The following is a 72089-nucleotide window of genomic DNA, read 5'->3' on the forward strand; positions in this document are numbered from 1 at the left end:
CTTCCTTGTATAGGAATTTTAATGATCAGCTGATTATGGAACGGTTCGGTGCGGCGCTGAATCACCTGGAAATTCCTAACAGAAGCAGACAGCACGTGGGCATTTCCAGGGGCCGCGGGCACGCGGCCTCCCAGAGGAGCGGCCGACAGTGACATTTGAGGCCGCGCTAGCCGAGGCCGGCCGAGTGCGTGCGGTGAGGCAACGCGTCCTGTACCGAGCGGGCGCACGCGAGCGGGCGGGCAGCGGAGAAAACAGCTGTGACACCCCCGCGGCCACATCCAGGTCACGCCTCACCGGCTGTGAGGCCAGCCGCTGCGCCGTGCCCCAAATGACACGACAATTATGTTATTTCATCCGCTCTGGAGAATTATTCAGTAACGCACTGTGCATTCAACAAAATACGAGGGTTGGCATTTAAACAGTGAAAACCATTTATTCGCAACCGATACAAACAGTAACATGGTTCAAAATGGTTCAAATGCCTCTAAGCACTATGGGACATAACATCCGAGGTCATCACTTCCCTAGACCTAGAACTACTTAACCCTAACCAACCTAAGCACATCACACACATCCATACTCGAGGCAGGTTTCGAACTTGCGACCGTAGCAGCAGCGTGGTTCCTGACTGAAGCGCCTAGAACCGCTCGGCCACAGGAGCCAACACAGTTACATGTTTTCACCTGTTCCTGTCCTTTAAAGTAGTCACAAGCGTTGTGTAGAACCCGTTGTCAGCAATGTGTAAGGGTAGTATACCGTTGGCAGAGCCTGTTTGTTGATGATGCGAATGGAGCGGTCTAAAATTATGGTGATTCTCGTGTACGACTGTGATGGTCTTATCCTAACGCATTACGTTCCTCCACAGCAGATTGTCGATGCACAGTATTACTGTTCGTTTTTGGAGCATCACCTGCGACCAGCTTTGCGAAAGCAGCGGCGACACTTTCTGCGCAACCCACCCATCATTTTGCACGACAATGCGCGGGCGCATGCAGCTCAAGCTGTGGCTGCTCTGTTCGGTCGATGGGACTGGGAAGTACTGTACCATCCACCATACTCCCCGGACTTAAGTCCTTGTGACGTAGATTTGATTCCGAAGACGAAGGAACCACTTCGTGGCATTCACTTCAGAACTGTTCCAGAGATTCGACACGAAGTAGACCGCTCCATTCGCACCATCAACAGTACAGGCTCTGCTAACGGTATACTACGCCTTCCACATCGCTGTCAACGGGTTCTACACAACTCTGGTGACTACTCTGAAGGACAGTAACAGGTGCAAACATGTAACTCTTTTGTATCGGTTGTGAAAAATGGTTCAAATGGCTCTGAGCACTATGGGACTCAACTGCTAAGGTCATCAGTCCCCTAGAACTTAAAACTACTTAAACCTAACTAACCTAAGGACATCATACACATCCATGCCCGAGGCAGGATTCGAACCTGCGACCGTAGCGGTCGCGCGGTTCCAGACTGTAGCGTCTAGAACCGCTCGGCCACCCCGCCCGGCTCGGTTGTGACTAAATAGTTGCCACTCCAATCCTCGTACATTCATGTCTGAAATAATTTTATTGTATAAGCATAAAAAAAATTACAGTAATTGTAACATATTTGGATATTCTCTCAAAGGAAAACGAAACGCGGTTATTTACTCTAAATTTATTGGTGGTAAATTTTGAAGCACGGAAAAGCACAAAGATTTACCCTGACTACTTCATAATACGCCATACTTCGCACATGTCTTATAGTTATCCTACAGACATATTTCTCCATCGACGATCAAAATATGTCCTTTATCCAAATGTTTAGACGTAATGTGACAACTGTTTGCAGATATTCTCATACCATGGTTACTAACGTCTGTTTTTGCACCAACATCAACAACGAAATGTAATTCGTAATTTGTCTCACGATCACAAATTACAAAAATGTACTGTTTTATTCCCAGCCAGTCTTTGAACGAAATCTGTGGTTCGACTGCACATAGTTTCTCAAATGTCTAGAAAGTTTCTCTGAATATCTTTCAAAAATGTTCCATAATTGATTGAATTTCCTACAAATATTCCCCGTTTTGAGGTAAGGTGCACTCATGAAAGTGCAGCAACAGAGGATAACGGCTTTTGGATGGTTGTATGGGAACAATTAGTGCTTCCAATAAATGGTCTGTTGACTAATACTGACTCGGTACTAACGTTTTTACTCTTTCCATAAGAAAAGAAGATGCAATATAAACAAATTTTTCACAGAGGTTAGTGTCATTCTATTTGTTTATTCTGGAATTTTTTGTTGCTTCTCTATTGGATAATCGACAGGAAAAATAGTTATTTGTTTCCTGGTAAATTTTTCGAACGATTTTTGGATTTAATATTCTCATTTGCATTTACCTCAACTTTCAAAAGTGATTAGGATCCATCAAGAGGGCACTACTTTGTATCTGTATCATACTTTCTGAGCTAATAATGAGCATCAAGACAGATGCACGGAATAGTGAACTGTGGTGTCCGTCCTGTAAGACCTTCAGTACACACACCATCAGATTATTTGACTTGTCGCTCTAACGAAGTAGGCGAGTGTTGGCAATATGTCTCGTGGTCTTATCGTGGCGTGTTTATCTTCTGCCGTTAGGTCAGACAATAGAAATGCCACTTGCATGCTTAGAGTAGCAGATTGACAGTGACCAACTTTAAACAGAACTTGATTAATTTTCACACACATTTATTAAAATAATAAAAAGCATAGACATTACGTAACTTGATTCTGACCGAGCGAGGTGGCGCAGTGGTTAGCACACTTTACTCGCATTCAGGAGGACGACGGTTCAATCCCGCGTCCGGCCATCCTGATTTAGGTTTTCCGTGATTTCCCTAAATCACTCCAGGCAAATGCCGGGATGGTTCCTCAGAAAGGGCACGGCCGACTTCCTTCCCCATCCTTCCCTACTTCGATGAGACCGATGACCATGCTGTCTGGTCTCCTTCCCCAAACAACCAACCAAGCAACTTGATTCTGAATGCTGATTACAATTGACAATCTGAAGTTCCTTTGGTCTTGATACGTTAATCTTATTCTCACATATCTCTGATACTTGACAGAGTGTCTATTCATTTATCTTCATGGCTACGTACAGGAATATGGTAATCTTATTAGGCGCAGACTGAAACTTCACTATCGACTGGTACAGACAAATGCAGACTAATGCAGACTGGCTAATCGGAGGTCTGTACACTCGTTATAATACCTCGCGCGTTCATGTATCACTGCGCGAGTGTGATCCGTGAGGAGAAAAGGTTCTACATCAGCAGCAATCTCATTGGCTGCGTTACATATTAATACGCGGATCGGCGGAAGTAGAATTTGGTCCGTCTCTAAGGCAGCGCCATCTTGTAGTGCGGAGACGGACGAGCGCTGCGCCTGCGCTGTTGTGCTTAGCGGGGAGCGCTCTAGTGGGAAAGTTGTGTACGCATTGTCTACGTGGAACTATGTACACAACATGAGCACAGGGAAGTCGTAGTGAGATTGAATATTGTAACCTCCAAAGCTTCCAAAAACAAATGAAGAATATATCTATTAAAAAAATAGACAAAAATCACTTGACGCCTCCCTGATGGACAATCTCCACTCCTTTCATATTAACAATGTAAGTGTAGACCAGATGTGGCTTGAATTCAAAGAAATAGTATCGACAGCAATTGAGAGATTTATACCAAATAAATTAACAAACGATGGAGTGGATCCACCTTGAAACAGCTAATGAGTCAGAGCACTGTTACAGAAACAATGAAAAAAGCATACCAAATTTAAACGAACACGAAATCTCCAAGACTGGGGATCTTCCACAGAAGCTCGAAATTTAGCGGGGACATCGATGCGATATGTTGATAATAGTTCCCACAACGAAACATTGTCTCGAAACCTGGCAGAAAATCCAAAGTATGCTAGCGGCAAGACGAGTCAATGTATTCTATGCGCTATAACAATGGAAATAGTATTGACGACAATGCTGCGAAAGCAGAGCTAGTAGACACAGACTTTCGAAATTCCTTCACCATAGAAGACGATGTAAATATTCCAGAATTCGAGCCAAGAACAGCTGATAACATGAGTCACTTAGAAGTAGATATCCTCAGCGTAGTGAAGCAACTTAAATCAAATAATAAAAAGAAGTTGTCTGGTCCAGACTGTATATAATAGCAGTTAGGTTCCTTTCAGAGTACGCTGATGCAATAGCTTCTTACTTAACAATCATGTACAACCGTCGCTCGAAGAAAGATCGGTAGCCAAAGACTGGAAACTTGCACAGGTCACACCAATATTCAAGGAAGATAGTAGGAGCAATGCACTGAAGTACAGGTCCATATCATTAACTTCGATATGCACCAGGATTTTGAGACATATATTGTGTTCGAACATTACGAATTACCTCGTCAGAGTCGTATCTAGACGTATCAGAGGTCCCACATCACTCCAACTGCACACGCTTCACACCATTACAGAGCCTCCACCAGCTGAAATGCAGGGTCCTGCTGACATGCAGGGTCCATAGTTCATAGTTCAAATGGTTCAAATGGCTCTGCGCACTATGGGACTTAACTTCTGAGGTCATCAGTCCTCTAGAACTTAGAACTACTTAAACCTAACCTAAGGACATCACACACATCCATGCCCGAGGCAGGATTCGAACCTGCGACCGTAGCAATCGAGGGGTTCAAGACTGTAGCGCCTAGAACCGCTCGAATTACCTCGAGGAGAATGGTCTATTGACACACAGTCAACATGGATTTAGAAAACATCGTTTCTGTGATACACAACTAGCTCTTCAAACACATGAAGTGTTGAGTGTTACTGACAAGGGATTTCAAATTGATTCCGTATTTATAGATTTTCGAAAGGATTTTGACACTGTACCACACAAGCGGCCTGTTACGAGATTGCGTGCTTATGGAATATCGTTTTGTATTATCGCGAAATATGGGAGGGAGTGTCACTGACAAGATTCAAAATGTGGGGTGGACACCACTGAAACAAAGGCGTTCTTCGTTGCGGCGGAATCTTCTCACGAAATTTCAATAACCAGCTTTCTCCTGCGAATGCGAAAATATTTTGTTAACGCCGACCTACATAGGGAGAAACGTTAGTCATAATAGAATAACGGAAATAAGAGCTCGCACGGAAAGATATAGGTGTTTGCTTTTTCCGCCGCTGTTCGATACTGGAATAATAGAGAATTATTGTCAAGGTAATTTCATGAATCCTCTGCCAGCCACTTAAGTGTGATTTGAAAAGTATCCATGCAGATGCATGTTTCCATTTCATTTATGTTTTATCTCTTTTATGAGTAATTTCTGTATCTGAAGATTATGATAAGTATTGTATACAGAGGTGTTTCTCTTCTCGATGTCGTTGGCATTAAAGTAGTAGTTACAGATCATATAGACTGCGAAGGAGCGTGTGTGAACAGAAAATAATTTAGGAAAAAACCTTCTTCTTCTGAATCTGTCCCTTCTGACGAACACTGCAAATCATTCTCCATCAATATCTGCTCTATCTCGACAGAGGTCAGGAGCGTTTGAAGCCCTATGTCAATTCATAAGTAGCACTTGGCATTTCATTAAAGCTAAGTGATAAAAACCCGGGTACTTTAAACCTACTACAACAGTGGACCACACCTCGGGTATGTCGTTGGTGAACAGTTGTGGCAGTCAACAGCAGTCAAAGGGTTAATTAATGACGCAGTTTCGACCTTCAAGTTAATGACTTCATTTTACACAATATACAGGATGAACTAACGGATCTATTCACTCTTCGATTGCTCGTCGGTAACTAATGGAATTTTGTTTAAATACGACAAACTCTAATCAATTATGGAAATCTCACTAAACTTTAATGAAAGAAAATTTGTACGTAATTGCAGTAGGAAACTGATAATGTTCTGAATTGCAATAAAGGATATTTAAAAAACAACAGTGCGTCGTGTCATTGCTCGTATAAACAGAAGCTTTAAGCTTGTGGGACTATTAAAGACAACCACAAAGTCTCTCCAAAGGACCACGGTCATTTGCAAATTCCAGAAAAGAACAGTTTTTAGAAATACTTCTTCAATCCCCAAGCCGGCCGCTGTGGCCGAGCGGTTCTAGGCTCTTCGGTCCAGAACCGCGCGACTGCTGCGGTTGCAGGTTCGAATCCTGCCTCGGGCATGAATGTGTGTGGTGTCCTTAGGTTAGTTAGGTTTAAGTAGTTGTAAGTTCTAGGGGACTGATGACCTCAGTTGTTAAGTCCCATAGTGCTCAGAGCCATTTGAACCATCAATCTCCAACGACAAGTGACTCTTGAGACAGCAATCTGAAAGTCTAGTTTCCACCGCTTTTTGAAGCAAATCCATTGGAAAGTTACTTTTTAACTTAATCACGCTCTTAATAAAAATGATTTTGACCAACGAGCAGAATTTTATCAAGCGTACTTGGATAAACGTGCAGTAAATACAAATATACGAAACAGAATCAGTACTAATATCACTGTTATGTTAAATGGAACAGTTAATCGACGGAACTGCATCTAATGGTCTCCTCGAAATCCACTTGTTGCTGTAGAGTGCCATGTGTACCACAGCGTGGGGTAGTGTAACAACGAAATGACACCATAGAAGCATTCTTTCTTAAAAACACTGTCAGTGGTGATCTTTACCTCGACTTTTAAAAGACGTCTGTTGAGCCACTTGTTGAACAGATATTTGGTGACGAAGATGTTCTCATCCAGTAAGATGAGATGCCTTCCTCACTACCATGCCAAAGTACGGGATTTCCTTTATGTAAATGGTTTCTTGGGTGTTAATAAACAGTACAAAACTCTTTTTTCTAAGGGCTGTAGCATCGGTGGAAGATGTTTCCGGACACGGGTTCCTGTCCTCGATTTTGTTCGTCTCGTCACCCTCTACAGCTCCTCGACTTTTGTAAATATCACTTTGTAACACTCTGTAGGTATGAGTTATATGAAGTAGAAGAGTGAGTAAATTTGTTTGGGGCATCTTGTAGCCTGTGTGTGTATCGATGAATGACTTAGTCGTTTTTTTTTTTTCGGGTACTCCAAGAAACGCTGTTAAATGTGCTCCTGCCTGAATAAAAACCAGACCTTTTTGTTCCTTACTCGTAGGTACAGAAGTATTATGTAAATGTTTCACATTTTAATATATCCCAGGTGGCTGGGATTGGGGGAGTGGAATTATCAAGAGAAACAACGAAAACTTTGGTGGTTTCGAACTATTTATAATATTTTTATGGGACAGTGGAATATGTGTTACAGGAGGAATTGTACACGTTTTAGGAAATGGCAGTACATTGTAATTCGAATAAAACAATCCATGTCATGTATCTAGTTTTCATTGGTTACAGATATACAGACAGCTGTTAGAATGCAGCCCAGACAAATACTCACAGAAGGTGTTCAGCAAACGCAGATGACTAGGTTCAAAATTGATTTTCATAAATTCCTTCTCCGGTTTCAATACACTTTTGAATTCTCTTCACAACAGTACTTGTAATTCTTTTGAGGTCGTCTTTTACTAGAACAGCATTAACCGAACGTTCAATTCGTCCCCATGAATACTTTTTCTTTATAGATGTCATCTTTCAACCAACCTCACGGGTAAAAGTCTAAAGAGCTAAGGTTCACAACATGATGGCCAAGAACTTCATTTCGGCCGAACCACCATAAAAAATGTTAGGTCTAGATGTGTCACCTGGTGACTAGAATGTGCAGGGTCCCCGTCACGCTGAAAGAACATACCCATTCTTGTAGCCAAAGGAACCTCTTCCAATTACGCTGGAAAGTCGTTTCGAAGAAAGTCTGGATAATAGGCCCGTGTAAGACGATGTGGTAACGCAACAGGTCCAATCAACTGATTGTTTATCATACAACACCACACATTTACAGAGAAGCATTCTACAAAATGTCTACTTAAAAGAAATGTGAATTTTCGTCGGTCTACGGATGTGAATTTCGAGTGTTGTTGATACCGACACGGTTGGAAATAGCTTTATCAGTAAATAGTATCGATGCGATTAGTGGGTGATTTGCAGTTATCCAGCGATAAAATTCCACAGTACATCATCAAGTAGGTCCTGGGAATTATATGCTTTTCCCAAGTGACTGAAGGCTCGTCCATGACTGGATCAGTGATGTTATCTGTATGTTGTAGGTTTTCATTCAACTGGTGGAATCAGGCAATCACTATGTGTCCGCTAATGATCTGTTCTTCTGTAACTCATTTGTAAGAGCCCAGTTTTGTCCCATTAACTTAAAATATCCACTTCTTTGCCAGGCCATTTAAGTGTTGGATTATAACTATTCCATATTAAAAATAGCCGGTTTTTGTGTCCTGAGGATTTTTCAAGATCAAATAGATCTTGCGGTTATTTCTTGTTGGTGTATATGCTAGTAGAGAACTTTTTAATAAATATGGGTTAATGTGGGCGAGTGTTTCATCTCGTTGTTAAATGATACCCCAGTTAACTATCCTTTGCGAGGTGCAACATCCACCTCTCATGTTTGCCAGGGCCACTCCTGTCATATTAGTTATCCGTTGCGGTACAGTTTTATTGAAGCAAATGAGTCCATGTGGAGCAATCTGACAGCCAGATCAACAGACGTGGATAATTCTACAAGAGCTTGTCAAAAGCTCCAGTGTGAATATCGACTTTGCTAAATTGCAACAAATTCATCAAGTATGTGCCGGACGTTAACTCGAACCCAGAACCTTGACTAGCAGATTGTGGGACACGAGTCATGAACCACTATCACCACCGCCGCAGCTACATTTTCTCCAGCCCCTCTATCCTGCCTTCACTCTGGAACGAGCGAATTCATTAGTGGTGTTACTGCTACGCTAGTCATTGTCTGTTCTGTTGTCGCTATGGGTGAACAGCATCTCCCCTTTTAAGTGTTACTGGTGCAATGAACCTTTTGTACGGCGTGAAGACGAATCTGCGGCTGGAATAAGATGTCTGCTTCGTGATATGATTAATCTTACATGACTTTTCAGACGTCTTTCGGTTTGGTTTACATTGAAAGCCTACCAAGTATTGAAAACCCAAATAGAAGTTAAAATTATTTTTGCACAGTTTAGCTCAGAATTTTGTATCATATTTCAAACATGGAACCCTCAGTAAAAAAAACTGACTTGTAGAACTTTGGTAATGACATGGTAGAGCCTTGCCGAGCATAACGATGTTGTTTTCTATAAATCATTTCTAAGTGCATAATTTAATTTTACGCCTACTTGCTGCCTCAGCAAAGACCAAACGTGTACTGAATCTTTCCTCCTAGGCTCTATTTATACTGGGCAAATGAACTTGGCATTTGTTATAGATATAATTTCAAAATTACTAAACAGTGCGCTGGGATGGACCTGAAAAATAATAAACTGCCACTCCAATCTCCGTCTCAGGAAGTGCACCACGGCGTCCTTAGCGGTTTGCTGAAAATTTTTTACGAAAGATGACGCGTGTCGCATTGCAAAACATGCAGATGTTTCATTTTCAAAACGATCTTCACAGGAAAATGGGCTTCGTTGCCGTGGGGCCATTTTGTGTTAGTATGATTGAGTAAAGCCACGTGGCTATGTACGATGGCAAAGGATAATTCTCTACCTCAAGAAATGTCTGTACGAAAAAGCTGAGAAAATGAATGCTATAGAATTTGATGTAAATAGTACAGGAAATTTAGTGCCACATGGACAGTGTAGATTACTAATACAACCAATGTACAATTTCACAAATTACGTAATCACTCAATAATATCCATAATTAAAACTAATTTCTAATGCCTTTGATGAAAGAGAGAGAGGTATTGTTAGATATTTCTATTCAAGGCTGGAGAAGTTATAACAACTTACAGATATCCCCATCCACGTACACACATGGATTCTAATAGCTCACAAAGAAATAACGAAGTCCCATAGCATTTCGGCAAAGACACGTCTCCAGTAATGACTTCAAATGAACACTACGAAATATGTGTTTGAAGCACGAGAATAGTGAACGAATCGCTAATGAGTGGCACAATTAGCGCCCACTGCAAGCATCGGTCTTTAAGATGGGCGCACACGTAACCACGAGGGTTCAAAAATGGCTCTGAGCACTATGGGACTCAACTGCTGTGGTCATAAGTCCCCTAGAACTTAGAACTACTTAAACCTAACTAACCTAAGGACATCACACACATCCATGCCCGAGGCAGGATTCGAACCTGCGACCGTAGCGGTCGTGCGGTTCCAGACTGTAGCGCCTTTAACCGCGCGGCCACTCCGGCCGTAACCACGAGGGGCGTTCAGGAAGCAAAGCAAGATATTTTTCTGAAAGTAGGTTATTTTTATTCAGGATTCAAATACACCATACTATTCCCCACACTTTTGGCTGCAAAACGGTATTTTTCAACAATCTTAGTTCAGTGCGACGACCGTACAGCACCTTACTGGGAAAGCCTGTATACCCACATGGCATTATTACACTACTGGTCGACGTCGAAGCCAACGTTTTACTACACAAATAATCTCCCCATCATTCACCTACTGCTTCCCGTGGAGTCTATCCGTCATTGGGCCAAACAGATTTCAGAAGATACAAAATCCGGGCTGTTGGGTGGATGAAGAAGGACAGTCCAATGAAGTTTGTAATCTGCTCTTCGGTGGGCAGACTTGTTTGACCCCTTGCGCGGTCATGAAGAAGTAGAAGTTCGGTTGCATTTTTGTGGCGATGAGCTCACTGAAATCGTTTCTTCAATCTCCTGAGAATAGCACAGTACACTTCAGAGTTGATCGTTGCACCATGAAGAAGGAAGTTAAACAGACTAACACCTTCAGAGTCCCAGAAGACCGTCCGCATAACTGTACCAGCTAAGAGTGCGGCTCTGAACTTTTCTTTGAAGGAGGTGTGGTATGGATTGTCATTTTGTTTCCGGTTCGAAGTGCTTCAAAGTATTACTTGTTGCCTACCCAGATGGTGCAGCCTGCACTCCATCCAGCGACCTGCAACCCTGTGTCGCCACTATCACGTCCTGAACCATGGACCTGGACCCGACGCCTCAGTGAGCACCGAGTGAACAACAGACAACTTCTGGGGATGGTCCACTCCATGCCGCTGCCTGCCAAGGAGCCACTACCCCACATCACGACACTGTTGCGGGTCAACACGGTGAAGACTGCGCCCCATTGTCGGATGTAGGAGTATGTTTACATCTACATCTACATGGAGACTCTGCAAATCACATTTAAATGCCTGGCAGAGGGTTCATCGAGCCACCTTCGCAATTCTCTATTATTCCTATCTCGTATAGTGCTCGGGAAGAATGAACACCTATATCTTTCCGTACGAGCTCTAATTTCCCTTATTTTATTTTTGTGGTCGTTCCTCCCTATGTAAGTCGGTGTCAACAAAATATTTTCGCATTCGGAGGAGAAAGTTGGTGATTGGAATTTCGTGAGAAGAATCCATCACAACAAAAAACGCCTTTCTTTTAATGATGTCCATCCCAAATCCTGTATCATTCCTGTGACACTCTCTCCCATATTTCGCGCTAATACAAAACGTGCTGCCTTTCTTTGAACTTTTTCGATGTACTCAGTCAGTCCTGTCTGGTAAGGATCCCACACCGCGCAACAGTATTCTAAAACAGGACGGACAAGCGTAGTGTAGGGAGTCTCCTTAGTAGGTCTGTTACATTTTCTAATTGTCCTGCCAATAAAACGCTGTCTTTGGTTACGCCTCCCCACAACATTGGTTCAAATGGCTCTGAGCACTATGCGACTTAACTTCTGAGGTCATCAGTCGCCTAGAACTTAGAACTAATTAAACCTAACTAACCTAAGGACATCACACACATCCATGCCCGAGGCAGGATTCGAACCTGCGACCGTAGCGGTCGTGCGGTTCCAGACTGTAGCTTTGCAGTTTGTTTTGATCCTCTGATGACTTTATTAGTCGATAAACGACAGCGTCATCCGCAAAAAACAACCGAAGACGGTTGCTCAGATTGTCTCCCAAATCGTTTATATAGATAAGGAACAGCAAAAGGACTATAACGCTATCTTGGGGAACGTCAGAGATCACTTCTGTTTTACGTGATGACTTTCCGTCAATTACTACGAACTGTGACCTCTCTGACAGGAAATCACAAATCCAGTCACATAACTGAGACGATATTCCATAAGCATGCAATTACACTACTAGCCGCTTGTGTGGTACAGTGTGAAAAGCCTTCCGGAAATCCAGAAATACGGAATCGATCTGAAATCCCTTGTCAATAGCATTCAACACTTCATGTGAATAAAGAGGTAGTTGTGTTTCAGAGGAACGATGTTTTCTAAACCCATGTTGACTGTGTGTCAAAAATGGTTCAGATGGCTCTAAGCACTATGGGACTTAACATCTGAGGTCACCAGTCCCCTAGACTTAGAACTATTTAAACCTAACTAACTTAAGGACATTACACACATCCATGCCCGAGGCAGGTTTCGAACCCGCAACCGTGCAGCATCGCGGCTCTGGGCCGAAGCGCCTAGAACCGCTCGGCTACAGCGGCCGGTGACTGTGTGTCAGTAGACCGTTTTCTTCGAGGTAATTCATAATGTTCGAACACAATATATGTTCCAAAATGCTGCTGCATATCGACGTTAACGATATGGGCCTGTAATTTTGTGGATTACTCCTACTACCTTTCTTGAATATTGGTGTGACCTGTGCAACTTTCCAGTCTTTGGGTACGGATATTTCGTCGAGCGAACGGTTGTATATAATTGTTAAGTATGGAGCTAATGAATCAGTATACTCCGAAAGGAACGTAATTGGTATACAGTCTGGACCAAAAGACTTGCTTTTATTAAATGATTTAAGAGAATGCACTCCACCTCGTCTTTCGGCAGGAGTTCCAGGGTGGTTGCGAGGCGAATGCTGCGGCAAGAGCGGGGGCTTGGCACTAGCTACAGACTCGGCTCACGTTCCTACACTCCTTGCCACCTCTACACCTTCCCCACCCCCACCATCACCTCCCTCCCCCCACCCAGTCGCCATTACAACAGCAACCGACAATACACGACGTTAGTGAAGTGGTCTGGGGGGAGGGGGGGGGGTGGGCGACGCGTGTTGTGTCCTCATGTCCTCACCAGTGGATTGAGCCTGAATTGGTTTGCTGAGACAGTTTCCGACTGGCGCCGCAGACAGCGCTTTGAAGCTCGCCGCCAACCAAAAGTGCAGCCCAATCACTAACCTCTGCGCCGCCGCCAATGAAATGGACTTCTGTGTCGTGATAAATGGCGACCACAGGCAGCAACGGATGGTTCATGTTTGACGTTGGTGTAAGACAGTTCTAGTATGGAGTTCCAGGATTTCTGTACATAGCTACAGTTCGTAGTTTTCGCTTAGGGACGAATGTTACTACAGAGATTAAAAGTGTGGCGCCCAGGAATGACGTACTCTTGTTGACACTGTATTCAGTAACTCACGCCTTGACAGGCCACTGCTTAGTTGTATATGTCTCCAAGCACATCCAACGAGTTGCTGTGCAACTTAAGTAAAGTATCACATCGCAATAAAGAGTACATATATCCGTGTGTCAGTATTTTTTCTACCGTCACACTACCTCCGCCCACCTTGGGGCACCTAAACCTAATACGGTGTATGTGAGCCTTTCTACCTAGGCCACCCATACACATCAGAAAGAGTATTATGATAAGGCGAAGACAGACCCTGTGTACGGTCTCCTGTTTGCTCAACTGATAATGCAGCGAACAAAGATATGGTAATCAAAAACATAAATTCCCTAAGAACAAATTGCCGAAGGTGTAAAAAAGAAAATGGAAAAGAGTTATAAATCAAGGGCTACCGCAGATTAGAAATACAAAGTAGTGTAATTGTACTTCAATTTGTTTTCGTTTTTGGGTGAACAATAGACCTAAAACTAACTTAGAAGAAACCGAGGTACATAAGATAGGTTATCAGGAATATGTAGCTATAGAACTGTTCAGAGTTGAAACATTTGCCTTTATTTGTTCATACTAAACTTCAAAACGTAAGTTTTATTTTACTACTTTTCATTTTGAAATCACCAAAAATGTTATTGCCAGGGAATTTGTTCTTCATTTAGAAAGAAGTTCCTCAGTGGTAAGATATTTGAAATATCTGATGTTATATCGTCAGGAATTTTTCCATTTCCTATATCCTCAAGATTGAAGCAGTCATATGCAGCGTAAATTTGACTTACAGCGGCCATTAAAATATAATTTCAACCAACAATAGCTTTTACTACCTTATCAATAAGATTTATTTCCAAAAGAATGTATGAAAAATCCTGAAACGTACTGTAAGTTTTCACAAAAAAAAAGTTCTCAGCAAAGCGAAGAGATCTGCATTATCTGTGGTGGTAGATTTAGTTCAAGTCGCTCTGTCTGAATGGCCTTAGCATATCTGTTCTCAAAAGAAAAGTATCATCCTCTATGGTACCTAGAGTAATCCTCATGAATACTTCGCGACTTTTGTCTCTCGTGGAATGCTAAATAACTTATTTTGTAGTCTGCTAGGAGATTCCGTACTCTTGAGGTACACCCCCATTCGATGTTGTGCCATTGGTACAGAAATCGGACAGAATAAATCGAAAATTTGCATCAGCTATGACAAGCAGAATCATAGTACATATCTGTAATTAAAATACAATGAACAACTTCCAACTGTCTCTACATGTTTTCCATCATTGCTGATAAGACAGTGTGCAAAATTCCACCTCTTTTGAAAACTGTTCACTATCGTAGACCAGTCAGCGTTTTATTGGGAAACTGAAAAATGGATAATTTCATCGTTAAAATATTACTAAAATTTCATATGAACATTATTCACTGAAGTGCCAAAAAACTGATATATATGCATGCGTATTCAAACACAAAGATATGCAAATACGGCGCTGAGGTCTGCTACGCCTATACAAAACAACACGTATCTGGCGCAGTTGTTCAGTCGGTTACTGCTGCTACAATCGCAGGTTATCAAGATTTAAGTGAATATGAGCGTGGTGCTATAGTCGGCGCACGAGCGATGGTACACAGCACTTCTGAGGTAGCGATGAAGTGGAGACTGTCCCTTACGACCATTCCACCATTGTACCGTGAATATCAGGAATCCGGTAAAACATCAAATTTCCGACATCGCCGCGACCGCAAAAAGATCCTGCAAGAACGGAACCAACGACGACCGAAGAGAATTCAAAAAATGGTTCAAATGGCTCTGAGCACTATGGGACTTAACATCTGAGGTCATCAGTCCCCTAGAACTTAGAACTACTTAAACCTAACTAACCGAAGGACATCACACACATCCATGCCCGAGGCAGGATTCGAACCTGCGACCGTAGCGCCGAAGAGAATTGTTCAACATGACACAAGTGCAACCCTTCCCCAAATTGCTGCAGATTTCAGTGTTAGATCATCAACACGTTTCAGCGTTCGAACCATTCAACGAAACATCATCGATACGGGCTTTTGGAGCCGAAGGTCCACTCGTCTACCCTTGATGGCTGCACGACACTAAGCTTTACGCCTTGCCTTGGCCCGCCGATACGAACATTGGACTTTTGATGACTGGAAACACGTTGCCTGATCGGACGAGTCCCGTTTCAAATTGTATCGAGTGGATAGAAGGATACGGGTATGGAGACAACCTCATGCAACCATGGACCCTGCATATCAGCAGAGAACTGTTCAAGCTGGTGGAGGCTCTGTAATGGTGCGCGGCGTGTTCAGGTGGAGTGATATGGGACCCTGATACGTCTAGATACGACTCTGGCTGGTGACACGTACGTAAGCACCCTATTTAGTCACTTGCATCCATTCATGTACATTATGCATTCCGACGGACTTGGGCAATTCCAGCACGATAGCGCACACCCAGAATTGCTACAGAGTGGCTCAAGAAACACTCTTCTGAGTTTAAACACTTCCGCTGGCCACCAAACTCCCGAGACATGAACGATATTGAACATATCTAGAATGTTAAATGTGATTTGAGACTTTCTCGGCGTATTCCATTCGTGAAATCTTCTCGGGTGATCAGCCGAGTAAAGGCGTCGTCTTCTCGCAACGTTTCGAAGGGTTTCGTACCCATCATCTTCAAGCGAAGTGTCGAGATGCTGTGTTGCGCGGTCCTATAAAGGCTCCTGGACCAGTGACTGATCCCGGGCGCCGACCAATGAGGTACCTGCGGAATCGGCCGCCGCGCCAGTGGTGGGGGGTCCGCGGCGCGGACCGGGCGTCGAGTCCCTGCCGGTTCCTACTCCGTCTTTGACCGCTACCGTCTTCGTGCCGGAGCGTTCTCTTCTAATTTTAGTTATTGCGGGATTCCAAGCTGTACTAAGTTGGAAACCAGTGTCTCGATTGATCAGGTTGCTGTTCAACCGAATTTCTACAGCCTCTTTGAAAACCGAATCCCAAAATCCTTTAGCGTCACACAGCTTCTTCGTACCCTCAAAGAGGAAGGTGTGTCCTTCGTTAAGGCTATGTTCCGCAACCGCCGATTTTTCTGTCTGACCAAGGCGTACATGTCTAATGTGTTCCGAGCGCCTCTGCGTGATGCAGCGCTGCGTTTGTCCGATGTATTTCGTACCACATTCACATTCAATACTGTATACGCCCGGAGTCTGCAGTCCTAGGTGGTCTTTGACTGAGCCAAGTATGTCCTTAATTTTACTTGGGGCATGAAAAATTGTCTTGATGTTGTGTTTCTCCAGAATGCGGGCAATCTTGGCTGTTGGCGGTCCCGCGTATGGTAGAAATGCCAGGCATCTGGTCTCATCTTCTTCTTCCAGTGTGTCTACCTTCCTGCTCTTGTGTAGGGCGCGCGAGATTTGCGTCTCATTATAACCGTTGCTGCGGAAGGTCTTCCTTAGGTGTTGTAACTCTGCAGGTAGGCTGTCATCATCACAGATAGACTTGGCCCTGTGCACAAGTGTGTTAAGCACTGAGTTGTGTTGTGCCGGGTGGTGGCAACTCTGTGCATGAAGGTATAAATCCGTGTGTGTCTTCTTCCTATACACAGCGTGACCCAAGGTGCCATCAGGGTGCTTCTTGATTAGAATGTCAAGGAAGGGCAAGCTTCCGTTTTCTTCCACCTCCATAGTGAATTGTATGTTGTTGTGTATGCTGTTCAGATGTCGCAGGAAGTCTTGCAGGTTCTCTCTGCCATGTGGCCACACGACAAAAGTGTCATCCACATATCTGTGGAAGGCTTTAGGTTTCAGTGGGGCGGTGTCCAGGGCTATGTCTTCAAAGTGCTCCATGTAAAGATTAGCGATGCCTGGAGCTAAGGGGGAACCCATGGCTACACCATCCACTTGTTCATAAAATTTGCCTCCACATTTGAAGTGGGTGTTTGTTAACACATGCCGGAACAGCTTTATTGTGTCCTCACTAAAGCGTGTTTCGAGCAGCGCTAGGGAGTCTTCCAGCGGTACTCGTGTGAAGAGTGAGGTGACGTCAAAGCTGACAAGAAGATCTTCTTTATCCAGGCGAAAGCCTTGTAGTACCTTCACAAACTCCGCCGAGTTCTTGACATGGTGCTCACAGTGACCCACGATCGGTTTGAGCAGTTGTGCTAGGTACTTGGCTAAACCATATGTCGGTGAGTTGATGGTGCTCACTATGGGTCGCAGTGGAACTCCGTCTTTGTGGATCTTAGGGAGCCCATATAGCCGTGGTGGTGCCGGTGCTCTGGGATACAGCTTCCTGATGACGTCCTTATCCAGTCCAGAGTCATTGAGCAAGGCGATGGTCTTGCGAGTCACGGAGGCTGTCGTGTCCTTGTCCAGTTGCTTGTAGGCAGTATCTTGTAGCAGTGAGTTTATCTTCTGCCAATAATCTTCTTTCCTCAGTATCACCGTGGCATTGCCTTTGTCAGCAGCTAGAACGACAGTGTCCTCATCCTCACGTAGGGCCTTAAGAGCCTTCCTTTCAGCAGACGTTATGTTGTTCTTGGGCATTTTTGCCTTCTCCAGGACCCTGCACGTTTCTCTCCTAACTTCCTCAGCTGCCTCCGTAGGGAGGCCGCGCATGGCTTGCTCGATGCTGCTGATAATGTCTCGCTTAGGTAGTGTCCTGGGTACTGGAGCAAAGTTAAGTCCTCTCGACAGCACTGATATTGTGGTCTCGTCCAGTTCTTTGCCTGCCAGATTGATGACAGTCTTGGCATTGGTTGTGTGGTCGGCATGTTGCCGGGCTCCAGACAGTCTGGTGAACTTGCCACATTGTTTTTCCGTGGCTTTTCTCTTGTGGATCTCACTGCTTGCATATGTGTTTCCGTCGATCCACTCCCATGTGTGTGGTGGGAGATAGGAGGCCAATCGAAGGTGTTGAGTAAGCAGCATCCTTGCGTTCTTATCTAACTCCTGCCTGGTGACCCGTATGTGTTCGCGCACCAGGGCCGCACCGGCTCGTTGTAGTATGCGTCTGGATCTTGTCGTGCTAACAGGGTGCCGCAAGTTGGCAAATTTCGGCAACACTTCTTTGTCTCGACACCGTTGTAAGAAGGCCAGTCTGCTAAGCAGCTTGCCCGCCTTGAGTCGTAGTTTCTGTAGCATCTGTTAGCTGCGATGGATATCCTCCCCGTAGAGGTATGTTAAATGTGATTTGAGACTTTCTCGGCGTATTCCATTCGTGAAATCTTCTCGGGTGATCAGCCGAGTAAATGCGTCGTCTTCTCGCAACGTTTCGAAGGGTTTCGTACCCATCATCTTCAAGCGAAGTGTCGAGATGCTGCCTCTCTCTCTCTCTCATCTTTTGCTTTCCCCTCTTTGGGGAAGTGTGAGGGGGAGTCTGTAGCCTTTAGGCTTTTACTCCCCTGTGAAAATGTGTGTGTGATTTTTCTGTAGTTTTTGGTGTCTGTGATTTGTGATGATTGTTGTGAGTGTGTCTGGTACTTGCCTGAGGTGGGCGAGAAGTTTGTTGTTATATGGGAAGGAACGGGATGATGGATTTGGTGTAGGGATTTTCTCTTCGACTTAGTCGTCGAAGATCGTCATAGGGCGCTTGTGCTTATCGCGGGACATGTCATACCGACCTAGGGAGTGGATGAGTGCGTTTCTGGATCTGGAAGAACCCTCATAGAAGGCCCTTGCCAGATCCTGGAAACGCTCTCTCAGGAGTGGGATTTCGGCTGCGGCGTGCAAGTCGTCTGTAGGGAATCCAAGAGGTAAGCGCAGAGCCCTTCTGAGGGCGCGGTTCTGCAGCCTCTGGAGTTTGTCCAGGTGCTGCTTCGCCGCGTATCCCCAGACAGGGCACGCATACTCCATTACTGGCCGGATCAGGGCCTGATACACATTTAATGCTAGTGGGCAGGGAAGGGAGCTTGTTGAGTTCAGGATAGGATATAGGATGGACATTCTGGCGCAGACCTTCCTATGGACTTCGTCTATGTGGGGTTTCCACGTAAGACGAGAGTCCAAGGTTACGCCAAGGTACTTGGCGGTTCTGCGCCAGGGGAGTTGGGTTCCATTTAGGTGAAGGTGTAGGGGGGGACGTTGAGGAGGATCGCGCCTTCCGAGCCTGCGGGTAATCAGCATTGCCTGCGTCTTCTCAGAATTAATGGTGATGCGGCAGCGACGGGCCCAAGTTTCTGTGTTATCTAAAACCCTTTGTAACCTACGGATGACCAGGTCCTTGTTCGCGTTTCTCGTGTAGAAGGCTGTATCGTCAGCGTACTGTGCGGTGTGCACCAGGGGGGCCGTTGGTGTGTCCGCAGTGTACAAACTGTACAATACGGGCCCCAGGACCGATCCCTGTGGCACCCCAGCACGAATACGCCTTCTGGTGGAGGTGGCAGTTTCTACTTTGACGGAAAAAGTCCTATTCGTGAGGTAGCTCTTGATCAGCTGAACTATGCTCCCGGGAAACCCTTGTGTGTACAACTTGTAGAGTAGCCCTCTATGCCATACTGAATCAAAGGCTTTGGCTACGTCCAGTAGCACTATCCCGCAGTAGCCTCTGTGGTTGAAGCCCTCTGTTGCTGCTTCAACCATTCTCATGACCTGTTGTGGGGCAGAGTGGTTCTGTCGGAAGCCAAATTGGAAATCCGGCAGAATTTGCTCTCTGGTAATATGTTCTTGTATGGGTCTTAGCAGGAGGCGCTCATAGATCTTGCTGAGAGTTGGCAAGAGGCTAATCGGCCTGTAGTGCTGCGGGAATAGAGGGTCTTTCCCTGGTTTGTGTATCGCGACCACCTCCGCATGTTTCCAGCAAGCTGGGAAAACACGGGATCGAGTAATCTCGTTTAGGACGTTCGCGAGGTGTGTGATCGCTGTGGGTGGGAGTTTTTTGACTAACTGATTTGTGACACTGTCGTGCCCTGGCGCCTTTTTTGTGGGGAGAGACCTGATTACTCTTGCCACGTCCTCTGGGGCAAAAAGTATGGGTTCGTCCTCTGGGTCCTCCTCGGCATTGAGGAAGACAGCCAGTTGACGACGGACCACTCTTTCATGCTCGTCATCCTGGGGTTCTGCCGCTTGGAACTGCTTCTCGAAGGAGTCGGCGAGGGCGTTGGCCTTTCCAGCATGGCTGTAGACCAGTCCCCGCTCGCCATGCAGTGGCGGCATCCTAGCGCGTCGTTTTGTAAACTGTTTTGTCGCTTGCCATAGTGTGTGGTCGTCTACTTTGAGAGCTGTGAGGCGGTTTTGCCATTGCTGGTTTCTGTGCTCATTGAGCGCTACCTTCAGTTCTCTCTGTAGACGATTGAGCAGCCTCCTGGTGGCCTGATTTCTAGTGATCTTCCACTCTTTTGCTACTCTGTTCTTATGTCGAATTTGAGCTAGCAAGTGTTCCGGGAGCTGTATTTGCGGTGGTGGGCCATCCCTTTGTGGAGGGGTGGCTTCTTCCGCTGCCTGTAAGTGCTGCCTGTTAGGTCTTGTAGCGCTTGTTCTACTGTTTCGGCAGTAGGTGGCGGAGCGCGAGCGATATCAGAGGCGACAGTTTCTTGGTATCGCTCCCAGTCTGTACGTTTGTACGACGTTTGGTACCGTGGGAGTGCTACCCATTCTCCCACATCGACCTCCAGAATCACTGGGTTGTGGTCGGAGGACATTCTGTTGATTGTCCTTGCGGTCACAAACCCAGGAGCCCTTATAGGACCGCGCAACACAGCATCTCGAGACTCGCTGAGTAGCAGTCGAGGGTTGAGCATCGCTCCTCTCACTGGCGTACTGTCAGCCATAGGCCCCCGCTTGCACGGGAGTAAAAACAGGAGTGACCACCGGCTCTGTTTTTATCAAAACATTGACGGGCACTTGCGCCTAGGTCTCAGCACGGACGGCACTTGGAGAAAATTTTGCATGGCGTCGCCTGGCAGAATTGTCGTGTCTTCTCGTCGTTGTGGGGTGTCGAGCTTGGGCGACGCCTTGGGGTCGCGGCGGTCTCTTTCCGCCGACGACACGAGGCGCGCTTTCTTGTTGCCGCGGGCCGCGCGGCCGGCCGTCTCGAGCACCTCAGCTGCCGCAGAGTCAGTCTCTGCCCCCCCCCAAGAATAGGGAAAACGTAGGCCAGGACCTGGAAGCGGGCCGCGGAACCACAGAGAGGTTTTCCGCCGCCCCCGTCCATAATTCCGCGTCTGCCATCGTGTTACTAGGGTCAGCACTGCAACCGGAAAACCCAACGGTGCCAACAAAAGTTGCAACTGACAATAACCTGGCAGCAAGCCCCCTTTCCCCGACCGACATGGCAAAACCACATAATACGCAAACAAACAAATACATCGTCAGTATTTGCGATCCCGCCCCTCCCTCCCCTCTCCTCAGCCCTCTCCTGCTTGCCAACAGCTGTGGCCTCCTTGCTGACCATATCCGCAACCTAAATGGCAAGCAGAAGCCCAGTCAACCGACAAAAATCCTTCCCAAACCCGCAACTGCCACCCAACCCCCTACCCGATCCCAGTTCCTTAAATCCCCCCCACTCAAGTCCACCACATCCAATCAGCGGCGTGTGAGGAAGGACAAGAAGGAGAAGCACTCCAGGGGGAAAAAGCACTCCACCACCACCACCCCAGCCACTTCCACACCCTCTGAGGAGCCTGCGCCCCCGACAGCACCTGTCGTCGTCCTAGGAGGGGACCAGGAAACACTGGCACTGGAAGGGAACCGCGTAACCGGGCAGGATTCGGATGGTTTCGTGCTGGCGAGGAAAACCTTTCGCCAGCCGAGGCTCCCGCCAGCCCGGGGAGTGGAACCCACCCCGAACAGGTTCCAGGCGGTGGCCGATGAGCCAGAGACACCACATGACACAACAACACAAACACAAAATCAGGTCACCCACCACCTCCCTCCGATCGTCGCGGAGTTCACTCGGAACTACGAGGAACTCTTCGAAATGCTAAAACCAGCAATCGGGGGAGGCAATTTCAAAGCAAAACCTGCTGGTGGTGACAAAATAAAAATAACATTATTGACACTCGAGCACTACACCACAATAAAAACACTTCTCAACAGCAAAAACATACCCCATTACACTTTCCCCACAATAAAAACACGCAATAGAAACATTGTCATCAGAGACCTTCTGAGACGAGTGGCCCCCCAGGCGATCAAAACAGACCTGACTGCCCAGGGGTACATCGTCAAGGCGGTCCAACAGATGGGAAACATAGGCAGCAAATGGCCCCTGTATCAGGTCACACTGCCAGACGTCCCACAGAACAAAAGGGACATTAAGACGATCCTGGCGGTCCCTGTGACCACTGAACCACTGCGCCGCAAAAACAAGACGGTGCAGTGCTTCAGATGTCAGGGCCTCAACCACATTGCGGCACACTGCTCAATGGCAGTGAGGTGCAGGAAGTGCCGAGGCCCATGACACACGAACGTGCAACATAAAACACACGCACCCGCAAATAAGGTGCGCGCTGTGTGGCAAAAACCACACAGCGGGTTACCAAGGTTGCGAGGTCCATAAAAGACACACACTGCAGACAAAGGGCGCAAAGGCCGCCCCCCACACACGAAAAGAAAACACCACGCACCCATCCAGACACACAAGAAACCAAAACATGACAACACACACAGACAAGGCCTGGGTAAAACCAAGGCCAGACACACCAAGGGCAACATATGCGGAAGTGGTTTCTCCCCCGAGGAACCACGAAAGCATTGCCCAACCACCACAACATCAGACACCAACACAAGAACAACACCGGGAAATACACAGCAACAACGACCAGGTCCACCTTGACGGAGAGGGGCCTAGGAAACCCCAGACACACTTCCCCCCCATGGATCAGTTGTTAGGTGTAATGGTGCAGACCATGAACCTCGTCATGGAAATGATGAAGGAATTCAGGGAAGCCCAAAAGCAGAACACACAGATCCTCGCTGCCCTTCAGGCAACAGTCCAGCAGTCGCTCCCCTCTGCGACTTCCTCAGTAGTATCAAAACCCCATCATGGATAGACGACCAAACATCCAAGGCCTGACAATGTGCGTCTTTAACGCAGACGGCATTGTTAATCAAGAGGTCGAGTTCAGAGAACTCATGAAGGAGTTCTCCATCGACATATGCATGATGGGGGAAACCCACCTAAAACCGGGAATAAAAGCGACAGTCCCCAACTATGTTAGCTATCGCAAAGACAGGCCAACCCAAGGTGGAGGGGTGGCCATTTACATAAAAAGAGGGATCCCCCACCAGCAGGTATTCTTACCAGCTACCAACAAAATTGAAGCAGTGGCGGTGGAAGTAACCACTGCCACTGGACCCCTAACAATTGTTGCAGTCTACCGACCCCCACATGACCAGATAGATGAGGGAGACATAGCTGCTCTAGGGCAAATTGAAGGCAAACTCGTAATAGGGGGAGACTTCAATGCCAAACACCCTGACTGGAATTCTAGAGTAACCTCCAGAGCATGCGCCAAACTGCAACAACTAGCGCGCACCCACCACTTCGAAACATGGGGTCCAGTCGAGCCCACACATTTTCCGAAAAACGGAAGCAGGCCCGATGTGTTAGACATAGCTCTCACTAGGAGGATCGCAGGGTTTGTGACCGCAAGGACAATCAACAGAATGTCCTCCGACCACAACCCAGTGATTCTGGAGGTTGATGTGGGGGAATGGGTAGCACTCCCACGGTACCAAACGTCGTACAAACGTACAGACTGGGAGCGATACCAAGAAACTGTCGCCTCTGATATCGCTCGCGCTCCGCCACCTACTGCCGAAACAGTAGAACAAGCGCTACAAGACCTAACAGGCAGCATCTTACAGGCAGCGGAAGAAGCCACCCCTCCACAAAGGGATGGCCCACCACCGCAAATACAGCTCCCGGAACACTTGCTAGCTCAAATTCGACATAAGAACAGAGTAGCAAAAGAGTGGAAGATCACTAGAAATCAGGCCACCAGGAGGCTGCTCAATCGTCTACAGAGAGAACTGAAGGTAGCGCTCAATGAGCACAGAAACCAGCAATGGCAAAACCGCCTCACAGCTCTCAAAGTAGACGACCACACACTATGGCAAGCGACAAAACAGTTTACAAAACGACGCGCTAGGATGCCGCCACTGCATGGCGAGCGGGGACTGGTCTACAGCCATGCTGGAAAGGCCAACGCCCTCGCCGACTCCTTCGAGAAGCAGTTCCAAGCGGCAGAACCCCAGGATGACGAGCATGAAAGAGTGGTCCGTCGTCAACTGGCTGTCTTCCTCAATGCCGAGGAGGACCCAGAGGACGAACCCATACTTTTTGCCCCAGAGGACGTGGCAAGAGTAATCAGGTCTCTCCCCACAAAAAAGGCGCCAGGGCACGACAGTGTCACAAATCAGTTAGTCAAAAAACTCCCACCCACAGCGATCACACACCTCGCGAACGTCCTCAACGAGATTACTCGATCCCGTGTTTTCCCAGCTTGCTGGAAACATGCGGAGGTGGTCGCGATACACAAACCAGGGAAAGACCCTCTATTCCCGCAGCACTACAGGCCGATTAGCCTCTTGCCAACTCTCAGCAAGATCTATGAGCGCCTCCTGCTAAGACCCATACAAGAACATATTACCAGAGAGCAAATTCTGCCAGATTTCCAATTTGGCTTCCGACAGAACCACTCTGCCCCACAACAGGTCATGAGAATGGTTGAAGCAGCAACAGAGGGCTTCAACCACAGAGGCTACTGCGGGATAGTGCTACTGGACGTAGCCAAAGCCTTTGATTCAGTATGGCATAGAGGGCTACTCTACAAGTTGTACACACAAGGGTTTCCCGGGAGCATAGTTCAGCTGATCAAGAGCTACCTCACGAATAGGACTTTCTCCGTCAAAGTAGAAACTGCCACCTCCACCAGAAGGCGTATTCGTGCTGGGGTGCCACAGGGATCGGTCCTGGGGCCCGTATTGTACAGTTTGTACACTGCGGACACACCAACGGCCCCCCTGGTGCACACCGCACAGTACGCTGACGATACAGCCTTCTACACGAGAAACGCGAACAAGGACCTGGTCATCCGTAGGCTACAAAAGGTTTTAGATAACACAGAAACTTGGGCCCGTCGCTGGCGCATCACCATTAACTCTGAGAAGACGCAGGCAATGCTGATTACCCGCAGGCTCGGAAGGCGCGATCCTCCTCAACGTCCCCCCCCTCCACCTTCACCTAAACGGAACCCAACTCCCCTGGCGCAGATCCGCCAAGTACCTTGGCGTAACCTTGGACTCTCGTCTTACGTGGAAACCCCACATAGACGAGGTCCATAGGAAGGTCTGCGCCAGAATGTCCATCCTATATCCTATCCTGAACTCAACAAGCTCCCTTCCCTGCCCACTAGCATTAAATGTGTATCAGGCCCTGATCCGGCCAGTAATGGAGTATGCGTGCCCTGTCTGGGGATACGCGGCGAAGCAGCACCTGGACAAACTCCAGAGGCTGCAGAACCGCGCCCTCAGAAGGGCTCTGCGCTTACCTCTTGGATTCCCTACAGACGACTTGCACGCCGCAGCCGAAATCCCACTCCTGAGAGAGCGTTTCCAGGATCTGGCAAGGGCCTTCTATGAGGGTTCTTCCAGATCCAGAAACGCACTCATCCACTCCCTTGGTCGGTATGACATGTCCCGCGATAAGCACAAGCGCCCTATGACGATCTTCGACAACTAAGTCGAAGAGAAAATCCCTACACCAAATCCATCATCCCGTTCCTTCCCATATAACAACAAACTTCTCGCCCACCTCAGGCAAGTACCACACACTCACAACAATCATCACAAATCACAGACACCAAAAACTACAGAAAAATCACACACACATTTTCACAGGGGAGTAAAAGCCTAAAGGCTACAGACTCCCCCTCACACTTCCCCAAAGAGGGGAAAGCAAAAGATGAGAGAGAGAGGCAGCATCTCGACGACTCGCTGAGTGGCAGTCAAGGGTTGAGCTTGCTCCTCTTACTCGCGCACTGTCAGTCATAGGCCCCCGCTTGTACGGGAGACACACTAGGGGTATCTACGGCTTTGCTTTTATTAAAGCATCGGCGGGAACCCAGTCAAGGTCTGTAGCAAGGACTTACGGCGGGCAGGATATTTTTGGCGACGCCCGACAGCGGAATTGTCGTGTTTTCCTCTTCCAGTTGCGGAATGTCAGGCTCCAGTGGTGCTTTGGGGTCGAAGCGGTCAATCGCTGTCGACAAAAAGTGCGTCTTGTTGTTGCCGCGGGCCGCGTCGTCGGCCGTCTCGAGCGCCCCAGCTGCCGCAGAGTCAGGCTCTGCCCCCCCCCCCCCCCAAGGTTAGGGAAAACGTGGGCCAGGACCTGGCAGCCGGCCGCGGAACCGCAGAGAAGGTTTCCGCCGCCGCCGATCAGACCTCCGCGTCCACTAGGAAAGTAGGGCCAGCAATGCAGCCGGGCCACCTAACGGTGTCAACGATGGCTGTAACTGGCACCCCCTTGGCAGCAGCCCCACTTCCCGCTCTGGACATGGCGAGAAACACAGCAAACAATGCAGTCATACACAACACACCGACATCGAAATATATAGTCAGTACTTGCAATCCTGCCCCTCCTAACCTCGTCCTATCTCCGCTCCTGCTTGCCCACGCCACCGGCACACTTCCCGAATATCTTACGTCCATGAAGAATGGCAAGCAGATGCCCCGTCTGCCGACCAAAATCCTCCCCAAACCCACCCCCTCGTCTCAGTCCTCCACCCGTTCCAAATACCTTAAATCCCCCCCACACAAGTCCACCACGTCAAAGCAGCGGCGTGTGAAGAAGGATAGGAAGGAGAAACACTCCAAGGGGAAGAAGCAATCCACCACCCCCACCCTAACCAACTCCACACCCTCCGAGGAGCCTGCGCCCCCGACAGCACCTGTCGTCGCTCTGGGAAGGGACCAGGAAACACCGGCACTGGAAGGGAACCGCGTAACCGGGCAGGACTCGGATGGTTTCGTGCTGGCGAAGAAAACGTTTCGCCAGCCGAGGCTTCCACCGGCCCGGGGAGTGGAACCCACCCCAAACAGATTCCAGGCGGTTGCTGATGAGCCAGAGGCAAACACAACACAAACACAGAACCAAGTCGTCCACCACCTCCCCCCGATTGTCGCAGAGTTTCCTCCTAACTACGAGGAGCTCTTCGAGTTGCTAAAGACAGAAATCGGGGGAGGCAGTTTCCAGGCAAAACCCGCCGATGGAGACAAAATAAAAGTCACAGTACACACACTCGAACACTACAACACAATAAAAACACTGTTCAACACAAGAAACATACCCCACTACACATTCCCAACAACAAAGACACGGAACAGGAACATAGTTATCAGAGACCTACCAAGACGAGTGTCCCCCCAGGCAATCAAAACAGACTTGACTGCCGGGGGGTACGTCGTCAAGGTGGTACAGCAAATGGGCAGCATAGACAGTAAGTGGCCGCTGTACCAGGTAACACTCCCTGACATACCCCAAAACAAGAGGGAGATTAAGATGGTCCTGGCAGTGCCTGTCACCACGGAGCCGCTGCGCCGTAAAAACAAGACGGTGCAGTGCTTCAGGTGCCAGGGCCTGAACCACATAGCTGCGCACTGCACCATGCCAGTGAGATGCAGGAAGTGCGCCGAGGCCCACGACACCAGGACATGCACACTCAAGCACACGGACCCACAAATAAGGTGCGCGCTGTGCGGCAAAAACCACACAGCGGGTTACCAAGGTTGTGAGGTCCACAAAAGACACTCACAGCAGACAAAGGGCGCAAAGGCCGCCCCCCACACACGTAAACAAAACACGACAAACCCAACCAACCACACAAGAAACCAAAATGCAACAACACACGCAGACAAGGCTTGGTTAAAACCAAGACCGGACACACCCAGGGCAACATATGCAGAAGTGGTTTCTCCCCGAGAAACCATGAAAGCGTGGCCCCGTCACCACAACACCAGTCACAGTCACAAGAACAACACCGGGAAACACACGACAACAGCGACCAGGTCCACCAAGTCAGAGGAAGCTCTAGGGAACCCCACACACAGTCCCCCCACATGGACCAGTTGTTAGGCGTTATGGTGCAGACCATGAACCTCGTCATGGAAATGATGAAGGAATTCAGGGAAGCCCAAAAGCAGAACACACAGATCCTCGCTGCCCTTCAGGCAACAGTCCAGCAGTCGCTCCCCTCTGCGACTTCCTCAGTAGTATCAAAACCCCATCATGGATAGACGACCAAACATCCAAGGCCTGACAATGTGCGTCTTTAACGCAGACGGCATTGTTAATCAAGAGGTCGAGTTCAGAGAACTCATGAAGGAGTTCTCCATCGACATATGCATGATGGGGGAAACCCACCTAAAACCGGGAATAAAAGCGACAGTCCCCAACTATGTTAGCTATCGCAAAGACAGGCCAACCCAAGGTGGAGGGGTGGCCATTTACATAAAAAGAGGGATCCCCCACCACCAGGTATTCTTACCAGCTACCAACAAAATTGAAGCAGTGGTGGTGGAAGTAACCACTGCCACTGGACCCCTAACAATTGTTGCAGTCTACCGACCCCCACATGACCAGATAGATGAGGGAGACATAGCTGCTCTAGGGCAAATTGAAGGCAAACTCGTAATAGGGGGAGACTTCAATGCCAAACACCCTGACTGGAATTCTAGAGTAACCTCCAGAGCATGCGCCAAACTGCAACAACTAGCGCGCACCCACCACTTCGAAACATGGGGTCCAGTCGAGCCCACACATTTTCCGAAAAACGGAAGCAGGCCCGATGTGTTAGACATAGCTCTCACTAGGAGGATCGCAGGGTTTGTGACCGCAAGGACAATCAACAGAATGTCCTCCGACCACAACCCAGTGATCCTAGAGGTAGACGTGGGAGAATGGGTAGCACTCCCACGGTACCAGACGTCTTACAAACGTACAAACTGGGAGCGATACCGAGAAACTGTCGCCTCTGATATCGCTCGCGCTCCGCCACCTACTGCTGAAACAGTAGAACAAGCGCTACAAGACCTAACAGGTACCATCCTGCAGGCAGCAGAAGAGGCCACCCCTCCACAAAGGGATGGCCCGCCGCCGCAAATACAGCTCCCGGAACACTTGCTAGCTCAAATTCGACATAAGAACAGAGTGGCAAAAGAGTGGAAGATAACCAGAAACCAGGCCACAAGGAGGCTGCTCAATCGTCTACAGAGAGAACTGAAGGTAGCGCTCAATGAGCACAGAAACCAGCAATGGCAAAACCGCCTCAGAGCTCTCAAAGTAGACGATCATACACTATGGCAAGCGACCAAACAGTTTACAAAAAGACGCGCTAGGATGCCGCCACTGCACGGCGAACAGGGTATGGCCTACAGCCATGCTGCAAAGGCAAACGCCCTCGCCGACACTTTCGAGAAGCAGTTCCAAGCGGCTGAACCCCAGGATGATGAGCATGAGAGAGTGGTCCGTCGTCAACTGGCCGTCTTCCTCAATGCTGAGGAGGACCCAGAAGACGAACCCACAGTTTTTGCCCCTGAAGACGTGGCAAAAGTAATTAGGTCCCTCCCCTCCAAAAAGGCGCCAGGACATGACAATGTCACCAACCAGTTGGTCAAAAACCTCCCACCCACGACGATCGAACACCTCGCGAACGTCTTCAACGAGATTACTCGTACCCGCGAGTTCCCAGCTTGCTGGAAACACGCGGAAGTGGTCGCGATACACAAACCAGGGAAAGACCCTCTATTCCCGCAGCACTACAGGCCGATTAGCCTCTTGCCAACTCTCAGCAAGATCTATGAGCGCCTCCTGCTAAGACCCATACAAGAACATATCACCAGAGAGCAAATTCTACCGGATTTCCAATTCGGATTCCGGCAGAACCACTCTGCCCCACAACAGATCATGAGAGTGGTTGAAGCAGCCACAGAGGGCTTCAACCACAGAGGCTACTGCGGGATAGTGCTACTAGACGTAGCCAAAGCCTTTGACTCGGTATGGCATAGAGGACTACTCTACAAGTTGTACACTCAAGGGTTCCCCGGGAGAATAGTTAAGCAGATCAAAAGCTATCTCTCGAACAGAACTTTCTCTGTCAAAGTAGAAACAGCCACCTCCACCAAGAGGCGTATTCGTGCTGGAGTGCCACAGGGATCGGTCCTGGGGCCCGTTTTGTACAGTCTGTACACTGCGGACACTCCAACGGCCCCCCTGGTGCACACCGCTCAGTACGCTGACGATACAGCCTTCTACACGAGAAACGCGAACAAGGACCTGGTCATCCGTAGGTTACAAAGGGTTTTAGATGACACAGAAACTTGGGCCCGTCGCTGGCGAATCACCATCAATTCTGAAAAGACGCAGGCGATGCTGATTACCCGTAGGCTCGGAAGGCGCGAACCTCCTCAACGCCCCCCCCCCCCCCCCCTTCACTTTCACCTAAACGGAACCCAACTCCCCTGGCGCAGAACCGCCAAGTATCTTGGCGTAACCTTGGACTCTCGTCTTACGTGGAAACCCCACATAGACGAGGTCCATAGGAAGGTCTGCGCCAGAATGTCCATCCTGTACCCAATCCTCAACTCAAACAGCTCCCTTTCCTTCTCAGTAGGAGTGAACGTATACCAGGCCCTGATCCGGCCAGTCATGTAATACGCGTGTCCTGTCTGGGGATACGCGGCGAAGCAGCACCTGGACACCCTCCAGAGGCTGCAGAACCGCGCCCTCAGGAGGGCACTGCGTTTACCCCTTGGATTCCCCATTGACGATTTACATGCCGCTGCGGAAATCCCACTCCTGAGAGAGCGTTTCCAAGACCTGGCAAGGGCCTTCTATGAAGGTACCTCCAGGTCGCGAAACGCCCTCATCCACTCCCTAGGTCGGTATGACATGTCCCGCGATAAACACAATCGCCCCATGACGATCTTCGACGACTAAGTCGAAGAGAAAAATCCCAATACCCATCCCCAAATCCTACTCCTACCCAAAATACTACAATTATCTCGCCAAACCTCAGGCAAGTACCAGACACACACAGAACATACATCACATCTCACAGACATAAAAAAAGTACAGAAATAATCACACACACAAGTACACAGGGGAGTAAAAGCCGACAGGCTACAAACTCCCCCTCACACTTCCCCAAAGAGGGGAAAGTATTAGATGTGAGCAGCAGCAGCATCTCGACACTTCGCTTGAAGATGATGGGTACGAAACCCTTCGAAACGTTGCGAGAAGACGACGCCTTTACTCGGCTGATCACCCGAGAAGATTTCACGAATGGAATACGCCGAGAAAGTCTCAAATCACATTTAACATACCTCTACGGGGAGGATATCCATCGCAGCTACCAGATGCTACAGAAACTACGACTCAAGGCGGGCAAGCTGCTTAGCAGACTGGCCTTCTTACAACGGTGTCGAGACAAAGAAGTGTTGCCGAAATTTGCCAACTTGCGGCACCCTGTTAGCACGACAAGATCCAGACGCATACTACAACGAGCCGGTGCGGCCCTGGTGCGCGAACACATACGGGTCACCAGGCAGGAGTTAGATAAGAACGCAAGGATGCTGCTTACTCAACACCTTCGATTGGCCTCCTATCTCCCACCACACACATGGGAGTGGATCGACGGAAACACATATGCAAGCAGTGAGATCCACAAGAGAAAAGCCACGGAAAAACAATGTGGCAAGTTCACCAGACTGTCTGGAGCCCGGCAACATACCGACCACACAACCAATGCCAAGACTGTCATCAATCTGGCAGGCAAAGAACTGGACGAGACCACAATATCAGTGCTGTCGAGAGGACTTAACTTTGCTCCAGTACCCAGGACACTACCTAAGCGAGACATTATCAGCAGCATCGAGCAAGCCATGCGCGGCCTCCCTACGGAGGCAGCTGAGGAAGTTAGGAGAGAAACGTGCAGGGTCCTGGAGAAGGCAAAAATGCCCAAGAACAACATAACGTCTGCTGAAAGGAAGGCTCTTAAGGCCCTACGTGAGGATGAGGACACTGTCGTTCTAGCTGCTGACAAAGGCAATGCCACGGTGATACTGAGGAAAGAAGATTATTGGCAGAAGATAAACTCACTGCTACAAGATACTGCCTACAAGCAACTGGACAAGGACACGACAGCCTCCGTGACTCGCAAGACCATCGCCTTGCTCAATGACTCTGGACTGGATAAGGACGTCATCAGGAAGCTGTATCCCAGAGCACCGGCACCACCACGGCTATATGGGCTCCCTAAGATCCACAAAGACGGAGTTCCACTGCGACCCATAGTGAGCACCATCAACTCACCGACATATGGTTTAGCCAAGTACCTAGCACAACTGCTCAAACCGATCGTGGGTCACTGTGAGCACCATGTCAAGAACTCGGCGGAGTTTGTGAAGGTACTACAAGGCTTTCGCCTGGATAAAGAAGATCTTCTTGTCAGCTTTGACGTCACCTCACTCTTCACACGAGTACCGCTGGAAGACTCCCTAGCGCTGCTCGAAACACGCTTTAGTGAGGACACAATAAAGCTGTTCCGGCATGTGTTAACAAACACCCACTTCAAATGTGGAGGCAAATTTTATGAACAAGTGGATGGTGTAGCCATGGGGTCCCCCTTAGCTCCAGGCATCGCTAATCTTTACATGGAGCACTTTGAAGACATAGCCCTGGACACCGCCCCACTGAAACCTAAAGCCTTCCACAGATATGTGGATGACACTTTTGTCGTGTGGCCACATGGCAGAGAGAACCGGCAAGACTTCCTGCGACATCTGAACAGCATACACAACAACATACAATTCACTATGGAGGTGGAAGAAAACGGAAGCTTGCCGTTCCTTGACATTCTAATCAAGAAGCACCCTGATGGCACCTTGGGTCACGCTGTGTATAGGAAGAAGACACACACGGATTTATACCTTCATGCACAGAGTTGCCACCACCCGGCACAACACAACTCAGTGCTTAACACACTTGTGCACAGGGCCAAGTCTATCTGTGATGATGACAGCCTACCTGCAGAGTTACAACACCTAAGGAAGACCTTCCGCAGCAACGGTTATAATGAGACGCAAATCTCGCGCGCCCTACACAAGAGCAGGAAGGTAGACACACCGGAAGAAGAAGATGAGACCAGATGCCTGGCATTTCTACCATACGCGGGACCGCCAACAGCCAAGATTGCCCGCATTCTGGAGAAACACAACATCAAGACAATTTTTCATGCCCCAAGTAAAATTAAGGACATACTTGGCTCAGTCAAAGACCACCTAGGACTGCAGACTCCGGGCGTATACAGTATTGAATGTGAATGTGGTACGAAATACATCGGACAAACGCAGCGCTGCATCACGCAGAGGCGCTCGGAACACATTAGACATGTACGCCTTGGTCAGACAGAAAAATCGGCGGTTGCGGAACATAGCCTTAACGAAGGACACACCTTCCTCTTTGAGGGTACGAAGAAGCTGTGTGACGCTAAAGGATTTTGGGATTCGGTTTTCAAAGAGGCTGTAGAAATTCGGTTGAACAGCAACCTGATCAATCGAGACACTGGTTTCCAACTTAGTACAGCTTGGAATCCCGCAATAACTAAAATTAGAAGAGAACGCTCCGGCACGAAGACGGTAGCGGTCAAAGACGGAGTAGGAACCGGCAGGGACTCGACGCCCGGTCCGCGCCGCGAACCCCCCACCACTGGCGCGGCGGCCGATTCCGCAGGTACCTCATTGGTCGGCGCCCGGGATCAGTCACTGGTCCAGGAGCCTTTATAGGACCGCGCAACACAGCATCTCGACACTTCGCTTGAAGATGATGGGTACGAAACCCTTCGAAACGTTGCGAGAAGACGACGCCTTTACTCGGCTGATCACCCGAGAAGATTTCACGAATATCTGGAATGCCTTAGAATGTGCTGTTCAGAAGAGAATTATGGAGATTTATGGACAGACCAGCAGTATTCATGGTGTAAATTCCCTCCAGCAGTACTTCAGACACTAATCGAGTCGATGCGACGTCGTATTGCTTACGGGGGCTTTACTCGATGATAGGCTGATGTAACAGTTTCTTTGGCTCTTCAGTACAAAAACAAGTATATTATTGTTAAGATCTATTACAGCTTATAATTTTCAACTAGGAATATTCGGTGCGACATGCAGTTTTATAGGCAGACAGACAAAGATCGATTTGACATCTTCATGTTCTAACTACATTCACCATGTTACATTACATCAAGCCTTAAATACAATGAATAGATAACAGAAGTTAAATAAAAGAAAACGAAATCACGTTTTACAGGCATATAAAATATTAATAAATTTGGTTTAATGTTAAATACTGTCCAGTACTGTATATATAAGAGGCGATCAAAGAAGTTTCCGTTGAGGGCGTTGCTGTAGCGTATATACCACCCAACGCGACTCCATTTTAGGCGATTTTTGAGAATTTTAATTCCTTCTGTTTCCGTTATTCAGTTCGGCAACTTATTAAAAACATTTTGCTGTCTCGTATAATAATTTTCCTTTCGCTTTGTTTAGTTGTCATGTATATGTTCATTAAGGAGATACTTATGAATTGCTCTCACTGCCATAGCATTGTGATGTATGTACAGTGTATGCAAGAGCAGATTTTCATGAAGCTTTTCCACAAGACCTTCTGGATATTTTTGGTCTTATTTCACTGCTCTTTTCTCTATTACAAATTTTCTTTTTATGTAGCCAACTTGTGCACTTCACTATTGAAGTGTTGGCAGAAGAGCCAACACTGTGTTGGTAGAGGAGGCCGAAATGCACGTTTTTAATTACACGCTGACTGGCGTGAGGTTTGGAACAGTTAAGGGAATTAATAGTAGCAAATAAAATACGTAGTTGATATAATACTTAACTTTCATCCACAATTGGTGTACATCGCTCTTGACGGTACATATTATAATCTCAATATCAAATGCTATGGCCTCTTGCTAGGTCGTAGCAAATGACGCAGCTGAAGGCTATGCTAACTATCGTCTCGGCAAATGAGAGCGTAGTTGTCAGTGATACATCTCTGGCTAAGTCGGCTGTACAACTGGCGCGAGTGCTAGGATGTGTCTCTAGACCTGCCGTGTGGTGGCGCTCGGTCTGCAATCACTGACAGTGGCGACACGCGGGTGCGTCGTAGACTAGCGGACCGCGGCCGATTTAAAAGCTACCACCTAGCAAGTGTGGTGTCTGGCGGTGACACCACAGCTATATTCAAATTGAGTAGGACAGACGAGGGAATACGAGTCCACAGTACATTTTACCGAAAACTTTGTCATCTACAACCTTTTCTGTTCGCGCAAGAGGCGAATACGTGTGCTTATCTTTTTACTCAGCATACTATCTGCTCCTTCCAGGTCAAATATTTATAAGAGTTTGCTGCCTCTCTATTTATTGTATTATTTACATTATACATTTCGCTCTGTTTGGTGTGAAATACTACATACATTATTTTAGACTGATTTATAAAAAGACTTTTGTATTACATACTTATTTGCATTTTCAGTGTTCAGGAGTGCTTTGATTTCAAACACCACGTTTGTCTTAACTTCACAGCTAACTGTTGCTTCATCGATTTACATTTTAAGTGTCAGCTTAAGCACACCCGCGAATACAAAACTCGAAATATGACAGGAATAATGATTGAAGCCACTGACAATGCTAGGCTGCCACACAGAGGAGACAATAGTAATTTACAGCGTCACACAACCGACCTTACATCTCCAATTTAGTATAATCAGAATAAACAATTTTGAGTATAATAATTACTTAAAGTACCATGACAACTTCCGAATAACACTTATTATCCAAGGTAGGTGCTGGTATCGAAAGGCACCTTTAGTAATACAGAGGTTGAGTGTATTCACTTATTGGAAGGGTTTCAACTTTACATCCCTTTCCACAAAGCTCTCTGCTTACACACTTCCATAACTTCTGCAACTAAAGAAGGGCATATAAATGCACATATAACTGACACAGATTCAAGCAGAATAAAACGGTACCTTAGTATGGCGCAAATGGCTTCATTTGCTTTACACGTGGGATATCTTCACCATTCAGTAATTCCAAAATATATTCAACAAGACGTCGCCGTGGTATCAGATGTTTACTTCACATAATTTCCTGCACGGACACAAGGCAGACGAAGCGTTTTCACATGCAACAGCGGCAAGCATCACACATTTCCTCCGTCACGCCATAGACACATCTCAATTTCAGTGGCCAATAACAAGAACCTATACATGCCCTCGCAGCAGAAAAGCCCCAAAACACAACAGTGCACCACCGCGATACCAAACCCGAGGTCCCACCAAGTCACTGCTCGGATCTCTCTCTGACCCTGCCCGTAGCGTACAGGCGTCGTACCACAGGCCTCACGGTAAACGTCAACAAGCCACCTCCGACCCTGCGAATATCCATACCGCTGTCTCTTTTCTCTCTCCCTTAACCACCCGACCACCGGCCTGAATCGCGGAAGGCAAAGATGGTGACCCTATAATCGATGGCAGCGATGCCATTCCAAGTCCGATAACACTGGCGCCAGCCGCGCCACGGCTCAGCACCCATTCGCAGAGTACATCAATTATGAAGTACGAGGTCAGTTTAATAAGTAATGCAACACATTTTTTTTCTCGGCCAATTTTGGTTGAAACAACCGGAAATTTCTTGTGGAATATTTTCAAACATTCCCGCTTCGTCTCGTATAGTTTCATTGACTTCCGGCAGGTGGCAGCGCTGTACGGAGCTGTTAAAATGGCGTCTGTAACGGATGTGCGTTGCAAACAACGGGCAGTGATCGAGTTTCTTTTGGTGGAAAACCAGGGCATCTCAGATATTCATAGGCGCTTGCAGAATGTCTACGGTGATCTGGCAGTGGACAAAAGCACGGTGAGTCGTTGGGCAAAGCGTGTGTCATCATCGCCGCAAGGTCAAGCAGGACTGTCTGATCTCCCGCGTGCGGGCCGGCCGTGCACAGCTGTGACTCCTGCAATGGCGGAGCGTGCGAACACACTCGTTCGAGATGATCGACGGATCACCATCAAACAACTCAGTGCTCAACTTGACATCTCTGTTGGTAGTGCTGTCACAATTGTTCACCAGTTGGGATATTCAAACGTTTGTTCCCGCTGGGTCCCTCGTTGTCTAACCGAACACCATAAAGAGCAAAGGAGAACCATCTGTGCGGAATTGCTTGCTCGTCATGTGGCTGAGGGTGACAATTTCCTGTCAAAGATTGTTACAGGTAATGAAACATGGGTTCATCACTTCGAACCTGAAACAAAACGGCAATCAATGGAGTGGCGCCACACCCACTCCCCTACCAAGAAAAAAGTTTAAAGCCATACCCTCAGCCGGTAAAGTCATGGTTAGAGTCTTCTGGGACGCTGAAGGGGTTATTCTGTTCGATGTCCTTCCCCATGGTCAAACGATCAACTCTGAAGTGTATTGTGCTACTCTTCAGAAATTGAAGAAACGACTTCAGCGTGTTCGTAGGCACAAAAATCTGAACGAAGTTCTCCTTCTTCATGACAACGCAAGCCCTCACACAAGTCTTCACACCCGAGAGGAGCTCACAAAACTTCAGTGGACTGTTCTTCCTCAAGCACCCTACAGCCCCGATCTCGCAACGTCGGATTTCCATATGTTTGGCCCAATGAAGGACGCAATCCGTGGGAGGCACTACGCGGATGATGAAGAACTTATTGATGCAATACGACGTTGGCTCCGACATCGACCAGTGGAATGGTACCGTGCAGGCATACAGGCCCTCATTTCAAGGTGGCGTAAGGCCGTAGAATTGAATGGAGATTACGTTGAAAAATAGTGTTGTGTATCTAAAAGATTGGGGAATAACCTGGTGTATTTCAATGCTGAATAAAACAACCCCTGTTTCAGAAAAAAAATGTGTTGCATTACTTATTGAACTGCCCTCGTATGTCGGGTTGTGTGGTACCGACGTGCAATTGCAAGGCCTCTCTCCGCATTAGGTTTACTTTCTCTGCGCCATTTAAGTGGCTCCAACCTGAAACGGAGAACTCTCTTTTGTCCAGCAGCCCGCCAGAGGAGTAGCTTAACTGCACCCTTCTCACTCTTTGTAACGCCGGAACACTGGAGATCGATGGCGTGCTTTGTGTCCTGAAGTGGGCGGAAGTAGCCACCTTAGGGGTCTGGCTTCTTCCTTTCTCACGATCTTATCTTCTTCGCTCCGTCGTATCCCACATTTCGAGCAGATGCGGGAATTTCCTAGCGATGTGGCCGGTGCTCTACGATTCAGCGTTCCCGCGGAGATGCGTGTCAGGGCCGGAGCGTGGCGTGGCGAGGCGCGGCGCGGCCGAGTGCGCTTGGCGTCGCCTGCCGACCTCTGGCGGGACCGGGCTGTGGCCAGGGCAGCCGTGAACCATTAGTTCCCCGTCTGACGCGCTCCGCCGCCCAAGCGCAGCCGCCACACTCGCTGACTCGCGGATGCGGAGGGAAGTGTCATTCACGTCTTCTGGCGTCGTGCAAACATTGCTCTGCTCTGCGGGTCTTGTACACTCCGCAAAGCAGTTGCAATTCTTTTCTGTGAATTGCACCAAAATCTGTCTTAAATTGCCAAGTATACATTGCCTGACAAAACAGTGAAGCATACAGAAAGGGATGAGGAAGCGAAATTAAACTTCGGCAGCTGGAGTGGCTACGTAGTGTTATTGATTACAGAATTGACTCAAATTTTCAAAGGACTTGACACTCTGTGCCCTCTTATCACTATGTCGTTGTACCCCCCTCTGGCTTTGATGCATGCTCTGGTTCGGTTGGAAGGGGTGCACAAGGCCGTTGTTTCTTCTCTTGAACCGAGCTGGTCCACAACTTTTGCCGCTGGTCCTTGATATCAAAGATACAGGCACTAGGATGGAGCTGACGACCAAGTTGGTTTGGACATTTTGCTGGCCACGGCAGTACATCCACCAGATCATTCATAGAGACACGTGCCATGTGCCGACGATCACTGTCCGGTTGAAAGATAGGTCCGTAGCACATAAAACAGCAGGATTTCGTCACGTACCGATGTGGCGTTGTTTCCTCATCTGAAGTGATACGCGATGGGCCGGCCCGAGAGGCCGTGCGGTTCTAGGCGCTACAGTCTGGAGCCGAGCGACCGCTACGGTCGCAGGTTCCAATCCTGCCTCGGGCATGGATGTGTGTGATGTCATTAGGTTAGTTAGGTTTAATTAGTTCTAAGTTCTAGGCGACTGATGACCTCAGAAGTTAAGTCGCATAGTGCTCAGAGCCATTTGAACCATTTGATACGCGATGGCTCCCTACACCAGAGTAACACAACTGTGCCTCTCCAAAACATTTGAAGCATGGGACTTCGCCATAGGTCGCCGCCATCTCTCCGACGATGGCCATCCGGGGTAGTGACGAACTAACATCCGTCTCTGAATACAGCAGGACGCCATTCATCACCAGTCCAAGTTTGCCGAACATCGTACCGTCCCAAACGCATCCATTTGTCTTGTGGTGTTAACGGAGACTTAGGCGTGAGGCGAAAATTGTGTAGTCTGGCGGCTGCTACATTGAAGCGCCAAAGAAACTGGCATAGGCATGAGTATTCTAATACAGAGATACGTAAACAGGCACAATACGGCGCTGCGGTCGGAAACGCCTGTATATGACAAGTGTCTGGAGCAGTTGTCAAATCGGTTACTGCTGCTAAAATGGCAGGTTATCAAGATTTAAATGAGTTTGAATAAGATTGGACACAATATCTCCGAGGTAGCGATGAAGTGGGGATTTTCCCCTACGACGATTTCAGGAGTGTACCGTGAATATCAGGAATCCAGTAAAAAATCAAATCTGAGACATCGCTGCGGCCGGAGAAAGATCCTGCAAGAACGGGACCAACTGATGAGAATCGTTCTATGGGACATAAGTGCAACCCTTCCGCTGGGCCATCAACAAGTGTAAGCGTGCGAACCATTCAACGGAACATCATCATTATTTGCTTTCGGAGCCGCAGCCCACTTGTGTACCCTTGACGACTGCACGACACTATGCTTTACGCCTCGCCTTGACCCATCAACACCGACATTGGACTGTTGATGACGAGAAACATGTCGCGTGATCGGACGAGTCTCGTTTCAGATTGTATCGAGTCGATGGACGTGTACGGGTATGGAGACAACCTCATGAATCCATGGATCCTGCATGTCAGGGGGAGACTGTTGAAGCTAGTGGAGGCTCTATAATGGTATGGGACGTGTGCAGTTGGAGCCATATGGAACCCCTGATACGTCTAGATACGAATCTGAGAAGTGACACGTACTTAAGGATTTTGTCTGATCACCTGCATTCATTCATGTCCATTGTGCATTCCGACGGACTTTGGGAATTCCAGCAAGACAATGCGACACCCCACACGTCCAGAATTTCTAAAGAGTGGTTCCAGGAACCCTCTTCTGAGTTTAAACACTTCCACTGGCCACCCAACTCCCCAGACATGAACATTATTGAGTATATCTGGGATGCCTTGCAACGTGCTGTTGAGAAGAGAACTCTACCCCCTCGTACTCTTAACGGAGTTATAGGCAGCCCTGCAGGATTCATGGTTTCAGTTCCCTCCAGCACTACTTGAGACATTATTCGAGTCCATGCCACGTCGTGTTGCGGCACTTCTGCGTGCTCGCGGGGGCTGTACAGTACATTAGACATGTTACCAGTATCTCTGGCTCTTCGTTGTTATTTCTCATCAATGGTCCAGGACGACACACAGTGTTACAGGGAATGTCTTACTTGATCTCGAATGTCACGTGCAGTTGGGAAGAGGTAACTATGTTCTTTGTGCACAGTACGTCGGTATCCCCCTGTGGTGGTCATATGTGGTCTATCGACCATCGGGCCACTATCACATCTTAGTGCCCCACTAATCTAATCAAACGTCACCCCACTACGACGCGCTTCAAACTCTGCCACCTACTTATGATGCTGTCTCACACAAGTGCACGGCGTGTCCGAGTCCTTCACAGTCATCACTGGGCATCTGACGCTGTTAAACCTACCAGACCTAAAAACGACACTAAAATTGAAAAACACTAGTGCACAGTGGTGGGCGTTCTACCTGTCACGGAGAATTGCAGCTCTTCATCATTTACATACCCGCTTATGGAGTGTACATGCACGAAGTTTCGTTAACGTCCGACCGTGTCACTTAAACTTTTTTTGGTCACACATCGTATACTGAAAAAGAAGGGCATAACGACTTATATACATGGGCATGAACAGTGATATCAAGCAGGTTCGCCTACCATCTTACACGCTAACAAGGGAAGTTCCCCAGCCCTGTTTTAAGAAGTTGACAGATCCCTCTTTACAAAATTCTGCCGCGTGAGACTGAAGGTAATGTTGAAACTCTTCGACTTAGTCAAAGCATCGGGCACCAAGCCACTTTTTCATCATATAACGATGCACAAATCATTTGCAGCCAAGTATGGACTGCAGGGTGTTTTTTAAATAACGTCTTATATTTCCAGAACTGTCTTTGGCTGTTCTTGCTGACTAAGATGGACGGTCTTTTATAATACCGCCTTCCACTCTTAAGCAAGTGACACAATTCGAGACACAGCACCTTCAATTACCATACCTAATCCATATATAGCACAAAATTCATGATGAATGAGCCGTCCGCATCTAGCTTGCAGCAAATCATTTTTGCGATGGTTTCGCTGCGCCTTCTACCTCCTTGGCTGGTTCCAATTGTTCTGACTAAACTTCTTGTCAGAGGTTTTCTTGTGTAGGTAGAGGGAGGCTATTTGGGCGCGGGCGTGGTGCCGCTGGAGACTGCGGGGCCTGGGTTGTGTGGAGCTCCACGCGAGGTGCCGCGGATGACGCGGCATGAGCTGCCAGTGGCCGGAGCAGTCGGCTGTGGTGTGTTTACGGTGGCTGTCTTGACTAATAGCAAGGGCTGGTTTGCGGTTGATAGAGGCACGTGTGTCTCTAACGGCCCTGTCAGCATTTTGAAGAACAAGTCAAGATGCTGTGTGTTATTCTGGAATTGTGTGACACGGTCTCTTGTCGAGCCTGCAATGAGTTGGAGACATTGTGGCGGATTTGTCAAACCTTCTGTGCTTTGTTATCCAGCGGCCACGATGTTTCTGGTTGGCGGTGGGAGCTAAGCTATGGTGTGGTGGCCCTCTTCGTCCGGGTTCTCCAGAAGTCGGTGAGAATTATTGTGCTTATTACACTGTCACCGCGCCCTGGTCACATATGAAATCCGAGTACTATTTTACTCTACTACCAAATTTTGAACAATGTCGTGGCCTCATGCTGCTTTGTTTCTAAAGGCCATATTGATGACTGATTGAACCGTGAAAATTTACTTTCAAAATCTTTTCTTAAAGAATTTACTTTATTTACTAGCGATTCATCAAGAACATTAACACACTATGTGAGCGTGGAAGTAGTTGCCAAACATGACAGAGGCAGATATTAACGTATGGCAGATTGACAGGGGGGGGGGGGGGGTTAATAAATAACCCGAACCGCAGATTGCTCTAAATCTTCCCAATTCCACAAGGGAAAAACGGACCACCCAATTCACAATAACCACCTTCCTGCGAGTGGGCAAACAGAGAAGAATGGTGGGACGACCCCAAAACAAAGCGGCTGGTGACCTCACCAAGAAAATAATTAGAATTTAACAAGTAAATGAAACAACATATCTCCAATCACTTAGCTTCTAATAATCTGCGATTGCTGGCGAAGACCTGGCGCAGCAACCCCAACGGTCTCCCGAACCGTCCGCTGCCAGCCGCTTCAACGGACGCAGGAAGGCGCGCCGATCTCCCGTCGCACGGCTCGCAGCTCGCCCCGGCCAGCCCGATGTCGTGGTTCCGCTCCTGTTGTTCTCTTGTGAACCGCGAAGCCACTACCCCTTTCTATACGGAGCTGCCCACTGGACTCATGCGGGGACCTCACATGCGCCGACGTTCAAGGTGGTCAAGTCGTCTCGTGTCTCAGTGCGCGACCAACCAACCGAGCAATCCAACCGCCAATGACCGTTGCCCGAGCAACTCGAGCAGACTGGTGGCCTAACGCGCAGACTCAGATTCAGGAACTCAGCCCCGACCTGGCGACCACTAGCTGAGTTCTCTTGTAAGTAGGCTGTTTAGGTTTTCTTATTGGTAACGCCACATAGCGCTCTGTATGAAAATCACTGACTGTGCTGTGTGCAGTCTGTGGCTAGTTTGCATTGTTGTCTGCCATTATAGTGTAGGGCAGCTGGATGTTAACAGCGCGTAGCGTTGCGCAGTTGGAGGTGAGCCGCCAGCAGTGGTGGATGTGGGGAGAGAAATGGCGCAGTTTTGAAATTTGTAATACTGGATATCATGAACTGCTATATACATTATGACTTTTGAACACTATTGAGGTAAATACATTGTTTGTTCTCTATTAAAATCTTTCATTTGCTAACTATGCCCATCAGTAGTTAGTGCCTTCCGTAGTTTGAATCTGTTATTTAGCTGGCAGTAGTGGCGCTCGCTGTATTGCGGTAGCTCGAGTAACGAAAATTTTTGGTGAGGTAAGTGATTTGTGAAAGGTATAGGTTAAAGTTAGTCAGGGCCATTCTTTTGTAGGGATTATTAAAAGTCAGATTGCGTTGCGCTAAAAATATTGTGTGTCAGTTTAAGCACAGTCATGTATAATTGTTCTAAGGGGACGTTTCATATGGCGACCCTGCCAGGAAAATTGTACATGACTGTGCTTAAACTGACACACAATATTTTTAGCGCAAAGCAATCTGACTTTCAAAAATCCCTACAAAAGAATGGCCATGACTAACATTAACCTATACGTTTCACAAATCACTTAACTCACAAAAATCTTGGTTACTCGAACCACTGCAATACAGCGAGCGCCACTACTGCCAGCTAAATAAAAGATTCAAACTACGGAAGGCACTAACTACTGATAGGCATAGTTATCAAATGAAAGATTTTAATAGAGAAAAAACAATGTATTTACCTTAATAGTCATCAAAAGTCATAATATATATAGCAGTTCATGACATCCAGTCTTACAAATTTCAAAACTCCGCCATTTCTCTCCCCACATCCACCATTGCTGGCGGCTCACCTCCAACTGCTCAACGTTACACGTTGTTAACATCCATCTGCCGAACACTACAATGGCAGACAACAATGTAAACTAGCCACAGACTGCACACAGCACAGCCAGTGATTTTCATACAGAGCGCTACGTAACGTTGCCAATAAGAAAACATAAACAGCCTACTTACATACCCCCATGCTCCCCACAAACAATTTTACAAATTGTTTTGGGCACTGGCCAATACAGATTTGAAAAATTTTTTCATAATCGTAATTACAATAACAAAGAAATCAAATGCACACACTTATTGATACAGTGTTGGTCAAAAGCTAAAATTTTCTCGCAGTCCATAAAAATAGTCCTGATCATTCATCATAATAGTAATTACAGGTTTTTTTTCACACAGTCTCATTAGTAAAAGAAATTGCACACAGAAGTAGTGGATTTCCATGCAGTCTTGAAGAAGTAGTGTTGTCCTTCCAACGGAAAGACAGTGCTGACTCTTGACATGCAGACAAGTAATGGGCCACAACAGAGCAAACCCACATCAGAGTCAGTCGAAGTTTTGAAGAATATTGGTAGATAGGTCGTCACAGAGCAGACCACTGTAGTCCTGGTAGAGACTGTGGTATTGGTGGGCCACCAGAGGTGCAGACCCACTGCAGTCCTGGTACAGATTGTAGTATTGGTGGGCTACCAGAGGTGCAGACCCACTGCAGTTCTTGTAGAAATAATGGTATTGGTGGATCATCAAAGATGCAGACCCACTGTAGTCCTTGTAGAGATGGCCAGCAGCCATCTGTTGTGACTGTGCAGGTGCACAATCACCATTGAAGAGTCTTGCGGATAATATAGCAAGTCCATAACCACCACTTGTGCACTCACAAAGTTTTTGGAATTGTCCTTAGAACCAGCAATGCTGTTATCCAGTCCCTTACTGAATTATTAACACACATGCAAACACTAACAGTCCCAACTTCTCACATATTGTCCATATACTATGACCAACAGAAACGGGTGCAGTGAAATGGAACTTATAAGTTAATAATATGATGAACTGGTGTCAATTACAATTTTATAACATAAGAATACAATAAGAAAGGTACAAAATACATCATTAAAGAACATAACAATACAGATAACATTTGTAGTATAGGCTTTACAAAAGAATCGAAATAATACATACATCAGTGTTACAGGAATAATGACATAAGTAAATACATAAAAGATCAGAATAACATTTCAAACATCACCCTCACACATGAGCATTAAAACAAAACAGAAAAAATAATGTCTAAAAATCTTTACATAGTAAATAACATATTATCAGAAAAATTCTACAATGTAACTCTCATCAGATAAACACATAAAGACAAGAAGAACACAAATACCCAAGGGTACACAAACACATATTGGGATAACACAAGGAAAGGACAGGGTTTGTTTTACTGTAGTATTTTGCAAACAAAACTTTCTTTACTTCTCGGAGATATCCCTTCATTCTTCATTATTTCCAAAAAGTCCTATCTATACCTGCTTTCTGTCTTTTTTCATGTAACTTCTCAATACATTTCTTCCAATTCATCGCAACTCATTCTCTTATATAGTCTACCCCCTCTTAAGCTAACTTAAATCTACTGAGCTCAGATGCATAAACTAAGGGACGAGGCAATGCAGCAGCACAAAACAATTAATACAAACAGCAATGAAAAAAATGAAAATTGGCAAAGCTAGCAGCAGTAAATCTAAATTTGGGGAGCAAATGCAACATTATCACTAATATGAGCCAATGTGCAGCAAAAAGAAAAATAAATCAGTAGTAAAACTGGCTTCACAGAGTAATACAAAGTGAAATTTAGTAGCACTATGCCTGGCAAACAGCAGCAGCAAATGCAATAACTTATATCTAAACATGACATAGCTCAAGCAGAAAAAATAGTAGACTAAAGACAACAATGCAGATAAGGGAAATGTCTATTCACATCTTAATATCTATGTCATTAAAGTGGTGCACCACAAGAAGTTATTCTACCAAAAATATTACCAAGTAGTTGAAAGGAAAATTATGTATGCAAATCCTGTGAAGGGAAATGATTATTTGTGCTCTTTTTTCTAAGAAAGTACATCATAAACGTATTCTTTACTGGGTCTGTAGACAGAAAATAGTGATATTAGTATATCTATTAAATTTTATTTTAACCAATGCTGCAGTGCAGCTAGAAACTAGATATTAAACAAAATGAGCAAATACATGTATAAAGCAACATATGAAACGTCATTCACTAGGCAAATGACGACTCCAAAGGCAAAACAAAATTCTCTCAACTAGAAAGACAATAGATGTAAAATTTTTGTCATAATTTCATTAGGCATTTTAGTAAATATCATAAATTACGAGCTCCACAGTATAATCATATGTTTTCAAGTTTGAGCGTGTCGTATTTGCGATGCTTTCTACAAAGGAATGTCAAAAGCGAGGATAATGGCCCCTTTTTTTTCCACCTGTGCCTCTGAAAGGCACACACTAATGGCTTTTTTCCAGGCGACTGTCGCGCAGCTGGGTGCTTACAGTGACCTACCGAAATATTTACAACACCAGTTTGCACTACAGTGACAGTCTCATATTAAAAATTTCACAGGTCGAGAATTTGCACTGCAAATGTGTAGAAACAAAATCCTGTGAATATAACAGCGTCCAAAAAATTTTCGCCGGCATTGTGATACATTCACGCATTTACATACATTTCATAACTCTTAAAGTTCGATTCTTGGTTTCCAACATCCTTTTTCACAAGTCAGAGTGCCTAACCACTACTCATTACTCATTACCTTATTTCACATATACATATTCGTAGACACTTCTTCAATATTTCATCATAATAAATACATAGCATAATCAAATTCCTCATATACGGTAGCATCATCTTATTGATCATAAACATACCTCAACAGCATAATACACATCGTCGTCATAAAAATAACATCATAACACCTCAGTCAAATCTCAAAAACGTCGTAGATTTCTGCAATAATGTCAAAACCAAAAAAAAAAAAAATTCTCTGCTCATTTCAATAGTGTCATCTACCTCAAACGTACTTTAGAATCATGCTCCCTTACCAAATACATCATAAAAAGCTCTCATAATATCACAATGGTTCCGAAAAAATATGAACAGTTCACAAAGTACAGACAAAATACAATTTCATAAGTGTGAAGTTACCCAACTGTGCAATTGCGTAAACATGTGTCACTGATGTAGTAAAAAAAAATGTTTATCTCTCAGTTAAATGATCAGATAGCTGTGTAATTTGTGTGTTAGAGAAATATGGTACCGATGTGTAAAGTTGTGTAAGCAAATACCATATTACCTAGGGCTCCTTGTGCTTGCCAAACACATGATACACAAAAGTAAGCGTGTACCCCCCTGAGGATTAATGAATATACCCTCAGGTGTTACAGATTACAGCAATAGAATGAAATGTATCACGAAAAACCTTTGTATCATTGTACTTCAAATATCTTTAAAAATAAATGTTTTAAGTACAAAATTAATTACTCAAATATGTGTACTGTAGCGCTAAACTGTGCGTCTTGTTGGAAGATAATCTCTGTGGAAGTGTCGTAGTTATCGTCCTCTGAAAGCTAAGTTCCGCAAAAGTCAATGTACTTACCTCATGATAAACAAAAGTGAAATACTTTGCGTATAGATATCTTAGTTATTACGCTTATTGCCGTGATGAAGAAAGTACTGTGCTGTAATGTATTGTTGTGCTACGGAAAATGCAGTCTCATTGTAGCTATACCACAAAAGTTACTACTAAAACATGTTTTACTTTCCAGAATAATTCAGAAAAACTGTGCAGATATAAAACAGAAACACCGCAAAAGCAACATTGTAAATTGTCACTCATTAGTAGTATCGTGATAAAATCGTGTAGCTGTCACATAAACTAACCACTGTGTCATCTAGTATCTCACAGAAAGTACTTTAAATCCAGAATGTCTTTTCAAGTAAACCGAAATGTTGCATTAAAATCTCATTAGCAGTACTGGTAAATGTTCTAAGTATGTGAGCCTTATAGTCATTATGTAATCGTGCAACTAACAAGCAAGAATGTACACACACAATAACACTTGTGTCGTCTGTTCACTATAACAATGCATTCGTAATTTCTGTTTAAATAAGTTCTCTTGGTTCTTGACTGGATATTTAATTTCAAACATTGTTGCATTTTAACAGATTCTAAGTCTGACAAAGCATACTAGTAATGTAAAGTGAAAAGTTATATGGCAAAGACAAAGTTAGAAAGCAGATTATCTTTCAATAAACGGTTTTACATGGGAAAGTGGTGTAAACCTTTACTCTTCCTAGTACGCAGTGTTTCAACTGCAACGCAATTATCATGTGGTATACTTCGGATTCTGTATGGTCCATTGTAAACTAGAAAGAATTTGTGACTCAAGTGTTTCTACTTATGTGATAATGAATAAGCTTTAATGAGAACTTTCTGACCAATATATAATATCTTTGCATTTGCTTTACCGTGTAGTTTTCTCCTTTTGTCTGCTGCAGATTTTATATTTTTAATAGCCAAATCAATTATGCCTTTGTGTCGAAGTTTATGTGTATTCGGGAAAGGTACAAGCTCTCTGATTCTGTTCGGTGGTTCTTCATTCTTCAGTACAAGAGTAGGTGGTAAAGCAGTGGAGTCATGAGGCATTTCATTCAGCACATTTTGAAATAAGTGTAAATATCTGTCCCAATGCTGATGCTTTCTGTGACAATAAAGTCTGCAAAGCTTATATTGAAATGCACAGAGAATTTTCTTTAGGTTTTGATATTATTGGAGGAAGCTACGACGATTTTGAAATTTGGCTGAGGTGTTATGATGTTATTTTTACTACGACGATGTGTATTATGCTGTTGAGGTATGTTTATGATCAATAAGCTGATGCTATATGAGGAATTTGATTATGCTACATATTTATAATGATGAAATATTGAAGAATGTCGACGAATATGTATATGTGTAATAAGGTAAGGAGTAATGAATAGTGGTTAGGGAATCTGACTTGTGAAAAAGGATGTTGGAAACCAAGAATCGTACTTTAAGAGTTATGAAATGTGTGTAAATGTGTGAATGTATCACAGTGCCGGCGAACATTTTTTGGACACTGCTATATTCATAAGATTTTGTTTCTACACATTTGCAACGCAAATTCTCGACCTGTGAAATTTTGTATATGAGACTGCCACTGTAGTGCAAACTGGTGTTGTAAATATTTCAGTAAGAATGTTAAGTGATCTTCACGTAATGTGTCGTGAGCACGACGCATTACGTGGGCAGCTGCGCAACAGTCACCTGGAAAAAAGCCATTAGTGTGGGTCTTTCAGAGGCAGAGAAAAAAGGAGGCCATTATCCTCGCTATTGACATTTCTTTGTAGAAAGCATCACAAATATGACACGCTCTAACTTGAAAATATATGATTACACTGTGGAGCTTTTAATTTATGATATTTACTAAAATACTTAATGAAATGATGAGAAACATTTTACATTTATTGTCTTTCTAGTTGAGAGATTGCTCATTTTGTTTGATATCTAGTTTCTAGCTGCACTGCAGCATTGGTTAAATTAAATTTAATAGATGTACTAATATAGATATTTTATGCCTACAGATCCAGTAAATAACCATTTTATAATCTACTTAAAAAAAACGAGGGAGCACAAAAAGACATTTCCCTTCAAAGGAATTACATACATAATTTTTGTCAATGACTGGGTAACTTATTTAGTAGTGTAAGTTAAGGTGATGCACCACCCTAGTGTTAAGATGTGACATAGGTATTATTCATGGCCATTTTTACTGTAATATTCTTTCTGCTTGAGCTTTGTCATGTTTAGATATAAGTTATTGCATTTGCTGCTGCTGTTTGCCAGGCATAGTGCTACTAAATTTCACTTTGTATTACTCTGTTAAGCCATTTTTAGTACAGATTTATTTTTCTTGTTTGCTGCGCATTGCCTTATATTAGTTGTAATATTGCATTTGCTTTGCTAATTTATGGTGCTAGCTTTGCCAATTTGTATTTTTTGTCATTGCTGCTTGTGTTAATTGTTTTGTGCTGCTGCATTGCCTCGTCCCTTAGTTTAGCATCTGAGCTCAGTAGATTTAAGTTAGCTTAAGATGGGGTAGGCTTTATAAGAGAACAAGTTGTGATGAATTGGAAGAAATGCATTGAGAAGCCATAAGAAAATGGTTTGGCCAAACAAGTATTTTGAAAGAGGATATGAACAAAAAAAATAGGGTTTAGGGACAACAGGTTTAGGTAGAATTTTCTTGGAAATAAATGATGAGGTAAGATAATGGAAAATAAATAATGAGGTAAGGAATGTGTGAACATATAAATACAGAAAGCATGCTTGGATAGAATTTTTTTGGTGGAAACAAATGTTGAAATAAGAGGAAAGATATATAGAATGAAGTTTTGGGGTGGACTGCAGTACCAAATGTCACACTGAAAACAAACCCTGTCCATTACTTCTGTATTATTATGCTATGTGAATTTGTGTTTTTCCTGTCTTTATGTGTTTAGCTAATAAGAGTTATGTTGTAGAATTTTTCTAATAATATGTTATTTACTTTGTAGCGATGTTTAGACATTATTAATTCTGTTCTGTTTCAATGCTCAAGTGTGAAATTAATGTTTCGAAAACTATTCTCATTATTTTATATATTTACTTATGTCATAAGTCCTGTAACACTGATGTATCTGCTTACTTCTATTCTTTTGTAAAGCCTGTTTTACTACAAATGTTATCTGTATTGTTATGTTCTTTAATGATGTATTTTGTACCTTTGTAATTGTATTCTTATGTTATAAAATTGTAATTGACACCAGTTCATCATATTATTAACTTGTAAGTTACATTTCACTGCACACGTTTCTGTTGGTCATAGTATATGGACAATATGTGAGAAGTAGGGACTGTTAGTGTTTGCATGTGTGTTAATAATTTAGCAAGGGACTGGATAACAGCATTGCTGGTTCTAAGGACATTTCAAAAATTCTTTTGGTGAGTGCACAAGTGGTGGTTTATGGACTTGCTATATTATCCGCAAGACTCTTCAGTGGTGATTGTGCACCTGCACAGTCGCAACAGATGGCTGCTGGCCATCTCTACAAGGACTACAGTGGGTCTGCATCTCTGATGGCCCACCAATATCATTATTTCTACAAGAACTGCAGTGGGTCTGCACCTCTGGTAGCCCACCAATACCACAATCTCTACCAGGACTACAGTGGGTCTACTCTGTGATGACCCACCTACCAATATTCTTCAAAACTTCGACTGGCTCTGCCGTTGGTTTGCTCTGTTGTGACCCATTACCTATCTGCATGTCAAGAGTCAGCATTATCTTTCTGTTGGAAGGACAACACTACTTCTACAAGACTGCTTGGAAATCCAGTACTTCCGTGTGCATTTTCATTTACTGCTCAGACTTTGTGCATAAAATGGTAATTAATACTGTGATGAATGATCAGGACTGTCTTTATGGGACTGTGAGAAAATTTTAGCTTTTGACCAACATTGTATCAATAAGTGTGCGCATTTGATATCTTTGTTATTGTAATTATGAAAAATTTTATCAAATCATAATTGGCCACTGCCCAAAACAATTTGTAAAATTTTTTGTGGGGAGCATGGGGGCTATGTAAGTAGGCTGTCTAGGTTTTCTTATTGGTAATGCCTCGTAGCGCTCTGTATGAAGATCACTGGCTGTGCTGTGTGCAGTCTGTGGCTAGTTTGCATTGTTGTCTGCCATTATAGCGTTGGGCAGCTGGATGTTAACAGCGCGTAGCGTTGCGCAGTTGGAGGTGAGCCGCCAGCAGTGGTGGATGTGGGGAGAGAAATGGCGCAGTTTTGAAATTTGTAATACTGGATATCATGAACTGCTATATACATTATGACTTTTGAACACTATTGCGGTAAATACATTGTTTGTTCTCTATTAAAATCTTTCATTTGCTAACTACGCCCATCAGTAGTTAGTGCCTTCCGTAGTTTGAATCTGTTATTTAGCTGGCAGTAGTGGCGCTCGCTGTATTGCGGTAGCTCGAGTAACGAAGATTTTTGGTGAGGTAAGTTATTTGTGAAAGGTATAGGTTAATGTTAGTCAGGGCCATTCTTTTGTAGGGATTATTAAAAGTCAGATTGCGTTGCACTAAAAATATTGTGTGTCAGTTTAAGCACAGTCATGTATAATTGTTCTAAGGGGACGTTTCACTCTTACTGGCGGAGTGGCAAGACTCTCATTTTCTGGCTTAAAGTTTGATCCAAACGACAGCCATACTCGCTCTCCGACGACAGACACTGACTGCCCCACACTGAGCCGGCTGACCAACCGACTAGACTCGCCTCGACTGACCGACTCTCTTCTACAGAGCTCCTAGCGCCCCTTAAATGCACGTGAACAGGCAACCTTTCCGCTTTCCCACCAGAGGGAGACACCAAAGCTGCGATTACCATAGCGGCGCCACCGCCAGAAACGGAGGGCGACTGCTTCACACAACGCGCTGCGGCGCCGTCTTCAAAACAGCAAATTTTTTACCACGGCTCACTGATGTTTAAAAAAACAAAAACGCACGAAGCAGCCATTTGTCACTGGGGCATGTTACCTGTGTTATTATATGAAGCCAGGCTCTTAAGTAATCTGGTCCTCTAATATGTCATCCTTTTGTTGTAGTTACCAGTTCACTAGTCAAGTTCTGTGTACTGTGGGGATTGTTAGTTACAGTAATTTGCCATTCAGTTTCAAGCTGTCATGGCTTTTGAACTGTCTGAACTGAGTGCCTTGTAATAAAGTAAATCGGAACCTATAGGTAGACACCATTTTAAAAGGGCTGCGGGCCTGTGATTAATGTTATTTCGTATTTGTATACTCAAGTTTGAAATTTTAAGAGCTGTTCATTAATGAAGTTGTGTAGTTACATTGTACTTTTTTTATTCTGCTCATTGCATTGAACTTAGGAATAACTCCATTTACAAAGTTTAACAATGTATATTAGCTGTAAGTTGAGTTATCTTGATCAGATAGATGTACTGTAAGATTACGTCAATATTTCGTAAGAACAGTTACATGGCTCAGCTAAGGGTTTTTCTTGTATGTCAATTGGATCTGTCATTTTGTAGTTGTTACCTAAAGCTTTGAACTCATTTGAGTGTTGACAACTTCTCTTTTCCTAAGCTATAGTCAGTGTTTTAAAAATTTGTGGATTCATCTTGGTCTAACGTCGATCACCATCAGACGGTAGAGTGCTACTTCTTGTAGCATGACGCCATCAGAAATTGTAATATGAACTACAGAATATGTATTATTCCTTCTGGGAAAGTTAAAACTACGTTTTTGAGTTTTAATATTGATGTCTGAATTTCTGTGTAATAAATTATTTTAACTAAAATGTGCAATGTAATTTCGGCCCAGCACCTTACCATTTCCTTCGTGCTCGTATCACTTCAATGCATATCAACAGCTTTCAGAGTTATCGTCACTAAAATGACAATACAGAATGATGTTCACATCTGGCGGGATTTTCGAAGACATCGCTCATTTTCAACGGGTACTGAAGGTGAACGGATAACAAATGCGGCGTTCTCCGAATCGCAGCTGTAACTTAAGCACATTGAACTACTGAGGAGTCAATGTAGCGGCCGCTTTCTTTCCACTGCTACTTCCTATGCTGTAGGGAAACGAAGCATGGTTCCAGTATGGCCCTGGTACAAGCTTCGGTATCTACATTTTCAGACATACACACAAAAAATATTAAACAGTTCCATGACTCGAGCATTTTAAAAATATCTACTCCGTACTTGCGCAATGTCTTCCATAAAAAACGAATAGAAATGACATTAAAATGCGGGGAATTATATGTTCTGCCAACTTTCGACGTCATTCATATGTAAAACTTTGCATTTATGTCCCACCAGTGTTTAAAAGTAAACGAATCTAGAGATTATAGAAGCCGAAGTCGATGAATAAATCCTATCGTGTAACAAACGATTACGGCTCGCTGATTCACAAGAGTCATCAATGAGACATTATTTGCGGAAAAGCGAAAACTATGTATATTAGATGAAACACTACTTCCAGTGGCGTATTTTCCAGAGTAGAAGTTGGTTTGTTGTTTTACCTTCTTGTCATAGAAGTGAAATGTATCGTTTCAGTGGGATTTAAGCGCATCTAAAGATGTCCGGCCGATTTTCTGACGGTATGTGTAGACGTTTAAGCTGTTAGCTGGAAGACCAAGTCTTTTATAGGTACAAAAACGGAACTGAAAATTACATGTTCTCATACCAGCAAGTTACTCTGAATTTGAAGGCTGTGTTTCAAGACATAAAGCAACTTTTCCATAGACATTGAAATACTGACGCTGCCTGGATATTTCATTTAATTAACAAAGAATCAGACCTTCCAGGCTAGAAGAAAATGGCAGTAAATTATTAATAGCATTAATGTTGTCTGTCAGTAGTAAAAATCAAAGTAATTTATTAAATTTTTTGCTGTTTCAATGCTTTCTAAATACAGGTTGATTCCGTGATGGAAGGAACTTTGAGGGATGATGAAGAAGCGCAAATGTGTCACTTTGAGGTAAGGACCCTGATCTGGAAACTAACGAATCGAAAGTTATGAGAGTAAATCGTTGATACCTCTGACAGCGCAGTACGTGTACAGGTACGGTTGTTGCTAAGATTGTGTGGTAGGAAATCTCAACGAACACGTTGCTGTAGAGTATGGGATAGTAACTCAATTAATCCAGTTCAAATGCCCTACTGTGTAATACTGACATGAACAATCCAGGTGTGCCGCGCGGGATTAGCCGAGAGGTCTCGGGCGCTGCAGTCATGGACTGTGCGGCTGGTCCCGGCGGAGTTTCGAGTCCTCCCTCGGGCATGGGTGTGGGTATCTGTCGTTAGGATAATTTAGGTTAAGTAGTGTGTAAGCTTAGGGACTGATGACCTTAGCAGTTAAGACCCATAAGATTTCACACACATTTGAACATTTGAACAATCCAGGTGTACAATGTCCCTCTACTGTAGTAGAATACAATCCGTATTTACAATCTGAAATACTAACGTCGATCGGCCCTAACGAAACGGAATTGTGTCCAGTGACGGAACTAGACCAAGCATCCACATAGAAGACCTCTGGCTCACACCATGTTTCCAAGACTGTTCCAACGATTAAGTGAAACAGGGCAGTAGGACGACGAATTATACGGACTTCCGACTCTGGAGACGCAGTTCAAGGTTGATTGGATGAGGCACCTGCAGTCAGCACTCAATCAGTTGCATGTGAAATGAATGTTTCGGAGGGTTCTGTGTAGCGAGTATTGTGGGAAATGCAGCTAAACCCCTAATATGGACAGGAAGTGCATGTTTTGATTGCTGTTAACTTCTGACCTCATGACATGACCGAGTGGGGTGCCACAGTGGTTGGTACACTGGACTCGCAATCAGGAGGACGACAGTTCAAACCCGCACCCGGCCATCTTTTTTGTCCGTGTTTTCCGTAAATCACTTCAGGCATATGCCGGGATGGTTCCTTTGAAAAGGCACGGCCGATTTCCTTCTTCATCCTTCCCTAATCCAAGCTTGTCCTCCACCTCTAACGACCTCGTAGTCTCCTCCTCCTCCTCCTCCTCCTCCTCCTCCTCCTCATGTTATGTTCAGCCAATGGCTCTTCTAGCGCCTTACAGTCGATCCTCGGTTCCCTGCGTATGTTCTTTTCAAAGATGAAGCCTGTTTTAGCACAGACAGAATACTAAATGGTCCCAACAGTCATGCCTGGGCTGATGGGAGTCCCCACACCATTTGTGAAGAGGCATGAACACAGCTTATCAATCAACGTGTGGGCAGGCATAATCAATGATTATACACTAGGCCCATTTCTTCTTTCTCTCCACTTAAACGTACCAGTGTACGCGGTGTTTATGGGTGACATACTACCCAGGTTTCTGGAACATACCATATTTGTTATTCGTCAATGGATGTGATTCCAATGCGATGGAGCCCAACCTCATTTCGGACCTGGATAAACATTACCTGAGAAGTGGTTAGAGAGAGGAGGTCCGGTTCCGTGGCCAGCACGTTCACCTGACCTCACTCCATTTGATTTCTTTTAGTGGAGTCGTGTGAAAGGTCTCGTGTTGGAGACGGCTGTCCAGACAGGAGAGGATCCCCTATCAAGAACTCTCGCTGCCTGCGACTATGTTCAAACGATGCCAGGGATATTAGCAAGGGTACCAGAAAACTGAGTGACGGTACCGTGCCTGCATCGAAGCTGAGGGACGCCATTTTGAACGACTGTTGTAAAATTGATAGCTCGTGAATTTTGTGAAGGTACATGGAATTCATTATTGCTGTACCGTATACTTAGTTTTTTTTTTTTTTTTTTGTTTCTATGACATCAAGTCACATGTTGTGTTACTAGTCCAATAACAGGGGAACCTATCTGAGGGTACTGATAAACATTCAGAGCGAATTCTGTACGTCACGGCCGGCCGGGGTGGCCGAGCGGTTCTAGGCGCTACGGTCTGGAACCGCGCGACCGCTACGGTCGCAGGTTCGAATCCTGGTACGGGCATGGATGTGTGTGATGTCCTTAGGTTAGTAAGGTTTAAGTAGTTCTAAGATCTAGGGGACTGATGACCTCAGAAGTTAAGTCCCATAGTGCTCAGAGCCATTTGATTTTTTGTACGTCACGTTTGAAGTTCGGAAGTTGAAACCCTTAATTTGAGCGCTGCGCGAGGCTACAGCTGGACTTGAGTTGATTTTCACTTATATCTTTCGACTTGTTCTTTCCCAGACTAAGGCCCCTTACTTCAAATTGGTACAATTCCTCTTTTCTATCATAACTGAAAGTCTGTACCATCATCAAGGCCCTACATTGCATATGTAGGCTCTTCATACTCTAAATCACCCAATCATAATCCCACTTAATATATCTGGACTATTTGAAACAACAGATGAAACGTAGCAATCAACATCCCCACGATTTTGGTGATCTACAGGATTTAATCAACAGTAAGTGGCTTCAGAAGTATCTGAAGAAACTTGTGGAATCACTTCCTTGCGTCATTAACGCAAGTGTCAAGGCCAGATGCAGTGTTACATGACATTAACATGTACTATCTTGTGGGTGACTGTCTACTAGTCAGGGATTTTCTCTGCCTCGTGGTGACTGGGTGTTGTGTTATGTCCTTAGGTTAGTTAGGTTTAAGTAGTTCTAAGTTCTAGGGGACTGATGACGATAGATGTTAAGTCCCATAGTGCTCAGAGCCATTTGAACCATTTTGTCTACTAATCAGCTGTGCCTGCGTATGCTTTAAGTCTGAATGTTCGCCATGGTGACAAAGAATAAATTGAGACTAACTGTTAAAAGCTAGATTTTTTTTTAGCAATACCTTCTCTCTTCCTGTCATCTATAAAAATGCAAACAGACTGAGTTGCACAAAACAGTCATCCACAACACGTAGGTACACAGTGACTATCCTGGGGGAGGCGACAACATACCAATCCCAGTGAGACACTGTACAGCAATGCAAGATTCCCAGCTCTGTTCCCAAACCTCATCTCTTGTGTGTGGTGAGACGTGGTATTTACTGGGATGAAGGAAAACGTGGAAGGGAGGACCCACCAGTATAACTTTCTTTTCACACAACCTGATTAGTTAACAATATATAAACCTAAATTTGTTTCCTTTACAAAATCAACAAATTTGTGAAATGAATAAACTTTTTCAAGATAAATCAAAACAAGAACAGTATGACAATAATTACAAGACGACCGGCCCAGCAGCCCGCTCGTTATTGGGTGAAACAGCGGTGTCTGCCACTGCGCTGCACACAGTTTGTCTTTTTAAATACCCTCCTGCAACAGATGAAAACTACACTCCTGGAAATTGAAATAAGAACACCGTGAATTCATTGTCCCAGGAAGGGGGAACTTTATTGACACATTCCTGGGGTCAGATACATCAGATGATCACACTGACAGAACCACAGGCACATAGACACAGGCAACAGAGCATGCACAATGTCGGCACTAGTACAGTCTATATCCACCTTTCGCAGCAATGCAGGCTGCTATTCTCCCATGGAGACGATCGTAGAGATGCTGGATGTAGTCCTGTGGAACGGCTTGCCATGCCATTTCCACCTGGCGCCTCAGTTGGACCAGCGTTCGTGCTGGACGTGCAGACCGCGTGAGACGACGCTTCATCCAGTCCCAAACATGCTCAATGGGGGACAGATCCGGAGATCTTGCTGACCAGGGTAGTTGACTTACACCTTCTAGAGCACGTTGGGTGGCACGGGATACATGCGGACGTGCATTGTCCTGTTGGAACAGCAAGTTCCCTTGCCGGTCTAGGAATGGTAGAACGATGGGTTCGATGACGGTTTGGATGTACCGTGCACTATTCAGTGTCCCCTCGACGATCACCAGTGGTGTACGGCCAGTGTAGGAGATCGCTCCCCACACCATGATGCCGGGTGTTGGCCCTGTGTGCCTCGGTCGTATGCAGTCCTGATTGTGGCGCTCACCTGCACGGCGCCAAACACGCATACGACCATCATTGGCACCAAGGCAGAAGCGACTCTCATCGCTGAAGACGACACGTCTCCATTCGTCCCTCCATTCACGCCTGTCGCGACACCACCGGAGGCGGGCTGCACGATGTTGGGGCGTGAGCGGAAGACGGCCTAACGGTGTGCGGGACCGTAGCCCAGCTTCATGGAGACGGTTGCGAATGGTCCTCGCCGATACCCCAGGAGCAACAGTGTCCCTAATTTGCTGGGAAGTGGCGGTGCGGTCCCCTACGGCACTGCGTAGGATCCTACGGTCTTGGCGTGCATCCGTGCGTCGCTGCGGTCCGGTCCCAGGTCGACGGGCACGTGCACCTTCCGCCGACCACTGGCGACAACATCGATGTACTGTGGAGACCTCACGCCCCACGTGTTGAGCAATTCGGCGGTACGTCCACCCGGCCTCCCGCATGCCCACTATACGCCCTCGCTCAAAGTCCGTCAACTGCACATACGGTTCACGTCCACGCTGTCGCGGCATGCTACCAGTGTTAAAGACTGCGATGGAGCTCCGTATGCCACGGCAAACTGGCTGACACTGACGGCGGCGGTGCACAAATGCTGCGCAGCTAGCGCCATTCGACGGCCAACACCGCGGTTCCTGGTGTGTCCGCTGTGCCGTGCGTGTGATCATTGCTTGTACAGCCCTCTCGCAGTGTCCGGAGCAAGTATGGTGGGTCTGACACACCGGTGTCAATGTGTTCTTTTTTCCATTTCCAGGAGTGTATATAAGCACCATTGATGACAAACGTGTTTCAATTTCTCAAACAGATGACTTAACTTTAAATTTAGAAGCTGCACGTCGAAAGGTTCGGGGTTAAGATGCGCACCTGTGATAAAAGGTTAAACAGATTAGGAAACAATTACAACAACGATAAGGCTTCCTTCAAGGCAAGCAACCTATTAATTTCAATCTGCAACCAAGGTGCGACTGGATCCCAACCCATTCCTTTTGACAATATTATTCTGACTAAAGCCATTGTCACAGTTGGCTGTTAATATTTCAAAAGTTAAACTGATTGTCAGTTGTGAAGACCACTCTGGAGGAACGTTTAAAACATTACGTATGAACACTTATTACAAGAGAATTCATTCGGCGGAACCACAAGATCCAGTTAAAAAAATACAACAATGACCCGGCCTTTCAAAGACAGCAACGCACAGCTTAGTAGGACAGGTTGTTCCAACTATAACTAACGCAATTACCATCAAAGAATTGAACCGGTTACCATCTAGATATAACCAAAAGATCCCAAATGGTTCAAACGGCTCTGAGCACTATGGGACTAAACTTCTGAGGTCATCAGTCCCCTAGAACTTAGAACTACTTAAACCTAACTAATCTAAGGAGGACACCACAGACATCCATGCCCGAGGCAGGATTCGAACCTGCGACCGTAGCCGTCACGCGGTTCCAGACTGAAGCGCCTAGAACCACTCGGCCACACCGGCCGCCTGCAAGACCCCCTCCCCCCTTTGTTCAACGGCAGCCTGTGCCTTGGTACAATTGTTCCGACTGTATTTACGGCCATGAGCTGATTCATTAGAACATTAATAATCGGGCATAACCCAGAAAGGAAAGACAATGTAATATCGGAACAAATTTTCAAACGATAAGTAGTGTCTAGTTCAATACTACGGCCTATATTTGCGACCAAAGATCCGACCGAGTAAAACTCTGAGGGTCGGGTACAAACCAGAAAAGAATTAGGTGGTCGGGTAAACAATGACACAGATAGCCACGAGGATTACAGAATGTTACTCCCCTTTATCAGCAAGCAGTTCCATGGGTCCACGGTGCGCGCGGCGGTTATTGAGTGGTGCCGATGAAAGCCAGGTAGAAGAGGGCAGCCAGGTCACGAGCGGTCGTCCGACACGAATGTTTCAACCAACAGACGGAATGTCGGCCTGCTGTTTTCTGACAGACAGGGAGGAGCATGTCGTCCTGAACGGGGTGACTTCAACAGAAACAAGTGTAACTTCAGGTGTGCCCCAGGGCAGCGTAATAGGTCCTCTGCTTTTTACGATTTAGATAAACGATCTGGTTGATGGTATTGACAGCGGCCTTAGACTGTTTGCTGATGATGCTGTAGTCTACAGGAAAGTAGTATCACAGGAAAGTTGTGAACAAGTCAATCAGGATTGCAGAAAATAAATCCATGGTGTAATGACTGGCAGTTATCTCTCAATATTAGTAACCTACTGCGTATAACAAGGCGAAAATCCCCATTAATGAACGAGTACAAAATACATTCCAGTCTTTGGAAGCGGTAACATCCGTCAAGTATCTGGGTGCGACTATTCGAAATGATATCAAATGGAAAGATCAGATCACACAAGTAACAGGTAAGGCGAAGTCTAGATTGCGGTTTGTTGGTAGAATCCTGAAGCGATGCAGTCCTTGAAAAAAGGAAATAACTTACAATACGTTAGTTCGTCCAGTCTTACCAGTTGGATGTAATTCAAGAGATTGAGAATGTCCAAAGGAGAGCGGCACGATTCGTGACTGGTACATTTAGCCATCGCGAGAGCGTTGCAAATCTCATAGAAAGTTTGAAGTGGGACGCACTTGTAGATAGACGGCGCGCTAAAGAGAAGTGGCTGCTCGCTAAATTCCGAAATCCGATCTTCTCCGAGGATGTAGAGCATGTATTATTACCACCGACATTCAAATCGCCCAATGATCACGATTTAAAGATAAGGGAAATAAGAGCTCGTACTGAGGCGTCCAGACAGTCGTTTTTCACTCGCGCGATCCGCGAGTGGTACAGAGGAGGACAGGAGGGAAGGGGGGGGGGGGGGGAATATGACTATGGCACGAATTGTGCCCTCCACCACACACCGCTTGGTGGCTATCGGAGTATATATGTAGATGTAGATGTAGATGCTTGTAGTCGACGCTGACCCCGGTGAAGTACTCCGGTATGTTTGCTCCCCGCACGGCCTCCATGCGTAGCTCGTGGTTTCGGCCGCCCGGATCTCGTGACCGCCTCTTGTCGCGACGCTACCTCCAATCTCCAAACTTGGTGCATCTTCCCTCGGACCAGCGAACCCGTATATATATCGGCAAGCAAGGAGCTTCTGAGGACACAACCCACATATCAGCCCTTCCTCGTAGATATTCGCAACCGGGTCGCAAGAGGGATAGTCGACACTAGCCTTGAGCTATTGGCGCCACCGTTCATATAGAACTGATAGACTTTTGAAAATTTCTGTTACAGCTTATTGCCGGGTCACCCTATAAGTCTTCATTAAGTTGTAGGATGTAAGTCGTGCATGTAAGAAAGTATATGTAACACGAACTTCATTCTCACATCTGGTACATGAAAAAGAAATTACTTTGCAAAATGTAGCAACCAAAACAATGTGCAATGTGACGATATCCTTGACACCACAAATTTTATAAGCACATATGTGATTATTTTTAATAAGTATCTCTTGTGGTTATAAAAGTACTATGAAAAAATTAGTCATTCAGAAAAGTATTGTACTCGTCCGACTACCGTGTACAAACTACATGTTTTGCTACTGTGAATCTTTGTGTGGTTTTGACGATTGGAGGGCGACAAGCAGATGGAGACACCATGCTAAAGGGACGCCAGGGAGGCAGTTGGAGGTGGGAACGGTCACAGAGAGACTGAATTGAGAGGCAGTCAGGAGATTCAACAGTGAATGGCGTGTGGTCACGGAAGTGAGTGTGTGCGCAGAATTGACGAAAATTAACGATTATTAAAATCATGGCCGGCCTGTGTGGCCGAGCGGTTCTAGGCGCTTCAGTCTGGAGCCGTGTGACCGCTACGGTCGCAGGTTCGAATCCTGCCTCGGGAATGGATGTGTGTGATGTCCTTAGGTTAGTTAGGTTTAAGTAGTTCTAAGTTCTAGGGGACTTATGACCTCAGATGTTGAGTCCCATAGTGCTCAGAGCCATTTTTTAAAATCATGTGAAGGGCGCAAGAAAGGCACGAGTATCAAGAGTGAATAATTGGTAATATATTGTGCTCATTTCAATATTCACTGAAGTGCCTAACGTAATTGACAAAGATGGCGCAATCGGTATTAGTTCTGCACACTAAAATTTGGTGCCAAAAATCTAACTGACTGATAATAATTTGTACCTGAAAAGCAAGAAAAAGTCTTCTTATACTCGATACTAAATGTTCAATAACTGTACAGTTAATTTATGCACGCCATTCGACGCCTGAAAAACACCAACAATTTAATTGCTATTATATGTGACTTTCAGTGTTAGATTTTCATTCAGGAACTGGAGATGAACTGTATATGTAAAGGAAGACAAAGACAAACAAACAGTAATGGTATTTAATTCCAGAAAACTGGAATATTTCTTTTACGATTTTTGTTTCCCAGAGCAGAACGCATTAGAGGAAAGACTTCGAAAAATTCACTCAGTTCTTGATACAATTCTCAGAAGATGAATAGCCTGCAACAGGGAAGATAAATTTGATAGCAGGTTTCATCACAATGCTGTGAATGTTATCATAATAAGGATAAATACGATTGAGGTAAAATTGACCGTGGAGACAATTTAAAGCCACATTGGCTGTTAATCGAAGGTGACTGTTTAAAAAATGTCGAAATGTTTTGAAAGGCCGCTACCAGTCACAAAATTTATTGACTTACTTTACTTACTTAAAGAAGCAACTGTTTATAGGTATAAACTACAGCTCCAGGCTTCAATGGCAATACAAAAGCATTTTTAAAAAAAATATACATAAATATCGGCTGTTTCAAAAAGAATGACCTGATTCAAAACTCCATAACAAGGGATGAATTGCAAAACACCCACAAAATTTGGTGTACGCACAGGCTGCCTCCCACCCTGCACTTCTGTCTGTCTGAGAGGACCCGGGATCACACAAACACTTAAAAAGGGCCTGACGTGTTGTGTGATGCGGTTGGCGTCTGTGGGGGTACTTGTCTTGGTATAGCCGTGTTGCCTCCCCACCGTTTTCATCTGCATAACCGTGCATAAACACCACCTCGGCATATACCCGACAGCGATACGGATCATTCCGCTGCGAAATGCAGCGAGTTATGAGGAAAATAGCCAAGGGGCACTACATCAGTAGTGTGTGGATAAGTTGAGAATTTGGTTCTGACGGGAGGCGAACTAGGGTGGTCCGTGCTGCTGCGATGACCACTGCGATTGGATGGCATAGTCGTCAGCTTATCTGTCTAGTAAGCAGGTGACCCGGGTTTGAATCTCAGTCTGGTGCAAACTTTCAACTTTCCCCACTGATTTAAATCATTGCCCACTGGCAGCTAATGTCTTTAATTCCTTTGTGTCTTAAACCAAAAACTGGTTATGTAAGTTTATTTCTAAAGTCAAAAGCTTTATGATTATGCTTCGTACAGGGTGTTTCAAAAATGATGATGATGATGATGAGCGTTTGGCGTCATTGGCCGGGAGGCCCCTCGCGGGGCAGGTCCGGCCGCCTTGGCGCAGGTCTTATTACATTCGGCGCCACATTGGGCGACCTGCACGCCGGATGGGGATGAAATGATGATGAACACAACACAACACCCAGTCCCTGAGCGGAGAAAATCTCCGACCCAGCCGGGAATTTCAAAAATGACCGGTATATTTGAAACGGCAATAAAAACTAAACGAGCAGCGATAGAAATACACCGTTTGTTGCAATATGCTTGGGACAACAGTACATTTTCAGGCAGACAAACTTTCGAAATTACAGTAGTTACAATTTTCAACAACAGATGGCGCTGCAAGTGATGTGAAAGATACAGAAGACAACGCAGTCTGTGGGTGCGCCATTCTGTACGTCGTCTTTCTGCTGTAAGCGTGTGCTGTTCACAACGTGCAAGTGTGCTGTAGACAACATGGTTTATTCCTTAGAACAGAGGATTTTTCTGGTGTTGGAATTCCACCGCCTAGAACACAGTGTTGTTGCAACAAGACGAAGTTTTCAATGGAGGTTTAATGTAACCAAAGGACCGAAAAGCGATACAATAAAGGATCTGTTTGAAAAATTTCAACGGACTGGGAACGTGACGGATGAACGTGCTGGAAAGGTAGGGCGACCGCGTACGGCAACCACAGAGGGCAACGCGCAGCTAGTGCAGCAGGTGATCCAACAGCGGCCTCGGGTTTCCGTTCGCCGTGTTGCAGCTGCGGTCCAAATGACGCCAACGTCCACGTATCGTCTCATGCGCCAGAGTTTACACCTCTATCCATACAAAATTCAAACGCGGCAACCCCTCAGCGCCGCTACCATTGCTGCACGAGAGACATTCGCTAACGATATAGTGCACAGGATTGATGACGGCGATATGCATGTGGGCAGCATTTGGTTTACTGACGAAGCTTATTTTTACCTGGACGGCTTCGTCAATAAACAGAACTGGCGCATATGGGGAACCGAAAAGCCCCATGTTGCAGTCCCATCGTCCCTGCATCCTCAAAAAGTACTGGTCTGGGCCGCCATTTCTTCCAAAGGAATCATTGGCCCATTTTTCAGATCCGAAACGATTACTGCATCACGCTATCTGGACATTCTTCATGAATTTGTGGCGGTACAAACTGCCTTAGACGACACTGCGAACACCTCGTGGTTTATGCAAGACGGTGCCCGGCCATATCGCACGGCCGACGTCTTTAATTTCCTGAATGAATATTTCGATGATCGTGTGATTGCTTTGGGCTATCCGAAACATACAGGAGGCGGCGTGGATTGGCCTCCCTATTCGCCAGACATGAACCCCTGTGACTTCTTTCTGTGGGGACACTTGAAAGACCAGGTGTACCGCCAGAATCCAGAAACAATTGAACAGCTGAAGCAGTACATCTCATCTGCATGTGAAGCCATTCCGCCAGACACGTTGTCAAAGGTTTCGGGTAATTTCATTCAGAGACTACGCCATATTATTGCTACGCATGGTGGATATGTGGAAAATATCATACTATAGAGTTTCCCAGACCGCAGCGCCATCTGTTGTTGAAAATTGTAACTACTGTAATTTCGAAAGTTTGTCTGCCTGAAAATGTACTGTTGTCCCAAGCATATTGCAACAAACGGTGTATTTCTATCGCTGCTCGTTTAGTTTTTATTGCCGTTTCAAATATACCGGTCATTTTTGAAACACCCTGTAGATATTCCTGTGGTAAACGGGCTACTGGCGCATACGCGGAAACACAGAAGGCAGAAACGGCAGGTAGCGTTACCACAGTTACGAAACGGGCCGTGTGCCTTGTGCTGGCATCTGACCCTCGGTGTACAGTGGGCAGGCAGGCACGCCATCCTTTCTTACAAATTGCATCGTCTCCTTGCCTGACAATCACAGGCTTACATAAGCTGTTACACTGTCCATGGGACGTCACTGCTTTCAGATAACCCTTTACAGGTCGATTATCGACATGTTGTCAACTCGTTTCCTGTCAAACCTCTTCGACAAAAGCCGGTCGATGCTCTGTCTCATAGGAAACAAACGTGTAGTTTATCAGTGTATTAAATATTATAAATAAAAAAGAGCATGGACACGGCATTTTCACAGTATCGGGAAATGTGCAAAGCAACGACTTTCGGTATAGGAACACCAGCTCCTGCCGAATACAACCACAGACTTCATTAGCAAGCTGATTGCCAGCCTGCTGCTTAATACTCTGCGTATAACGTAGGTTATATATGACGGTTCATACCCAACTGCATTCAATGCTGTATGATATAAGAGCTATTCACCTTAAATACTTCCTAGAGTCTCTGGCTACACCTAGAAGATCCTCAGTTCGTTCACTGGCTCAGTCAAATACAAGGACAACCTCAATCAAAATGAGTGATCGGAACAAAAGGCAAAAACAGTTAAAGCATTAAAGAGAGGTTCAATAATTGGTGAAAAGAAAACTTACCAATAGAAATGTAGACAATCTACTTAACTTGACTGGATTAAGTAACAATTAATAATTTTTTCATAATGTGGGGCCACAGTCATAATATATTACTTTAAAGTCAGTACCGCCATTAGACTGTTTTTTTTTTTTATTTGGAGTGTTACATTTACACGACCATGATTTCGGCTTAAAATGCCATTATCAATGTTTTAATGTTATACAGTGCCTAAGATGGCATACTGTCGTATTTAAAATACACGATTAGACACATTGTCTAATGGTCAATATTTCTGGTAAAATATGTGTATTTTAAGTCTAAATCATGATCGTGTAAATGTAACACTGCAAATGAAAAAAAAGTCTAATGGCGGTTCTGACTTTAAAGAAATAAGTAACAATTCATTAAATACTATTAACAATGCTCTAGCCAGTCTTACTAGTGTAATCTCAGAATTGAAAATACTCTGTCTGAGAAAAAAATGAAGCACCGAGAAGGGTCCGAGGAAACAAAATTAAGCTTCACGGATTGAGAAGGTATGTGGTGTATTTCAGTGAATCCAAAATCAAGTTAGATTTATATAGACATAGAGAGCACGAATCCACTTATTAGTATGACGTTGAGCCCTCAGTGACCTGGATCAGTACACAGATGCGGTAGAGACGTACCATGTGTGGACGCGCATTGTGCTGCTGAAAAATGACACAACGATACTGTAGCATGTGAGGTAACACATGCGGACGCAGGATGTCCGTGACGTGCGGCTGCGCCATCAGAGTTCCCTCAGACAGTAGCAGTCCGCAGCTCGTGGTCTCGCAGTCGCGTACTCGCTTCACGAGCACGGGGTCCCGCGTTCGATCTCCAGCGGGGTCAGGGATTTTCACCTGCCTAGAGATGACTGGATGCTTGTGTTGTCCTCAAAATTTCATCATCATTCATGAAAGTGGCGAGATTGGACTCAGCAAAGGTTTGGAATTTGTACCGGCGCTAATAACCGCACAGTCGAGCGCCCCGCAAACCAAACATCATCATCATCATCAGACAGTACCAGCCGTTACCTGAAGTCATACCCAATGGCTCCGCACACAGTGACACCAGGAGCAACACATTTGCGTCTCTCCAAAACATTAGAAGAATGATACTCTTCCCAGGTCGCCGTCATATTCGCTGACTATGGTCTATCGCGGTGGTGGAGAATCGCGATTCGTCGCTGAACGTAGCGCGACGCCATTCATCAGCAGTCCATGTTTCCCGTTCATAGCATGATTCCAAACACAGTCATTTGTGGTAAAAACGACAGCCTACGGATAGTATGGTGATTAGATCAGCATCTACTGGACATGATGGCATCACTATCCAGATGGTAAAACTTATTATTGATCAACTACTGCCCTCTATAACAGACATTTTCAACGACTCATTAATCACAAGTGTTTTCCCTGAGGCCTGGAAACTGGGACAAATTAAGCCACTGCCTAAAAAGGACATCGCCACAGCACCCTCTGACTACCGCCCCATCTGCCTTCTTCCTGCACTATCAAAGGCCTTAGAATATATAGTCCATGACCAGCTCACCAACTACCTAACTACTAACAACCTACTAGACGAATACCAATCAGGTTTCCGTAAATATCGAAGCACAACATCCGCACTGATAAAGGTGACAGATGACCTGAAACTTGCCATGGACAGACAAGAAGCGACTATCATTTGCTTCTTAGATTTCAGCAAAGCATTTGATACTGTCGACTTCGACATCTTACTAGCCAAACTTAGCGGTCTAAATTTCTCACCAAGTGCAGTGCAATGGTTTCGCTCATACATGACGTCTCGTCAGCAACGCGTCCTGTCAGGGAATATAAAATCACAATGGCGGCAGGTAGTGTCAGGCGTTCCCCAAGGCTCAGTACTAGGTCCCATACTCTTCTCTCTGTATGTCAATGATGTGTCATCGGTTCTGACTTATTGCAAATATCATATGTATGCTGATGACCTTCAGTTGTATCTAAGTGCGGAATCAAACAATCTGAAGAAAGCTATTGAAAACTTCAATACTGATCTCGATGCATTATCAAAATGGGCACAGGACATAGGACTAAAACTAAACCCATCTAAAACCCAAGCGGTACTTGTTGGTCACTCTAAGCTCATTAGCCCAAAACATCGGGAATCCGTACCATCTCTTATAATAAATGGAACAAATATTAACTTCTCTCCCTCAGCAAAGAGTTTGGGAGTAATAATAGATGAAAATCTAAATTGGACAGAGCACGTAACTGCAGTGTGCAAAAAAGCATCAGCATCCCTTCATGTCCTACAAAAATATAAAAAACTCTTCCCTTTCGATCTGAAAAAGAAATTAGTACAAACGCTTATATTCCCAATCATTGATTACAGCGATATTATCCTACAAGGCCTCTCTCAGGAAAACTCGCGACGTCTGGAACTGGTCATGAACGCCTGTGTCCGATATATCTGTGACATTCGACTTTTCGATCACATTTCACCAGCATATGCAAAATTGTCCTGGCTGCGTGCAGACAAACGCAGAGATTTCCATACTCTCTGTCTCATCTACTGCCTTATAAATGTACACTGTCCCTCATATCTCTCCTCGTCCTTAACGCTTATGTCTGAACAACATGACAGAAACACACGTTCCCATCATAATAAAATCCTCTCTATTCCACTGCATCGCTCAGTCGCCTTCTCCAAGTCCTTTACAGTAGCGGGAACCCGACTCTGGAATAACCTCCCTCGGTATGTTAGAGAACTTAAAAACATGTCCAGCTTCAAAAAACAGTTAATGACGTATCTACTTAAGCAACAGTAATGCTTTCCTTTGTACACAAATGCACTTCATCTCATTACTTCCCTCTTTCCCCCTCCTTAAGTCTCCCTCCCCAAAAACTCACTATACTAGTAAACATCTACCTTACTCACCAAGATATTAATGTACATCTGCACAAATCTTCATTACTATTGCCAATTTTTCTCATGTTTATCATTATTATTTAATTTTTTTTACTGTTACTATTATTAGTTTTATCATAATTTGTATGTATAGCACCTGTCGTAAAAATACTGCCAGTACTTACTTTATTAGGTCTTAGTCATTATTCTTTATTCATATTGTGACTAGAGTAATCTAATTTTCTTATTTAAAGTATTGTCATTATGTAACTCTGATGTGTAAAATGCTGCATGTGTGAAACACTGGTCCGATGTAAGAGAGGGCCTGATGGCCCTAATCTGATCAGGTTAAATAAATAAATAAATAAATAAATAAATTTCCCAGTCCTACTGCTTATAATCTCCGACTAGTGGTGCAGGACGACAAGGAAAGTCGCAGGGAGTGCGATACTTGATCTCGGATGACAGGCACAGACGTAAAGGGGTTAGGCTTTTCTTAGAGCGCAACAAGACAATCTCCTCTTGCGGTGGTGAAAAACGGCCGATAGGAAGCTTGTCGACGGGTGTGCAATGTCCTCACGTGGCCATGCACTTCAGTTTCGGACCACTGTCACATCTGAATGCTCCACAATTGTCTATACTTCCCGACATGAGCAGCAAGCCAAATGAAGGCCCACAATGAGGCCTAATGCAGACTATCAGATGCTGATAAAGGCGTTTCACACTAGTACATGGCAGCTCCGTATACTTCACAGTGGTCGCTCCACATCTGACGCTGTTCACGCGCCACATCCTCTTGCGTCCTCACGTATGAAATATGATACAGCGGGCGTTATTTTTTTTAATCAGAAACAATGTTTTGAGTTGGCAGACGTGTGTATCACGTACTATGCAATTTGCGATTCTTGCTCATCATTTTTTTCTTAAGTTTCTCTCAGTCACAAGAAGGTGATAGCGCTCACGAAAAGCACAATGTTTGCGCGCAAGCGAAGGTGCCACGTGAAAGAAAATGTAAGAAACGAAAATAATAAGCAAATAAGTCTAAATACTTAACTTATGTCACGTTCTAAGTTTGTGCACGTGTTTACGAGCCTCAGGACACGTAAATGTACTATATCAAATTTGATACAATCGGACTTATGACTGCATTTTGCACATTATCAGGCCAGTTCTTTTAGACATGTGTGAATGATGTAAAGGAAATGTAATTTGTCTGCTACATCTTATTTGCTGTAAATGAGAAAATGAGCCGGCCGCGGTGGTCTAGCGGTTCTGGCGCTGCAGTCCGGAAACGCGGAATTGCTACGGTCGCAGGTTCGAATCCTGCCTCGGGCATGGGTGTGTGTGATGTCCTTAGGTTAGTTAGGTTTAAGTAGTTCTAAGTTCTAGGTGACTTATGACCTAAGATGTTGAGTCCCATAGTGCTCAGAGCCATTTGAACCATTTTTTTGAGAAAATGAGTAGTTCAGAAATTCTGGAGGTGCTACTGGAGCCCATCGACCTAAATATTTCGGACGAAAGGAAAAGATATGAAGCAAAGAAGCCAATGCAAGCCATCCCACCAGCATGCTGAAGACCTAAGAATGCATTGCATTTGCCAGAAATTTACCTTGGGAGACAAAAATGTACAGTAGATCTAGCTATAGAATGCTAGGTTGTTCCAGTCACAAGTTCGTAATATGCCAGACTTGTGATGTGTTCCTGCGTTTCACTTCAAAAAGGAATTGCTTCAAAACTTTCTACACAGTATGAAACAGTTTAGAGAGCGGAAGCAAAAATCCTAAGTTCAGTAATCATTATATATACGTAAACACGTAAATAATTATATAAGAGTATGTAATGAACATTGTTTTGCAAAATTTACTCTCTGAAATTATCGAATCTTTGGCGTTCTGACATACTGTACTTTGTAGTGTCATAAAAAGCCTTGAAAGAATAAATAAATAGTGTATACAAGATCCGGCCGGAGTGGCCGAGCGGTTCTAGGCGCCACAGTCTGGAAACGCAGGACCGCTACGGTCACAGGTTCGAATCCTGCCTCGGGCATGGGTGTGTGTGATGTCCTTAGGTTAGTTAGGTTTAAGTAGTTCTA

Source organism: Schistocerca cancellata, chromosome 9, assembly GCF_023864275.1.
Source record: "Schistocerca cancellata isolate TAMUIC-IGC-003103 chromosome 9, iqSchCanc2.1, whole genome shotgun sequence".
NCBI lineage: Eukaryota > Metazoa > Arthropoda > Insecta > Orthoptera > Acrididae > Schistocerca > Schistocerca cancellata.